The sequence below is a fragment of the Salvelinus alpinus genome, chromosome 25 (assembly GCF_045679555.1).
Source record: "Salvelinus alpinus chromosome 25, SLU_Salpinus.1, whole genome shotgun sequence".
Classification (NCBI taxonomy): Eukaryota; Metazoa; Chordata; class Actinopteri; order Salmoniformes; family Salmonidae; genus Salvelinus; species Salvelinus alpinus.
The window spans coordinates 2978535-3050623 of NC_092110.1; the positions used below are offsets into that span (position 1 = coordinate 2978535).

Sequence of the window (72089 nt, forward strand, 5' to 3'; positions counted from 1 at the left end):
ACACTTTTTTGGTTACTACATGATTCCATGTGTTATTTCATAGTTTTGATGTATTCACTATTATTCTACAATGTAGAAAATAGTACAAATAAAGAAAAAACATTGAATGAGTAGGTGTGTCCAAACTTTTGACTGGTACTGTACATCATTACAGTTGTTGGTTTGCTAGCTAGCGAATATTAGTCATATTTGCATTGAGATGAAAAATCATAAACATGCTGAAAGAAGTCACTTACGATAACCCACATGGCAGTGTCATTCTTGCTCACAGTCTGGCCATCCAAAATCACAACAGGCTGACTTCTGCCCCATGGAAGCGCGCACATCGTTTTCGTGACGTACTACGAAATAAGGGACACACGGTGGCGTGCCAGTGCACGGTGCCACGGCGGTGTGGGTATGGTGTTGTGTGAATGCATATACAGTGTATATTCATATTCAATTGGAAAGGCATTATGAGCAGGGCAATTAGCTTTCAGAATGCGATTGTTGGCACTGCTCAATAACTGGTAAACGGAGTGTTTTTTTCCAAAGTTGACATTGGCATTATCTGCTGCATAGGCTGTGATGTGTCTCATATCCAGTTCATGCTTTTCCAGACAGTTCATCAGAGCTTGATGTATGCCATTTGCAGTTTCATCACTGTCTTCGTAAAAGTTAAGTAACTTGCACTGCACTCCATCAGACACAGAAATATCTCACGCACACTGGAAACATCTATTTCCCTTGTTTGAGGCATCACTGAGAAATACACGGGCTCACCTTCCGTAGGGGGCAGATCATCATTTCCCGCAGTAGACGTCACGAAGAATGCACCGATATTGCTAGCACCTTTAGCTAGCGTGGCCGTCTTGTGCATTTCTGTGGATGCATGCTGAGTTCGGTCATTTTCCCCTCCAAGGCTATTGAGAATTCCCGATGGCATAAAGTACAGAAAGCTTTCATCGGGTCACCACTGACGGACTTAACCTACGTCTTTTTTGCTTCCCATTGTTTGTTGTAGCCGCACAGTCTTTTCTTTTTTGCAGGTTTATCCATATTTCCTTGATGTGCCAAACCGACCGAAAAACAACATAAATTACTTTGCAGGAATTGGAGCGTTTACGCGATACTGTGATTGGATGAATATACGGGACAAGGGAGGTCCCGTATGGGACAAACCAATTTAGCCCAAAATTAGGGACATCCCGGCTAATACGGGACAGTTGGCAACCATCTATGTAGCCAGATGCTAAATAATTGTATTGTAAACAATACAGAGACAGAGCCTTGACTCGAACCCAGAATCTCTAGTGGCACAGCTAGCACTGCAATGCAGTGCCTTAGATCACTGCGCTACTCAGGAGGCCACAGCTGACAGATCTTTTTAATAAATAATTATGATATAATGTGGGCTTAAAAATGTAGTTTAGAAAATGAATTTCACATCTGAAAAATTGAAAAACAGGACAAATCTGAAAATTAAGCTAAGGCTACACACTAATGCCAGATAGTAAAAGATATACCTCAATGTATCCTACAGGTATGAACTGCACAAGAATATTACATTTATGGATTTTGAATGCATTGGTTTCTCTTTACTCAAACCACCCGCCCTTTATCCACACAATATTTCAGGGCCCTAAACCCGCCCACCCTGCGGATATAACCATGGGGACTGCAGGTTGTGAGAGATGGGTCCTCTAGTACTCATCAGTTACTCTGTGGAGACGTAACCTCCTGACCCCATAATGGCTCCTTGGGGAGAGAACCATCGTTGTCTAATTTCCTGCTCCCAGGTTGCATTGGGGTCAAAATTGAGTGCCGTTAGCCTAATTCCTAGGGATAATCCCAATTGGGCAAAAGTCTGTTCTCTCCTTGTTCTTCCGTCCTCCGTGACCCAGAAACCGATAAGTGGTCGAGGAGAGTGCCAATTTGTTAGTAGGTGAACAAAGGAGTGTCCTCCTCCTACCAAAGAAGCACAAGTGTATCTCAGCTCCTTATCGTGGAAGCGTTTTGAAAACTGCCACGTGTTTGTGTGTGCGTGATGGGAAGGTTTGTGGTACGTTTTCCTCACAGAATTGAACAATGGTGAAATTCTACTCATCATAAACACACACATCAGGTGTGACTAATTTCCTTTTTAACACCCCAAGACATTTCATTGATTAACTGTGTTACTTGTATTGTATGTAACCCCTTTTTTTCTGTTTCATACAGCTGTGACGCTTGTGCAAAGGAGGTATGGTTGTTCCAGGGGGCATGGTATAATGGAGGCTTGTGAGTTTGAGGAACAAACTCTTGCCTCCTAGGCTGCACCACCTCCTCCTGTGCCTTTGGTTTTGGTTAGACTTTAATATGCAAGGTTTATTGGTCGGGTTTGATGTGTGAAAATAAAACTAAAGATTACATATCACATTCTGAGAACAGTTATGTAAACCATGCCTTCATTTATTAAATGTTTGAAACTGGAGCTTGATGTCTGTGAACGGCTGCATTTAGACAGGTAGCCCAGTTCTGATCTTTTTCCCCACTAATGTTTTTTTTTTGTTGACCAATCAGATCAGCTCTGAAAAAGATCTGATGTGATTGGTGAAAATCAGAATTGGGTTGCTGATGTAAACTCAGCCTACTTCACTCTGCCTGTTAAAACCAGATCCAAAATAACTTGTCACTTTTCCACTTTATGACACACACACAGCTCACTGGATAGGCTGAGCTAAACCAACTCAGCCATTCAGTGGAATTCCATTCAGAGACATCACCACATAACTGAAGCTTAACTCTTCTCTCTCACCACTCTATAGCCCTCTCGCTCTCCTATCTCTCTCACCGCTCTCTCTCCTCCATTATCCCTTTGCCTCTCTTCTCTCTCCTCCATTATCCCCTTGCCTCTCTGCTCTCTTTTCCTCACATGTGCTCATTGAGATTCATTTTCATCCATCTCTCTCTGAAGTCGAGCCAGACCATCAGACTTTGCTCTATTAATAGGTGATCCTATCAGGGCAGTCCTGATAATTAGTGACAGGTGTGTGATTGCATGAGAGTCAACAGGTGAAATCCACTTGCTTGATCAAGTCCGTCTCAGCAGTATTCTGCTCCACTCGGAGGGATTTTGTACAGCCGTCCCTAATGTGTGTTGCACATTTCTAATTGGTAAAAGCTCAATGCAGTCGTTTACTTTACTGACTAATCTAATGGCTAAAGTGACCCGTTCTGTGGCTTTCTGGTGTGCGACCCTGGTGGGCGTTTACAGTGATAAGCTGGCATATGTGGGCCGCCTCCTCATGTTAGGACCACTTGTTGGTCAGGAGCGGTATAGGCATGGCAGAGTAAGCCACTTGGGCAGGCTCAGGTGAGACCCCTTGAATGGGTACATGGAAGGCCACCTCTTGGACTGGCTCGCGTAGCATCTCATGACCTACCATGTACCCAATCTGGGTCTCCAATGGGAGAAGCCAATGTCTTGACCATTAAACCAAGATGGCCAATGCAGTGTTTCTTTTCTATTATACATTTCTCTCAATCTCATAATATTGACTGTTCAATTAACAAACGTTTAAAAATGTTAGTTATTCGCATATACAAAATTCTGCTCAGATTGAGCTGTAATTCTATATTTTTTTAATGTAAAAAGCATTACAAGAATATTGACATCTTGATTTTTTTCAAAGTAATGGATAGCAAAATCTGGTAAATTGATAAAGCACACTTTTTTATCAATGTCAATTTGTTTTGACATGGCATTGTAATTTTTAGCTGTATAGATAATGTATTTTTGATGTTTTCTGGGTGTTTTTAATACTTACAGACCATACAATTAAAGTATCTGTTTACATTTTTTCCAATAGCAAACGTTCATACATTTTCAAATAGATTAAAATTCCTTTTCGGCTTGTGTGTTAAATGTAACAAAAAACCAATGGACAGCTAACAATAACAGAAGCAAAAAATAGCTAGTTAGGACAAAATGGAAGGCTAACTATCGCCTATTAGTAAGCTAGCTAGCAGTTAGCAAATAGCATGCGACAATTAGATACAAATGTCATAAAAAGTAGCATTCTAAAATATATATCATGAGCATGGTTCATATGTACACATGTAAATACACTCAATATGAGCCCTCATTTGTATAAAAAATAATAATAAAAAAACATTTGAGAGCCAAAACATTTATAATGGAAAATATTAAATCTTCCAAAATGCCATCTTGTTCTAATTGACTTGCATACAAAAGTGAGCTAGCTAGCTAGCTACACAATCTCAAAAGTTTTTCACTCAATAAAAATAATTAAAGTAACTGTCCTGTGAAAATCTAACATTTAGAAGTTAATACTCTGTTAACTCATACCCAAATAATGTTGTTGACTCATCTGTATGTGTGGTCAAAGCATAAATTGGAGAAAAAACATAAAAAACCCCACCTCAAACTTGTATCAAAAACAGACCATTTTAAAAATGGTTGCTATTTCCTAATATAGTATGATGTCATGAGGAGGATGAGCTGGCCAATCAGAGGTCTAGAGGAGGATAAGGATTTTTTTTTTGAAAGGATAAAATGTCACTTATATTGTAAGTAATTATAGGTCATTTTTCATAGAACGTGAGTTGGCTTGATATAGGTTGAGTTCAATAACTACAGGCAGATGTAGTTGGGGCTCCCGAGTGGCACATTGGTCTAAGGTACTGCATCTCAGTGCCAGAGGCATCACTACAGACCCTAGTTTGATTCCAGGCTGTATCGCAACCGACCGTGATTGGGAGTCCCAAAGGGCGACGAACAATTGGCCCAGCGTCGTCCGGGTTAGGGTTTGGCCGGGGTAGGCCGTCATTGTAAAAAATTATTTGTTCTTAACTGACTTGCCTAGTTAAATAAAAAATTAAGATGTATGGTGAGATGCCAGAGGAAGCTTTGAATAGGTCAGTATCCTACAGAGTAATATGAGAAGAATGCAGTTGTGTAATTTATCTAGATATTCTAAAGTAAGTGTTTTGATAACTTTCAAATGTAATAACAGGTCCGTGCAGAATAAACAACACTTTACATAATACCATAGAAGCAGTTTTCAGCTAATATAACAATGTCCACCTTTCATTGTCATTCCCAGCAGATACAAATACTGTGTCTATCTGCATTTTGTGTGGTGGTAATGGGGCCACCTTGGCAAACATGTCAGAGTGGTCATACCTTCCTGTGTTGTGTCCCGTATACAACAGGAGTTCCCTGATCCTTGTGCAGAATACACAGGGTTTCTCCCTCCCAATATTGACCGATACCATTCAATTCAATAATCAGTTCAATAATTGAAGTAAAAGTTGTGTCTAGTAAAATTGTCATGCCGAGTGGCAGGTCTCTCTCCATTTAGAGACATCAGTATCAAGCCCGTCTGTCAGTCTGGACTTCACACATCATCTTGCAAGTCTCCACGTGCTGGCTCCAATAATGTTTCTGTGAACCATACACACATAGTCACTGTTCTATTACCAATGGCAGTAAGGATAGATGATATCTGACACACAAACAGGTACTATGTGGAAGTTTGAAATACTGGGCATTTCTGCTGTCCTGTATTATTAGTAATTACCTTTAGTCCTACATTGTGGATGTGTTAAGTGCCTATCTCTCGATCAAGTCTCCAAGTGCTGGGTCCATAGATGCATCTGTGAACACATACAGTACACAGTCACTGTTCTATTACCAGTGGCAGGTAGGATAGGTGTAGTCTCACGTTGCCATACCTCCAAAATCACATCGTTGTCACGCCTCCCTTGGGGGTCTGGAGGATTTTGTATTGCAAAAATGGTTTGAAAGGTCGGCTGCCATTGATAACCCTCACCCCACAACCCCGGGAGGTTGGTGGCACGTTATTGGGGAGAACGGGCTCTTTCTAATGACTGGAGCGGAATCGGTGGAATGGTAAAAAATGCCTCAAACGCATGGTTTCCAGGTGTTTGATGCCATTCCATTTGCGCCGTTCCGGACATTATTATGAGCCGTTCACCCCTCAGCAGCCTCCTGTGCCCCACACGCCCGTTGAAGGGGGTGGCACATGTTATGTTAGTCACTTTTCCGACCAGGTAGGACACATTATGTAGAAAGTTGTTCCATATGCTAGCTAGTTTGCAACTTTGCAGAAAATTGATGTTTCAGCATGATCATGCACGGCACCATGTCCCAAGCGTCTGTACACAATTCCTGGAAACTGAAAATGTCCCAGTTCTTCCATGGCTTGCATACTCACCTGACATGTCACAATTTGAGAATGTTTGGGATGCTTTGGATCGACGTGTACGACAGCGTGTTCCAGTTCCCGCCAATATCAAGCTACTTCACACAATCTTTGAAGAGGAGTGGGACAGCATTCCACAGGCCACAATCGAAAGTCTGATCAACTCTATACAAAGGAGAGGTGTCAAGCTGCATGAGGCTAATGGTGGTCACACCATTAGTTTTCTAATCCACACCCTTACCTTTTTTTAAGGTATCCGTAACCAACAGATGCATATCTGTATTACCAGTCATGAGAAATCCATAGATTAGGGCCTAATTAATTTATGTCAATTGACTTATTTCCTTACATGAACTGTAACTCAGTAAAATAGAATTGCATTCGGAAAGGATTCAGACCCCTTGACTTTTTCCAAATGTTGTTACGTCACAGCCTTAGTCTAAAATTGATTAAATAAAAATGTTCCTCATCAATCTCCACACAATACCCCATAATGACAAAGCGAAAACTGTTTTTTAGAAATGTTTGTACATTTATTACAAAGAAAAAACAGAAATACCTTATTTACCTAAGTATTCAGACCCTTTGCTATGAGACTCGAAATTGAGCTCAGGTGCATCCTGTTTTACACCTATATTATTTTACTATACATAACTTTAACCCATTATTCTATACATAACTTTAACCCATTGTATAAGAGATATAGATCTTGATGGGCTTACACAAGCCTCAGATCAGTTTAAGAATATCTGTCTTGACTAGGGCTGTGGCGGTCATTACATTTTGTCAGCCGGTGATTGTCATGCAAAAAACTGCCGGTCTCACGGTAATTGACCTTTAATTAACATATTTAGCATCTCCTGGCTTCCACGCATAGCCTACAAGCCACTGATGCAGACCTTTGGAACATCTACATTTTAAAAAGTCTAATAAATCCATTTAATATAGCCTACACCAGGGGTTCCCAAACTTTTTCACTCTGGGCCCCCCTTCCAGCTCATCTATAATTTAGCCCAAACAACTACCTCTTCCCCTACTGTATTTATTTATTTTGCTCCTTTGCACCTCACCCCACTACACTCATTTAGCGTAGCCCACAGCCAACATATGAATTACCCTTTGCACAACGTTCGGCGCAGGTGTATGGCGAACCATTTACCAACACATGTGCCGAACTTTGTGTAACAGGTAATTAATATGTTTACCCAAGTAGTTAGATGGTTTGTCATTAAATGTAATTTTTTATTTTTTTCCCCCCTTTATTTAACCAGGTAGGCAAGTTGAGAACAAGTTCTCATTTACAATTGCGACCTGGCCAAGATAAAGCAAAGCAGTTCGACACATACAATAACACAGAGTTACACATGGAGTAAAACAAACATACAGTCAATAATACAGTAGAAAAATAAGTCTATATACAATGAGAGCAAATGAGGTGAGATAAGGGTGGTAAAGGCAAAAAAAGGCCATGGTGGCGAAGAAAATACAATATAGCAAGTAAAACACTGGAATGGTAGATTTGCAGTGGAAGAATGTGCAAAGTAGAAATAGAAATAATGGGGTGCAAAGGAGCAAAATAAATTGATAAGAAATCGAGCGATGGCCATCGACAAACTGGCTAGTTAGCTGATTGGCGGCTATTTAGTCACTTGAGAAATAGGTGCACTGCCTCGGTTAAACAGGCTAAAACAAACTACTTCCTTAGCGCTATTAGTGATCACTCTAAATTATGGAAAACCGTTTGTTCATTCACTGAAGCTGGTGTAATTTCTCTACTTCCCTGCAAGTCATTTTAGACTGCATCATTACTGAAAAAGGTCAGATTTGTATTGTTTTTAATCCGCATTTTATCACAGCTGGTTTCCTGTTTGAAAGAAATTGTAGTCATACTGCTCTTGGCCAGTCAGCTGACTGTTCTTCCCACATACAGCCTCTAGTTGCCTCTCAGCAAGAAACTAAAAATTGTCACTCAAACAGAAGAGGGAACTAACAAAAAGTCACTAACTAAAACGAAGCAGGTGGGGTTTTGTAGGGGTTCTGAAAGACACTCATGAGGGTGGTCACTGAAAGTTGACTAGCAACAACTGGGCCCTAAAAGACATAAGCACCCACTAGATTTGCCCAATAAGAGGCAAACTAAATAAAAACCACACCAAACTTAAAGACAGGAAGCAAACCAAAAAGTGGAGCAAATGAAAACAGGGAAGATCAGTTAAGGGATTGGTTTAAAAAAAAATCAAAATAGGGTGAAACCAACTCAAATGTGTTAACCTTCCATATCTCTCAAGCCATCTGGAGCATTGGGCCAGCCGCTCTTAAATATTAACTATGCTGGCAGGTTCACCTTCTGAGATGACAAGCCAGCACAAGTGTAACACATACTGACTAACGAGGTGACACCAATCGGTGTGCCCAACGTGCTAACGTCCAAACTCTAAATATAAATGGAAAAACCAAAGCCTGTAACACCTTCCCCCTTAAGACAACAAATATATTCATTTCTTTCCAAAAAGCTAATTTACGCACAACCAACTCTGTGGGCTCTATGCAGGCAGTGGAGTTCTTCCACATAATCTTGACAAACCATTTCTTTATGGACCTCGCTTTGTGCACGGGGGCATTGTCATGGTGAAACAGGAAAGGGCCTTCACCAATCTGTTGCGGGGGCATTGTCATGGTGAAACAGGAAAGGGCCTTCACCAATCTGTTGCCACAAAGTTGGAAGCACAGAATCGTCTAGAATGTCATTGTATTCGGTTGTGTTAAGATTTCCCTTCATTGGAACTAAGGAGCCTGAACCATGAAAAACAGCCCCAGATCATTATTCCTCATGCACCAAACTTTCCAGTTGGCACTATGCATTAGGGAAGGTAGCGTTCTCTTGGCATCTGCCAAATCCAGATTCGTCTGTCGGACTGCCAGATGGTGAAGCGTGATTCATCACTCCAGGAACACGTTTCCACTGCTCCGGAGTCTAATGGTGGCAAGCTTTACACCACACCAGCCGGCGCTTGGTATTGCGTATGGTGATCTCAGGCTTGTGTGCGGCTGCTCGGCCAAGGAAACCCATTTCGTGAAGCTCCCGATGAACAGTTCTTGTGCTGACTTTATTTCCAGAGGCAGTTTGTAACTCGGTAGTGATTTATTGCAACCGAGGACATATTATTTTAACGCGCGTCAGCACTCGGCGGTCCCGTTCTGTGAGCTTGTATGGCGGCTGAGCCACTTCACAAGAACAGCATTTACAGTTGACCGGGGCAGCTTTAGCAGGGCAGAAATTTGACGAACTGACTTGTTGAAAAGGTGGCAATCAATGACAGTGCCACTTTGAAAGTCACTGAGCTCTTCAGTACAGGCCATTCATCTGCCAATGTTTGTCTATGGAGATTGCATGGCGGTGTGTTGGATTTTATACACCTGTCAGCAATGGGTGTAGCTGAAATAGCTGAGTCCACTAATTTGAAGGGGCGTCCACTTACTTATGAATGTAGGGAATCTAATTTCAGGTGTTTCTTTTACACCTGCTATGTTAGCTTAATCTATGGGTAACTGGGTTGATGTGTTATGCTCAACCCGCTCAGTTTTCCTCCACAAAAGTCCAGAAAATTGCCAAAAACAGTAGAACCGGCTCATCTGCTTTTACACTATGATTTGACTATTATATGTTCACTGTTTCTTTTGAAACAAAAAAAAAGGAATAGTTTTACCATATTAAAATAAGAGTTCAGTTAACAGTGTTGACCTTAAAATGAGGGACAAACATAAATGAATCACTGATGAAATAAATAATAATCTTCAGAGATGATTTTGTCAAAGCAACAAAATAGCTAAGGCATACGATGATGTTGAAAAGTGTGAGAATTTTTGGGGGTTAAACTCCCTAGAAGTCACAGAGGATTCACCAAGGGACATGTCAACATTTCTACTTAGAAGGCATTCTTTTTGTGGAACGACCCACATGCGTCTCTAACTGTGTTGTGTTGCTTGTTCCCATCACCCAGCATGGACTCCTCTAACTGAAGTTACAGTCAGGCAACAAAACGGCTGTGTTTGTCCAAGACATAGCGTAAGTGCATTCACGTGCACGCCCCACAGAAACAGGACACGCGTGCACACACAAACACACCGAGCACCCCACCGCCCCATTAGTTATGTAGCATAGGGTCAGAGGGATTATCCCTTACCCTATCTCTGACCCTGTGAAAACCACTAGGTCTATTTATAGTCCAGGAGTAATAATAGTCATTGTTGGATTTATTGATTACTTATGGGTGATTTATGGATGGGATGGAAGCCTCCTGACCTGACAATGACAAGTACAGTTGTTAGGAGCTGCTTCGACCCATTCCCTAATTAAGGTTTTTGGGTCATGGTGGAAATGTCAGGGTTGCGACACTGACGAGGTCAGGGTTGTTTTCCAACTGACTCTGAGGTGGAACTCTACTGGGCACGTGCAGAAGTTTGACCCTGAAGTGGCATCCTCCAAAGCCAAGAGAGACTTTAGTTAAACGTCCATCAGAACAGATAACATAACAGCTAAGATCAAATCTATGGTGGGAAATTATTTAGGGGGCTGTAAATGTTTTTAAGCCCTAGTTGAACCACTCCTCCCAAAACCAATGTGTTCAATGTGTAAACGGATGTTTTTCAACTGTAGTGCTTTGTGTTTTATATCTAAATGTGTACAACTTTGTGCTGCTTTTTGGGTAGGTCTCTCTTGCAAAATATATTTTTTAACTCAATGGGGTCGATTCAGACTTTGGAAATGTATGCCTTATTTACGTGTTTTGATTTAAGCTGCCAAAAAACCCTCCTACTTGTTGGCCAACAGATTTTCTCATGGAGTTTTCATTCGGTAGGGTTTTCAGTACAATTATCTAAACTTTTCTCGACAGAGTCACGAGAATATACTGAGAGAATGGGTTCTAAGTATTAGGGATCAATGAAGAAAGCCATCCAAATGTGCCTTTGTCTCTGTTTAGTAGATTAAAAAATACTCTGATTTATAGATTATTTACGGTTATGGAAGTATTTATGAATCTACCTAATTCATAAAAAAGAAAACAAGTTTGGAAAGCCTTTATGCACAACATTTTGGCGAATCCAAAATACAGATTCATCCTGAAAGTTGCCATATTCAGTAGTTTAATCCATGAAATATTAGAAGGGGAGAAAAGTATACAATAGTAGTTGAACATTAGTCATATAAATCTACCTCATTCTTCACTGATTATGAAACTGTGATGACAACGGTCCAGTCGTGAACAGTATGCCAAGCTCCAGGTTTAAACTGCCCCGTTTGGTCTGTGTTGCATAATGATTCAAATAGGCTACATGTCCCCCCAAAAATGTCCAACTTTTAATGAAATATTATCCCCCATTGCTAGCGACCCTCCGCAAAAACCATGTAGCAGTGCATTCGGAAAGTTTTCAGACCCCTTGACTTTTTCCAAATGTTGTTACGTTACAACCTTATTCTAAAATGGATGAAATTACTTTTTTCCCTCATCAATCTACACGCAATACCCCATAATGACAAAGAGAAAACAGGTTTTTAGAAAGTTTATAGAAATACCTTACTTAGTTAAGTATTCAGACCCTTTGCTATGAGACTTGAAATCGAGCTCTATTGATCATCTTTGAGATGTTTCTACAACTTGATTGGAGTCCACCTGTGGTCAATTCAATTGATTGGACATGATTTGGAAAGGCACACACCTGTCAGTTGACAGTGTATGTCAGAGCAAACATCAAGCCATGTAGTCAGTGGCGGAACTAGAGTTTTATACGTGGGGTTGCCAAGGCTACTTCAGGGGGTACATAGACCATGACAGAAAATGAGTGTGTAACCTTAACCTGGCATCCAAGGAGCATGAATGAATCCGAGGATTTCTGATTAGAGGTAGAAGTGATAATTCACTTAACCCGGAGTTCTTCAATGTGACAGATAGTGTAGTCCAAAAGGGTTACTTCACTAGAATTCTTTAACATACTATGAAGTCAGTGTCTCTACCTCAGAACTGCAGCTTAATTTCTTTCTCTCTCTCACACACACACACACACACACACACACACACACACACACACACACACACACACACACACACACACACACACACACACACACACAGTACTGTACTCACATACTGGAGAGACTTGGGTCACTCTGTTTTCATGAATATATCATCTGGATCTATAAGTGTGGAACATCCAAAATATTTTCAGAAAATAAAGCTCAAGCACCAAGGAGATAAGATAGCATTTGTGTGTTACATAATTTGCATAGTTTATTTACAAAAAAGTAAATTTACAAAAAAACACTGCAATTTGACATACCAGGTATCAAGCAGAAATGGACTTGAAAAATAAAAAAATATATAAAAATAATGCCCATCAATATTACAAACTAACAGTATCATATTTATGCTCATATATATTATGTTAACGTTTTGGAATTGGCCTAATCAAGACCAAATTAAATCTGTGTGACATGATACCCTTTGGATTTATCATTTTAGAATGTCAGTGTACTAGCTAGTACACAGTGCAGGTTTTAATCATGACCAGAGGGACTGCCTAAATGCCAAATTATCCTAGGTAGCTTTAAAACAGCATAATTCTGCGGTTCTGGTGAGAACTGGCTAAATGTTTCACAACTCATCCATGTTGAGGGAGAGTGCCCTCCTTGACTCAACACTGAGAATTCTGAGGTGACTTAACCTGTCATCAACCATTGTTGTCCTAAGGTGGGTTTTTATCTGTTTTAAAGCTGAGAAGCTTCTCTCGCAAGAAGCACTGCTGACTGGTGTAACAACAGAAATCTTACAAAGTCGAAATAGCTCATGGAGACCTCTTTATAAGGTTCTAGAAACACAACAAAGTCAAGGAGAGTAGACGGTCTGACCCTTCCACTTTTCTCTGTCCTACCAAGAAGCCGCTTGGTTTGATGAACCTCATGTTTGAGGTCCTCTAAATCTGACTCAAAAGTCTGAGCAAAGGCAAACAGAGGCTCCTCATTCAAGAATGTTGTACTCTTTGGGTTGAGAGACTGGACCCCTTGCATTATCTCGCAATTCTTCTTTGAAAAGCGCCTCTGCAGCTCAGCTGTGAGATTGTCAAGCACCTGATAAAAGATAGCTCTTTGGAAGCTCTCACCATCACTTTGGTCACTATTTTTCTGTCCTACAGTGCTCATCATCAATGAGTCATGAAATCTTAAGCTTGTTTTAGGCTGTCTTTTACACACTGTTTGTACACCTATTTTGCAGTGCTCTGCAATCTCTTCAACCTCTTTCCATAGTTCTCCAAAGTAACCCTCACTTCTGTAGTCCTGTAATGTGTCTGTAAGGGCACCTACTAGATCCACAGCCCTTGCTAGGTCAAGAGAGCTTGATTGGAGCATGTCAGAAAGACATTTGGCATCACCAAGCACTTTACAAAAGGTAACCAAAAGCCTTATGAAATGTAAATCTATCTGAGAAAGAAGGCCCCTTTCCTCCACTGATCCATTACCACTATTTTCAAGTGTGATATCCTGTAGCACTCTCAGAACTGCTGGAAGCCTGTCCCTCAGATTACGGCATGCCATGTATCTGCATGCCCACCTTACATCTGTAAGTCTCTGTAGTTTCCTGGGCTGCTGCTGTGGATACAGCTCTTTCTGAACTGCAAGCCACTTGAGATGAACATACGAATCAGATACAACGTTATCAAGCTTCTGCAGGAGAGCAAAACAGTTAACTGCCTCAGGCACTGATTTTACAGCATCAACAAGAACCAAATTCAAACAATGTGCATTACAGTGCACATAAAATGCAAATCTTGCACTGTTTTTAATCCGTGCAGACACACCCGAATGCTTTCCGCTCGTGACGGATGCACCGTCATAGCCTTGCCCCACAAGATTATTTCTGTAGTCCAGACCATATTTTTCAAGGCAATCAACTATCATTTTTGTGAGACCTGCTGCATCTAAGCTTTCAGCTGACTGAAAGTGTAAAAAGCTTTCGTGGATGGTCCCGTTGTAATAGTACCTCACAACTAAAGACATTTGTTATTTTTTTGTAAATCTTTGGTTTCATCTGCAATTACACTAAAAACTTCACTTTCTTTTTCAGCTAAGCCCTCAAGAACTTCATTCTGGATTTGGTGGCTTGTGTACTTAGCATCGCCACATCCATTCCTCCTTTTCTCTATGAGAGGGCCATGCTTTGCTATTTCTTCTAAGATTGTCGAAAAATGACCATTGTTGTGAGAGTCATCAGACATTTAATAGGAGCATTTTAATGTAAGTACAGTTTTCCTCCACTTTCTTTTTCCGGTCCTCATTTATGACATCTAACATTGATGAGTTGCTGTCAATTGCCTTTTTATGCTGATTCCAAGTATACATAGCATTGATACGATGCTCTGCCTTCGAATGGAGCTTAAACCCAGAATCTTTAAACAGCGCCTTTTTCCAGTTACAAAGACCTGACTGTGATGTGAAGGCATATTCAGGTGTATCGGGCAGAGAAAAATGCCTACAGGCGAATCTTGACTTACAGACTTTTCAAGCCATGAATTGTTCTTATACCAGGAGCTGTTGAAAGCCCTTTTCCTAGTACCATGCTGAGTTCTGGGAAATGTTTTCAAACACGGCTGTACAGGACCCTCTTCTCTGGATCTTGAAATGTCTGAAATACACGTTAAATAATGTGTTATATCTCTATGGAAATGTATAATTACGGGATCCACAAGATTAGGTACTAACAGCTGCAAACTAAAATGTGTAGTTTAAAGTATAGGCCTGGCCAACCATTGGGTCCTGATATCTCTCCCTTTCTTTTCATGTTTAATTGACCCTATGCAAAAATAAGACCGTCTATGGTTACATCTAAGCATCCAATTACCCACATTTTAGTCAAATCTCAATCTTAATTACAAATCCCCATCATCATAACCTTACCTTAAAATCAACTACCAGCCTAAGTTACAAGTTAGATCATGGCTAGCCCTACTCTGCAGTAAGGAACTTAGCTAGCTATCATTTCTTACACCTTTACGATAGCAAACAGGCTATCTGCAAATTGTGGTAATCTTTTGAGTAACGTTAACAGATTGATAATAACAATTGTTCGTTTTGAGTTCAAGTACGAAAATCTAACTGAGTTAATGGACTTCAAATAGCTGAATGTTAACTTGCTGAACACTGACAGCTGTAGCCTACTACTTACCCCACATTAGCTAAACATTCGTATACTGTAACTTACGACACTGCACTGTATGTGTATGTGCACTGTATTTAGCCTAACAGATGTAAACATAATGTTAGGCTAAATTGGGAACCGATCTCTCTTATCTGACTTACTGTCTGTTAATGGAGCCAAAGGTCTAATGTTAACTTACACAGCGACTCAACTTTCATAACAGTTGTTCAGGAAACCTAAACCCGATGCTAAACCTTAAAACCTACTTCAAATATGATGCTTTGCGAAAAGAGCTTGTGGAGCTGTGGAGATATTCTCTCTTCTTCTTCTGTATGTTCCTCTTATTCTTATGTATCTCGCAACCAATGTTAATATTCTCTCTTCCTCGATTTGAAAAATGCGCCGCTGAATGTCAAAATAAATGCTTCTTTCAACAAGAGGTGAAATGACATGTCAATCAGCATCAAACTGCCAGTAGCGAATTACATTTTGGGGTGGCACCCGGGGTGGCCAATCAGATGTCAGGGGTGGCCAGTGCCACCCCGGACACCCCTCTGGCTCTGCCCCTGCATGAGGTTGAAGGAATTGTCCTAGAGCTCCAAGCAAGGATTGTGTTGAGGCACAGAAGACTTGAGGCTGTAATCACTGCCAAATGTGCTTCAACAAAGTACTGAGTAAAAGGACTGAAAACGTATGTAAATGTGATATTTCCATTTTTTATTTGTAATACATTTGCAAAAATAAAAAAATATTTGTCATTATGGGGTATTGTCTGTAGATTGATGAGGGAAAAAACACAATTTAATCTATTTTAGAATAAGGCTGTAACATAACAATGTGGAAAAAGTCAAGGGGTCTGAATACTTTCCGAATGCACTGTAGACGTGACAGAATTTATAAAGGAAACAAATAAAGGTAGGCTAAATCGAACAATGTAATGATAAGAAATGTAGGGTAGGCCTACCAACTGAAGGGAACTACCCCTAAATTGGCAGTTAAATAGGTGTGGTTATTACTTATGGACACTACCGATAGTGGCTAATAATATTTAACAATTATTTAAAAATAGGAAATTGTAGGCAACAGCTAAAGTCTGAGAATATGAATAAAACATTGTAGGGCACACAAAGGACACATTTGGCACAACTGTCATTCTGCTCGGCTTTGCCTTGCTTCTTACGTCTCCAAGATTCATCTCTGAAAGTTATGAGGCCATACAATTTCAGTTCTGCATAATGGCACAGCATTTCATACTTCACTGTGGACAAAGGGCATGAATACCTGTCATGTTGTAGGGATTTAAAAAAATATATATATATTTACTTTTCTGCTCTTTTGCACACCAATATCTCTACTTGCTCATGATCATCTGATGATTTATCACTCCAGTGTTAATCTGCTAAATTGTAATTATTCGCTCCTATGGCCTATTTATTGCCTACCTCATGCCTTTTGCACACAATGTATATAGACTCATTTTGTTTTTTCCTACTGTGTTATTGACTTGTTTATTGTTTACTCCATGTGTAACTCTGTGTTGTTGTCTGTTCACACTGCTATGCTTTATCTTGGCCAGGTCGCAGTTGTAAATGAGAACTTGTTCTCAACTAGCCTACCTGGTTAAATAAAGGTGAAATAAAAAATTTAATAAAAAATGTTGATATGCTTTTCAATTTGCAGCCATATTTGTCTCCAGCGATCATAAGGTAAAATATATCTAAAGCAATTCTAATTTATATTTACAATCCCTTTATCCAAACGGATTACTTATTAACCTAGCTCTTATCAATAGCTCTTATCAATGTTTTTATTACAGTGCATGAGAATAGTAGTATTACTATCGGGGGGAAAATAAAGTACCCTAGATGTCTTGAATAAATAAATAACAGGTCTACTGGACTGTTTTTTTGTTGTTGTCAGACCTTGGTTAGGGTCTGATTTCCATATCTTCTACCCGCTAACCCATGCTTACACCGATGAAATGCTTTTGAATCTGTGAGGAAGTGAATGAGTGCACACTTTGAGGAGAAGGGAGAGAATAAGAAATCGGTAGTCATTTTTTCCCCTACATTTTAGCATGGTCATCAAGTGACTACACATTTTATTTATTTATTATTAACCCTTATTTTACCAGGTTGACTGAGAACACAGTCTCATTTACAGCAACGACCTGGGGAATAGTTACAGGGGAGAGGAGGGGGGATCAATGAGCCAATTGGAAGCTACATTCCCCTTTCTGACAATACAGATACAGTGAGTATTCAGACCCCTTGACTTTTTGCACATTTTGTTACGCTACAGCCTCATTCTAAAATGGATGAAATTGCTTTTTTCTCTCTCATCAATCTACACACAATACCCCATAATGACAAAGCAAAAACAGGTTTTTAGAAATTATTACTGAAATATCAAATTTACATAACTATTCAGACCTTTTACTCAGTACTTTGTTGAAGAACCTTTGGCAACGATTACAGCCTCGAGTCTTCTTGGGTATGACTCTACAAGCTTGGCACACCTCTATTTGTGGAGTTTCTCCCCATTCTTCTCTGCAGATCCTCTCAAGCTCTGTCAGTTATGATGGGGAATGTTGCTGCACAGCTATTTTCATGTCTCTCCAGAGATGTTAGATCGGGTTCAAGTCTGGGCTCTGGCTGGGCTACTCAAGGACATTCAGAGACTTGTCTCGAAGCCACTCCTGCGTTGTGTTGGCTGTGTGCTTAGGGTCATTGTCCTGTTGGAAGTTGAACCTTCGCCCCAGTCTGAGGTCCCGAGCGCTCTGGAGCACGTTTTCATCAAGGATCTCTGTACTTTTCTCCGTTATTGGTAGACTGCTGGAGAGAGGGTTGTCCTTCTGGAAGGTTCTTCCATCTCCACAGAGGAACTCTAGAGCTCTGCCAGAGTGAACATTGGGTTCTTGGTCACCTCCCTGACCAAGGCCCTTCTCCCCGATTGCTCAGTTTGGCCAGGAGGCCAGCTCTAGGAAAAATCTTGGTGGTTCCAAACTTCCTCAATTTAAGAATGATGGAGGCCACTGTGTTCTTGGGGACCTTCAATGATGCAGAATTTTTTTGGTACCCTTCCCCAGATCTGTGCCTCAACACAATCCTGTCTCGGATCCCTACGGACAATTCCTTCAACCTCATAGCTTGTTTTTTTTTGCTCTGACATGCATGTCAACTGACAGGTGTGTGCCTTTTCAAAGCATGTCCTATCAATTGAATTTACCACAGGTGGACTTCAATCAAGTTGTTGAAACATCTCAAGGATGATCAATGGAAACAGGATGCACCTGAGCTCAATTTCGAGTTTAATAGCAAAGGGTCGGGAATACTTATGTAAATGTGATATTTAATTTTTGGATTTTTAGTATGTTTGCAAAAATGTTAGTATGTTTGCAAAAAATCAAGGGGTCTGAGTACTTTCTGAATGCACTGTACATTCTACAGACCCTACTGAGTATTCACTACATTACTTTTACTGCAGCACCCAGAGTAGTACTTGCTGTAAGTCAATATGTATTCCATATATAGGGATTTGCATTGGGGGCATTTATTTGACCTTGGAACATGTTTAAAAACAGAAATGTAATGCAAATGTCTCTTAAATATGAGAAATATTAATCATTGTTAATGTTTAGACATTTATTTTTCATATCATGAAAATGATTGACACTTTTTTAGTATTACATGGGGGACTTTTATTTGGAACATTTCAGAAATTCCATGACCCGGAAGTACTTTTTTAGTGTTGCTGACTAGATCAAATCAAAATGTTATTTTATTTGTCACATGCGCCGAGTACTACAGGTGTAGACCTTACAGTGAAATGCTTACTTACAAGCCCTTAACCAATGCAGGTTTAAAAAAAAAAAAAGGGTTAAAGTATTTACTAAAATAAGCTGAAGTAAAAGATAAATAAATGTAAAAGTTTCCCATCTTCACATTTAGAGTTTCTGGCGCAGCATAGAAATGCCCTTATCCAGATGGTGTGACAAATGCATTTCCTAACAGACCTGCTAACTTTCTTTGTTGTTACTTTTAAGGTTGGAACCAACATGTAGTACCTCCAGCAGGAAGAGAGACAATAACCATTCGTCCACCAGCTCAGGGACAAGCTACACTATTCAGAGCCCTGTGTAATGTTCAATGTAATTGCATGCTGGACTCTTTGAAACTTCATGTGTTTGTATTGTTTTAAAAATATACAAAAACAAGGAAGATTATGGTTTAAACATGTCTTTTAATGTTTATTTGTTTTAGCTGTTAGTGATAATTCCCTATGTGTTAATACATTGTGTTTACATCATTACAGTCTTTAATGTATGTGTTATCAATGACCAAAGGTCTCTGACTTTATAGTAAATACAGCATCACGGGTGTGCAGAGTTACGAACCGACTCGTAGCCCGTAACAAAAAGGAAGACAACACAGAGATAAATAAATAACAAACATATTTATTAAACAAAGTAAACTATATTCAAGTAACAATGGTGTGTGTAGTGTAAGTGAGTGGATGTGTGCATAGATGGTGATAAGGAGGGGTGTTGAGAGGTGCCAAAAGAGTCTCCTCGATGTATGGGGGAAAGGTGTATTTATCCCCGGGACACACCCGAGCCCAGGTGTGTCTGATTTCATTAACGACTCTCCTGGCTCCGCCCATAGACATCCTATGAAGGAAAACAAGAGCAAAGAGAAAGAATTCGGCAGACAGAGTGGGAGGGTCATCACAGCAGACCTGTGTGTGTGTGTGTGTGTGTGTGTGTGTGTGTGTGTGTGTGTGTGTAGCCTAGACACACACACACATATCCTATGTCCTTTACAATGGAATTAAAATCTGGGGTTGTAATTTATCTTCATAACAACACATAGCAAAATGAAGACACTTGGAAAAACAAACTGTAGTCAGGTTTATTGAGTCGCCTGACTCAGCTCAGACAGACTCAGCTCAGACAGCTGTAGGTAAATGTGGTAAATATGTTATTACCAGAGGCAGTGGAGAAAAAGAGTGCCACGTGCAATAATAACTCCATTCAAGCCCATCATAAAAGGCTTTATGCACAGTTGTTTTCTAACTGGTGATGTGCAAGTTAAATTGCATGTTAGATATAATATAAGATCAACCTTTTTCTAAGAAAATGACCTGCCTAAATTCAGACATCCGCATTCTCAACCAATGTTCAACATTTTCTTTGGGAGAAACTCCCCAAATACAGGTGTGCCAAGCTTGTAGAGTCATACCAAATCGCTGCCAAAGGTGCTTCAACAAAGTACTGAGTAAAGGGTCTGAATACTTATGCAAATGTGATATTTCCTTTTTTTATATATATACATTTGCTAACATTTCTAAAAACCTGTGTTTTCTTTGTTATTACGGGGTATTATATGTAGATTGATTATTATATGTAGATTGATTGTATTTTATGGAGTAAATCTGTAACGTAACAATATGTGGATAAAGTCAAGGGGTCAGAATATTTTCCGATTGCACTGTAAGTGTTATGATACACGGAAAGTGTTTTAAAACAGAATAGAAGTAGTCAAAATATGTTCTTCAATCTGAATATTGGTGTTTTTAAGAGAGTGTTGTGAAAACACTTTTTTTGGTTGTCGGTACATGTAAAAGGCAGCATCAAAACACACAAAATATATATATTTTTCAGACTGTGTCTCTCATACAATCAAATGGTTAAGAAATGCACATGGTTAATAGCATAAATATTGACAAGGGATAAGGGCCTATGGAGAATTCCTTTTGTGGAATTTTACCTTAATTTTTGCATTGCTTTATTTAGGCAGATTAGAAACAGGAAGGAGACAGGGAAGGAGTGAAAATGGGACAGGTGGAAGCAGTTATTGAACCCCCAACTTCTGGGGCAATAAGATGGTACATTACATTGGAATGTTACACACAACCACACAGCCACACTGTAAAAAAGAATATCGGGTGAATTGAAATTTACTCCAAAAAAAAAAAACAGCATTTCTGCAAGTTGTTTCAATGATTTGTTAATTTTATTTTGCCATTCATGGGAGAATAAATCCACCTTAAATATCTTTGGTTGGACTCTAAACGGATATCAAAACCAACCAGGCAAAATAATATTAAATGATGAGAAGACTCATTTCCTCAATGCTTACTGTAAAACCGCCAGTTACTGTTGGTGGGTTGAGCACTCTGCTCAACAATTCCTGCCAATGATCAGATTCATAAATCAACGAAAATGCTCCAGAAGAAGTGAACTAATTCTGCACTAGAAAGGACTTGAAACACCATTATAGTGATTAGAAGCTAAACAGAGAGGAAACGACGCCAAATGCAAAGGTATCGAATTATGCACGAAACAGTACTTGAAACACCCTAAATAATGTTTTCAACCTCTCCTGGTAGTACTCCCTGTCCCTGACAAGGTGTTGCACAACATTTCATTAAGTGGTGTTACAACACACGGTGTCAGGTTTAAAAACATCTCAGGGTGACGTGTTTCAATACTCAAGGAAAGTTAAGGTTTTGACTCCTTTGCGTTGGTGGCAGCTCAGTTGCCATTAGTTTTGGTGTTACAAAGCACTTCATTTTAACTGTGCAGTAGTACAATGCTGTTGGTATCCAACAGCACTTTTCTGAATTTGCTGGAAGCAATTTGACCCCACCATCAACCCAGAGAGCCCCATGCCTTTCCTCCCCTCTCTCCTCCTCTCCTACCTGTCCCCCTCTCTCCTCCTTTCCCCCTGTTGCCTCCTCTCTTCCCTTCCCACTGAGCACAGACGTCAAGTCAACATCTATTTCACGTTGGTTAAAAGTCGTGGAAACAACGTTGATTCAACCAGTGTGTGCCCAGTGGGTCTTCTCTGTTCACTCTGTCCCAGGTCTCTTAATGCGAAAGTGAAACGGCCGGTCGAACGGAGAGAGAGAGAGAGAGGGCTCGGCTCTGGTGCCATGTGGAAACGTCCGCCTGCGCGGATCTGCCCGTGAGCACCGACGGGCAAAGAAAGGGAATTAGAGAAAACGGTAAAAGGAGATATAACGTTCAACTAATCACGGAGAGAACGTCTGGTGAGAAGCGGAGAGCAGAGGGCATCGGATAGCGAAGAAGTAAGTGGCTCGCGTTCAGGTCTTTTAATGTGTACCAGACTGGTGTGTGTGTAGGTGCGCGCGTGTAAGTTACGTGTACGTGCTTGTGTGAGAGGATAAAGTCTGGGTGATGAACCATACTCTTATAGAGAGAGGACCGGCAACTGCCCGGTGTAGACCGTATAGGCTATTGAATGAAAGTGCTGAACGATTGTAGCCTATTATTGTTCAATCTGATGATGCAGATTCCCCTCCGGACGACAGAACTGGCAGCTGGTTCACTGTGGTGAGACAAACTTAGACCAGAGTTGAGTGAAAAGTAGTCACTGCACAAACTTACTGTTCCGTAGATAATACTATTAGTGATGATGTTTTGTTTGTAAAGTTCTGCAAATAATTTTTGCACTTTTTGAGTTTTGTTTGGTTCTGTTATTGGAGTTGTATGGTGGGATGTGAGTTCCCTTGTGCATTTAGACCATTGGTATACCATTTTTACACATACCTAAAAAAGTCTCAAATTGATTAGTAGTTCTTTCTTTCATTCGGAATTTTATTCAAGCAGCACCGCGTTATCCCGTACGTATGCCTAAGGACAGGTGGAGCGTACTGTTTACCGGCATATTTTAACCCCAGCCCTCAATCTGTGCAAACATGTATTAACTCGCTTATTCTGCACATTTAGAATATAATTTAAACAATAATAACGTTTGGCTGTATGTGGTTGAGATTGAATCGCCTGGATATGTCCTAGGTCAATGGGTTCCCTCTAGGGGGGTCCGGGGGATGCCCCCGGTGAGATTTGAAGGGAAAATACATCCAAAATATTCCTGATCATTTGGTAAATGTATCCCAACCACAACTGAAATACCAATAATTTGTGTATTACTTTAAACGGTTGGTCTAACTAACAGTTCACAAAGTAATTGAGCGTGGCAATTTGTTTGTAGAACGACTGTGAGAAATTCAGTTCTGGGGTGCGTTCAGTTCGATGGAACGCTTGCTGCGTTGCGTAATGGCTTGGTACTGAATTACACGTTTTCCACAAAAAGTTCTTCAACGTTCTTGAACAAACTTTGAGATAGCCTAAGTTTTCTCTGTTTGGTGTGTGTGACGGGTGTGGCTTGCAATGAGTGACGTATTTGAAGGGCAGCGGTGTATTTTGAACGCACAATCCAACCGCTCCCTGTTTTTAAACTGGTTGTTCAGAATAGCACTGTTTCTGTTTAACTGAACGTTGTGTTGCGTTTGTTTTGTACTGAACTTGGTGACTTTTCTACTCCAAAATGTATGAAAATAAAATTATGGTGACCATTCAAATATAATTTTTCCCTCCAGAAATGAGCCTAACAACATATTGGTTCATATTATCAGGCTGGTGTGTTATTTAGCAATAAGCATGATCAGTATTATCACCTATTATCACCTACCAAGTGATTCAGCATAGTGGCTGCAAATAAATAGGCTGAGTCATGCCCATCCCAAACTTTTTCAGTCATGGCCCCCTTTCACCATGGGGGAACATCCAATTTATTTTGTAAATCAAATATAAAGGTGGTTCTGGAAGTATTCTTAGGGTGAATATTAGGTTGCATAAACATGATGAGTGCTTTCCCCCCACAATGTTGGCCTTCACATTTGTTTTCTAAACATAAGTAAGGAGGATAGGTTGCTGCTGCTGATCCGTCTGTGAGACAGGCAGGCTGCCACTGACTGGGGAGAGAAACAGGCTTGCTTGAGCCTACTGCCTGAGGTTCAGAGAAACAGCCCTTGTCTAATTCTGTAGCCTACTAAAAAAACAGTTGTTTCAATGTTTATAATAGGTCCGTGCTATCCGGGATCCTTGGGACGTCCCTACCCATTGAAGTTTAAATGTAAAATGATCAAGGTACGGTTAGGGTTAGGTAAGGCAAGGGCTATGGTTATGGTTAAGGGTTGGGTAAGTGTAAGGGTTAAGGTTAGGGTTTAGGGTAGGGACATCCCAAGTATCCCGGATTGCGTTTATAATACTACCTAAATTGTCTTCGAAAATTGTGCCCAATATAACCGTTACCAATTATTACTAGTTTTTCGCGCTCATCACTTCACAATAGAAACCTTTTACATTCGAAAAATATCCTTTTCTATATCATTTTTATTCGTGCTAATGGATTTACCATGTTAAATGTGACTGTACTTCTGTAGTTGTTACAAGTTAGCTCTCAGAATGAAGAGTTTGTTAAGAAGAGAGAGGAGAGAGAGAGAAAGAGAGGAACTATTGCTCCATTCTTCTTACAAGTCTTGGACAACTTTTTATTACCCTTCACAAACCAAGGCCTCTGAGGACCGGGCCAAACCCCACACACACACACACACACACACACACACACACACACACACACACACACACACACACACACACACACACACACACACACACACACACACACACACACACACACACACACACACACACACACACACACACACACAAACTCCCAGTAAATGGGTGAAAGCAGCAGAATAGTAGATGTGTGTGTGTGATTTACGTTGCCACAGCAGTTTAAGAGCCCTGCTGCTCGCCGGACCATGTCTCACACAACATTATTTATTGATACATTTCTAACATTACCAGCAAATGTGTTTTCATTCTGCTAAAGATCACGTGTCAGATCTACTGTACACAGCACCGAAGCATAACATAAGGAAAATGCACACACAAAAATCACTCACCAGCCGTATGGCTCTGCCCAATTTGTGCTCTCCCTTAAGGCATGTGTATGATAATGTGATATCAATGAGACTTAAAGTATGAACTATCTGAGTTTTTAACAGGAAATGAAAAAACATACTTTTAAATGAAAGAACATACTTTAAAAAATACACTATCAATGAACCAATCAACTAATAATCTCTGCTCCCTGACCTCCCACCACACCTCTAACCTCAAACAGTGGCAGCACCTAACCTACTGGATCCAAAATCCGCCACTCACAACAGCAAGCCCTGCCTTTCCTTCTCCGCCAAGTCACTCACGCTGAGCCCTAGAGAGGAGTGTCAGGCCATCGCCACGGTGATGAAGTGGAAGACGGTGTTGGCCATTTTCCTCCTGGTGGTTCTCTACCTGGTGGTGGGAGCTGCCGTGTTCAGGGCTCTGGAACAACCCCACGAGAGGTAGGGGAGACCGGGGTTGGTTGTCACACTTTTTACTCTCGTGTGTATTTCACAGCACCAGTATATCTTGCAAGACTCTTTTCAACATTATTTCAAAGACCAACATGTTTGGTTGAAATAGGGATCCTTTTTTAACCTCACATCTTATTTCAACATGGAGTTATAAGTCATTTAAACACATTCTGTCCACTTGTGACAACTAGCCCCATCGCGGGGTTGGTTGTCACACAGTATAGATTTGGTTGTCACAATGTTTGTAGCTTATTCCTTTTGTAACGGAAAGTGAAGCAATATAGAAAACAGACTCTTAGAAATAGCCAAGCCTTTCTTTGATCGAACAATATTGCTAACAAAATTCAGCATTTTATACCGTGAGAACAACATATGACGTTTTGAGTAGATTTGTGTGTGTATGCGTGTGTTTGCACATGCCTGTGTACATGTGCGGGTGTGTGACAGAAGAATGTGTGCGGGAGGCAACAAACCCAGACAGCAAAGATACCTCTGCCCAACAGATGCATGTATACATGATGCATCGGGAAGATGCAGTTTAGACATCGTTAATTGGCAAGACGTCTCACAGATGTGGCGGCCAGGCATCAACATTATATTCTGAAGGCTCTGCGAAGTCTCTCCAATGCGCAAACACTCTCCACACTACATATTCCCAACACATCTTGATTTGTCAGCCTAAGGTGTTCGTGTTTACTGGGAAGGGAGGTCTTTATAGCAACGGCAGAAAAGAGCTTGGGATTTATTGTATACTGGCAGTGGCAATGTCCCCAAACAATCTGGTTATAATGGAGTTGATTTTTATTTATTTATTTCACCTTTATTTAACTAGGCAAGTCAGTTAAGAAAAATGCTTATTTACAATGATGGCCTACCCCGGCCAAACCCTAACCCAGACGACGCTGGGCAAGTTGTGTGCCGCCCTATGGGACTCCCAGTCACAGCCGGTTGTGATACAGCCTGGAATCGAACCAGGGTCTGTAGTGACGCCTCTAGCACTGAGATGCAGTGCCTTAGACCGCTGCGCCACTCGGGAGCCTAATAAAGTGACAACCATCCCCAACCACCCCCCAGCCCCTCCAATGCTAATTAAGATGCTAGTTACCACATGGATTGACCTACTGTAGCAACTCAGAAATAGGTTTGGAATGTAGCTCTCCCTTTCCTGATTTCAACAAACATAATTCTTAATTTATACTCACGTAATTCAAACATTTCAAAAGAAAGTACCAAGAATGCACTTATTTTTACTTTCACCTATGAAAAACACTATATTTTGTCATGCTAACATTAATTGACCAGGTGGCTGAGTTCTTTTAAATAATTCATACTTTTTAATCTTAAAATTATTACACATGGCACCCTCTAGATTGGGAGTAATAAGCACTGTGACAACTAACCTGTGAGATAACCAACCGAGGTCTCTCCTAGATCCCTCCCTTATCTCTTTCTCATCCTGTCTTTCTCCTCTCTCTCTCTCTTTCTCTGTCTCTCTCTCTCTCGCTCTAGTGCTCAGCGCCTGGCCATCCTGAATCAGAAACTAGAGTTCCTCTCCACACACACCTGTGTCAACCACAGCCATCTGGAGGAATTGGTCAAGGTACCATTGTTACTATGTGTGTTTGCGCGTGTGCACATGGAAGGACTCCCGTATCGCTTCAAAGCAGAGCGTTTTCCTTCCTTTTTCGCTTTCACCATTTTCTCTGTACACCTTCTGCACTTTTGTGCAGACTTGTGTGAGCGTGTGTGTGTGCAGGATCATGTTTGTAGCCAGAGTGACTCATTGAGAATGCATCTCTGCTGTCGATGCTGGTGTTGCGCCAGAAAACATCCCTCATAATGATCTCAGCATGAGATATGAACTGCTGGTGGTTTCATGTCAATGCTAATGTGGCAAAAAAATCACTCGCTACCCAAAAAACTGTAACGATGTGTTTGAGAGACAGCAAGTGCTCATTGTGCAAATGTATTTATGTTGTAAATAAACATTGGAGATCAAATATAGTTTACATGTTGTCAACAATCTAACCCAACCCTGTCTGTTGTGTGAAGTCAAATGTGTGTGTGTGTGTGTGTGTGTGTGTGTGTGTGTGTGTGTGTGTGTGTGTGTGTGTGTGTGTGTGTGTGTGTGTGTGTGTGTGTGTGTGTGTGTGTGTGTGTGTGTATATGGCCATGCCCGAAATCTGTCTTGCCTACTATTAACAAAACAACATGCGGTGTACTAAACATACTACATATTATTTAGATTTTTACTGTTTAATAAAAATGTGTGCAGTAAATATCATTATACAATGGGTGGGTCTAATCCTGAATGCTGATTGGTTATAAGTGCATTCCAGCCGGCGTCTATTCCACAAGTTTCCACTGGCTAAATCTATGACGTTAAATTGCCTATTTCCTCTGTTCCATCTGACTGCGCAGTCTACTGTCTCATCAGCCCAGGCAGGAAAGTTATAAACTTGATCTTCACTATAAAACGCATCTAGACATTATCTTGCATTTCCTTTTTTTGTGAGAGAGCACATTTTCTATGACGGGGGAAATCGTGCCTCGTTAGCTCATTGTTATGGATGTATCCAAATACATGTCACTAGAAAACAGCTTAAACAAATGCAACTACTGTTGTTATTCTGTCTGCACTGTTTGACGTGACTGTAAGTCAGCCGTAGTTGGCTAGCTAGTAAGCAAGGGATAAGAACGTTGCCAGCCAGTATGGCAATGGAACATTTAGAACATGCAACTGGGTCATGTCCATAGATTTGTATTATTTTTATTTAACCTTTATTTAAATAGGCAAGTCGGTTAAGAACAAATTATTATTTAAAATCACGGCCTAAAGGCAAAAGGCCTCCTGCGGGGACGGGGCCTGGGATTAAAATAAATAAATAAATACAATATAAATATAGGACAAAACACACATCACAACAAGAGAGACAACACAACACTACATAAAGAGAGACCTAAAACAACAACATAGCAAGGCAGCAACACATGACAACAGCATGGTAGCAACACAACATAACAGCAACATGGTAGCAGCACAAAACATGGTACAAACATTATTGGGCACAGTCAACAGCACAAAGGTCAAGAAGGTAGAGACAACAATACATCACACAAAGCAGCCACAACTGTCAGTAAGAGTGTCCATGATTGAGTCTTTGAAAGAAGAGATTGAGATAAAACTGTCCAGTTTGAGAGATTGTTGCAGCTCGTTCCAGTTGCTAGCTGCAGCGAACTGAAAAGAGGAGCGACCCAGGGATGTGTGTGCTTTGGGGACCACAGAATGTGACTGGCAAAACGTGTGTTGTATGCGGAGGATGAGGGCTGCAGTAGATATCTCAGATAGGAGGGAGTGAGGCCTAAGAGGGTTTTATAAATAAGCATCAACCAGTGGGTCTTGCGACAGGTATACATAAATGACCAGTTTACAGAGGAGTATAGAGTGCAGTGATGTGTCCTATAAGAAGCATTGGTGGCAAATCTGATGGCTGAATGGTAAAGAATGAATAGATGGCCAAATAGATACAGAACAAAAAGACTAAACGACTGTGTCGCGTCTCTGGCAACCGAGCCAATAGAACGAACGACCAGCCGTAGCAACCCTAGATTTGTTTCGGGGTAATATCTTGTGGAAGGATGAAATAGTATGAATTAATTCATCAAATAACATTTAGAATGAAAATATGTCAATCATTATTTGAATATGTTGGTAACCCGTTGTATAAAAGTGATAAGGCCCTCCATGCCGGTATTTGGAGGATATGTTGGCACGGTTTGCCAATATAACAACACCCGTGCCAATATATCCTCCAAACACCGGCTTCTCAGGCATTATCACTTAAACATACTAGGCTCACCCATACTGAGAATGCATCATCTTATGCACAATGTCGTTGTTACCTGCCATTCATTCGTTTTGGTACAGTGTGCCCCTCAGCTTATTACCAACTGTTGTCAAACACACTTGGGTCTGATAAAATAATTCCCTTCCTCTCGCATGCAAATTCTATTAGATTAAAAACGAAATGAGTATGACATCCGGGCATACTCAATTTTCGAAATTTCATAGACTAAAAAACTTTACATTTTCACATCCAATCAACCTACTATTTAGAAGTACAGGTATTCGGACATGGCTTATGTGTATGTGTCATCCACAGCAAGTGGTGTCAGCAATCCGTTCAGGGGTGAACCCAGCAGGGACTCTGACCAATCACAGCAGTCTCTGGGACCTAAGCTCCTCCTTCTTCTTCGCGGGGACCGTCATCACTACCATCGGTAAGGGTGTATGTGTGTGTGTGTGCTGCGTTTGTTTGTGTGTGTGTGTGTGTGTGTGTGTGTGTGTGTAGTATGATGTCTACGAAATCTAATTTAACCTCCCAGTACAGTCGACATTACAATGTTAAACCACTCGAGTGTTGCTTTAGCAGTATGCTTAGGGTCATTGTTCTGCTGGAAGGTGAACCTCCGTCCCAGTCTCAAATCTCTGGAATATTGAAACAGGTTTCCCTCAAGAATTTCCGTGCATTTAGCGCCATCCTTCAATTCTGACCAGTTTCGAAGTCCCTGCCGATGGAAAATATCCCCACAGCATGATGCTGCCACCACCATGCTTCACTGTGGGGATTGTGTTCTTGGGGTGATGAGAGGTGTTGGGTTTGCGCCAGACATAGCGTTTTCCTTGATGGCCAAAGCTACATTTTAGTCTCATCTGACCAGAGTACCTTCTTCATATATTTGGAGAGTCTCCCACATGCCTTTTGGCGAACACCAAATGTGTTTGCTTATTTTTTCTGGCTACTCTTCTGTAAAGCCCAGCTCTGTGGAGTGTACGGCTTAAAGTGGTCCTATAGACAGATACGCCAATCTCCATGGTGGAGATTTGCAGCTCCTTCAGGGTTATCTTTGGTCTCTTTATTGCCTCTGATTAATGCCCTCCTTGCCTGGTCCGTGAGTTTTGGTGGGCGGCCCTCTCTTGGCAGGTTTATTGTGGTGCCATATTCTTTCCATTTTTTTACAATGGATTTAATGGTGCTCCGTGGGATGTTCAAAGTTTCTCATATTTTTTTATAACCCAACCCTGATCTGTACTTCTCCACAACTTTGTCCCTGACCTGTTTGGAGAGCTCCTTGGTCTTCATGGTGCCGCTTGCTTGGTGGTATCCCTTGCTTAGTGGTGTTGCAGGCTATGCGGCCTTTCAGAACAGGTGTATATATACTGAGATCATGTGACAGATCATTTGACACTTAGATTGTACACAGGTAGACTTTATTTAACAAATTATGTGACTTTTGAAGGTAATTGGTTGCACCAGATCTTATTTAGGGGCTTCATAGCAAAGGGGTGAATACATATGCACGCACCACTTTTCCGTTTTTAATAGAAATTATTATTAAGTTATTTTTAAAATTTCACTTCACCAATTTGGACTATTTTGTGTATGTCCATTTGTCACGATCATGAGGAGAGACAGACCAAGGCGCAGCGTGATTGGAGTTCCACATCTTTATTTTAGTGAAACTTAAACAAACAACGACCGTGAAGTACCGTAGTGCTACATGCACTCACTCAAAACAATATCTCACAAAACACATGTGGGAAAAAGGCTACCTAAATATGATCCCCAATTAGAGGCAACGATTACCAGCTGCCTCTAATTGGGAACCATACAACTCACCAACATAGAAATACAGTGACTAGGACACCCCCCTAGTCACGCTCTGACCTAAACACCATAGAGAACCAAGGGCTCTCTATGGTCAGGGCGTGACACCATTACATGAAATCCAAATAAAAATCCATTTAAATTACAGGTTGTAATGCAACAAAATAGGAAAAACGCCAAGGGGGATGAATACTTTTGCAAGGCACTATATACTGGTCATTAAAAATATTCATCCGAGTAGTCTGCTGACTGGCCAGCTCATCCTCTTCAGTAGGATGACATCATCCTCAATGAGGAAATAGCAAGCATTTCTGAAACGGTCTGTTTGAGGCGGGGGTTTTTAGATGTTTTTTTCTCCAATTTATGCTTTGGCCACAAATATAAGTATAGGATCAGTCAACAATATTATTTGGGTATGAGTTAACAGAATATGAACTTTTAAAAGTTCGTTTTTCACTAGGACAGTTACTTTAAAACTGCAGCATTTTCTCTCAGTGTCATGGCAAAATGTGTATAATTGCAGGAAATTAGCTTTAAAATGGCAAAGTGTTCTTTTTTAAGAGGCCTTTTTTCTTCCGTCCCTCCAGGTTTTGGGAACATCTCCCCCCATACGGAGGGAGGGCGTATCTTCTGTATAATTTATGCCCTGCTGGGGATCCCTCTGTTTGGCTTCCTACTGGCTGGAGTAGGAGACCAACTGGGAACAATCTTTGGGAAGGCCACCGCCAGGGTCGAGAAGATGTTTGTGGTGAGTCCATGTAGAGGAGGTGTGTGTGTGTGTGTGTATGTGTGTGCACATGTGTGTGTGCATCCTTACATGTGTGAGGCCACTCTTAATTACTTCTTTATCCCAGAAGAGTAGAGGCCTGTCTATCAGTCTAACCCAGATGAAGGTTGTGAAATGACAATTCATTACAGTTAATAACACCCTAGTGTATTGCCAGGAATAATTGGAAGAGAGGTCTGGTGCGTTGAGAATACAGTAGCTATTCACTTCCTATGGTCCAATCTGCCCCTCATACCGTTCATCATGGCCACCTCCTAATCATCCCTAGATTCCAGTTGGCTAACCTGGCAACTCTTCCCCAAGTCGTTGCTGTATATAAGAAATGTGGTCTCAGTCAACTCACCAAGGTTATTATAGTAAAAAAAAATCTTTAACTAAAACTAATCATTAAAAAAAACAGAAATAAAGTCATTAACAAATCTGTTTGAAAAACTGAAACTATACTGAAACTATTATCTTTGACTCCAAAACTATCTAAAATATAAGCATAATGAATTATGTTCAGTTGTAATTTTCAAGGGAGTTTTCAAGATTTATTTCTACTGGGATTTTCAGGCTTCGGAATCTGGCAGGTCACATTGAGATTGACTTTATAATTTAAAAGTAGACTCAGCGAGATGATGTTGCCACAAGCATACAGTCACATAGAGTGTTGCGCATGTTCACGGGTGTGCTTCACACTGCTACAAGGTGGTAGCTACGGGACCAAAACAGTGGAGTAGTTTCAAGTTTCCTGGTTGTTGCAGAAATTGACCCAATACTACTGTTTACTTCATGCATCTACATCATCTCGCTGAGTATACCTTTTAACCTGACCCATCACGTTATGCATTAGTGCCTCACAATGGCAAGAATTGACATTCACAAAAACACCAAACTTATACAGTACATTACATAGTTGTCTTCTAGCCTCCCCCGCATAGGCTTCTTTCTGTCCCTAAAACTGAAACTAAATAATAATACAAACTAAATAGAAATGTTATTATGAAACTTCAACTAAATAAAAACTAGTGGATCTGAAAACTAACTGAAACTAAACTGAATTTCAGATAAACACAAAACTATAATAACCTTGCAATTTACCTGGTGAAATTAGGGTTAAATACTGTAGATTAATAAAGATCTCTCTTTCCCTTTCTCCCGCCCTCCCGCTGTAGCAGTGGGATGTTAGTCAGACTAAGATCCGCGTCATCTCCACCGTTCTCTTCATCCTGTTCGGCTGTCTGCTCTTCGTGGCGCTGCCGGCGGCCATCTTTAAACACATTGAGGGCTGGAGCGCTCTGGAGTCCCTTTACTTTGTCGTTATCACCTTGACAACCATTGGTTTCGGGGACTTTGTCGCAGGTAAATTATCACGAAGGTAGTCATTCGAGTCCTAACTTGAAATGTGTATGCTTAAGTACATGTACGCACGCGCACACACACACTTTTTTAGTAAACCTTTATTCATACAGATTTGTTTCATGAAGGTATGAATCTCTTCTGGAGACCAGTTAAAGGCTGCAGCAGTCGGCACACATGAAGTGAGCTACAGTAAGAAGGGAGAGACAGTATAGAAGGAATAATAACCGCAGCTATCAGTGAGAAAAGTGTCCTGTCTCTGTCACACTTTCCCCATTCACTCAGGGAAGTAGGGACGGAGACAGAACATAGATAGAATTTACTGCAGGGTCAGAACTAGAACAAGGACCTGGTTAGACGGAGAGATAAAGAGAGAAAGTAAGGGGTTGTGTGTGTGTGTGTGTGTTTGTGTCTGTGTGTTTCGTGTGTGTGTCCTCTCCAGGTGGATCAGAGATTGAGTATCTGGACTACTACAAGCCTGTGGTGTGGTTCTGGATCCTGGTGGGACTGGCGTACTTCGCTGCTGTTCTCAGCATGATAGGAGACTGGCTCAGAGTCATCTCTAAGAAGACCAAAGAGGAGGTATGTAATATCTATCTATCTATCTATCTATCTATCTATCTATCTATCTATCTATCTATCTATCTATCTATCTATCTATCTATCTATCTATCTATCTATCTATCTATCTATCTATCTATCTCTCTCTCTCTCTCTCTCTCTCTCTCTCTCTCTCTCTCTCTCTCTCTCTCTCTCTCTCTCTCTCTCTCTCTCTCTCTCTCTCTCTCTCTCTCTCTCTCTCTCTCTCTCACATCAATCAAATACATTTTATAAAGCCCTATTTTTACATCAGAAGTTGTCACAAAGTGCTTTAAAGTTGCCCAGCCTAAAACCCCAAAGAGCAAGTAATGCAGATGCAGAAGAACAGTGGCTGGGAAAAAACTAACATACACACACACACACACACACACACACACACACACACACACACACACACACACACACACACACACACACACACACACACACACACACACACACACACACACACACACACACACACACACACACACACACACACACACACACACACACACACACACACACACATAAAGGATCTGAACCCGGGTCTCGGCCCCACGGGAGAAACCAACGTCTTGACCGTTAAACCAAGAGGAATTGATTCTGATTTTGAAGTCGCAGTCATGGCTACCTCATCACCGTCCCTAATTAAATCAACTACCTGTATCCTCTGATAGACATTACTGTGAGACTCTCCAGTGACACTCTCCAGCTCGACAGAGTGTACAGTAACGCATTATACAGAAAGAGAGAGAGAAAGAAAGAGGACAGAGAGCGAGAAAGATAATCCTTACTGCCCCCTCAGAGTTATCACGTTGACATCCTGCTATTGACGCAGTGTCATCACTCCACAAGTGACATCACGCTTCCGTCTATGATGGTCAGACGTGTGTGTTTGTGTGTGTGTGCGTGCATGTACATGGTTGTGTGTTCGTGCATAAGGCTGTGGCGGTCACGAAATTGAGTCAGCCGGTGATTGTCAAGCAAATAACTGTCGGTCTCACGGTAATTGACCGTTAAATAACATAAACACATTTAGCATCTCCTGGCTTCCACACATAGAATACAAGCCACTGATATAGACCTTCGGGAACATCTATATTTTAAAAAGTCTAATAAATCCATGTAATATAGCCTACACCTTCACAATAAATCCATGATTTATTTTAGACAGGTCTAAAGAAGCATGATTTGAAGAAAATGTACTCTATTTCAGAAGAACATAATTGCATACTCTGAGTTGTCCTTATGTTAGGTCCTGGTCTGGCTATGCCAAATGGCTGTGGGCTACACTAGTTTAGCAGACAAGATTTGCTTATAATTCTGTGGCATTATTTTACATTGTTTTATAGTATGAAGAATACAACTGATCAAAGCTGAATGAAATAGAAAGGACATTTCATCCAAACGATTTGAGGGAGTGCGCACATGCGGCTATTCTGTGTTGAGCGGTTAACAAATAAATAGGTATTCCTATATGCTTAATTTAGAGTTATTAATGTAACTTTAGTTGTTCTACAAACGTTGAGCTATATGTTTTGATTTTTAATACATTGTAAGGCTGCATGATGCGACTCTAATGATGATTTGAAAAAAGTTGCTTGAAAGGCATGAGCTCTGCTTAGTTTTTTTTGCGCAGGCTGTACACACTACATCAGTCACTCATTCACAATTTGACAAACACTTAATAGTCTAGAATTTCATGGCGGCATCCCCTTTGTGTGGCCGTAATGCACCCTAAAAAAATCGATGCCTTTTGCGGCCAGTGGCTGTTGTGCCCTTCTCCATTAGTGCTGCGCGCTCTGAATCATCTCTCACTCACAAATCAAATCAAACTTTATTTGTCACATGCGCCGAATACAACAAGTGTAGACCTTACCGTGAAATGCTTACTTACAAGTCCTTAACCAACAGCGCAGTTCAAGAAGAGTTAAGAAAATATTTACCAAATAAACTAAAGTTTAAAATTATTAAAAGTAACACAATAACATAACAATGATGAGGCTATATACAGGGGATACCGGTACCGAGTCAGTGTGCGGGGTTACAGATTAGTTGAGGTATTTTGTACATTGTACATGTAATAAACAGCGAGTAGCAGCAGTGTACAAAACAAATGGTGGGGGGAGGGGTCAATGTAAATAGTGCGGTGGCCATTTGATTAGTTGTTCAGCAGTCTTATGGCTTGGGGTAGAAGCTGTTAAGGAGCCTTTTGGTCCTAGACTTGGCGCTCCGGTACCGCTTGTCATGCGGTAGCATAGAAAACAGTCTATGATTTGGGTGACTGGAGTCTCTGACAATTTTATGGCCTTTCCTCTGACACCGCCTATTATATAGGTCCTGGATGGCAGGAAGCTTGGCCCCGTACGCATTACCCTCTGTAGCGCCTTACAGCCAGATGCCGAGCAGTTGCCATACCAGCAGATTCCGAGCAGTTGCAACCGGTCAGGATGCTCTCGATGGTGCAGCTGTAGAACTTTTTGAGGATCTGAGGACCATGCCAAATCTTTTCAGCTTTTGTCTTGCTCTCTTCACGACTGTCTTGGTGTGTTTGGACCATGATAGTTCGTTGGTGATGTGAACACCAAGGAACTTGAAACTCTCGACCCGCTCCACTACAGCCCCGTCGATGTTAATGGGGGCCTGTTCGGCCCTCCTTTTCCTGTAGTCCACGATCAGCTCCTTTGTCTTGCTCACATTGAGGGAGAGGTTGTTGTCCTGGCACCACACTGCCAGTTCTCTGACCTCCTCCCTATAGGCTGTCTCATCGTTGTCGGTGATCAGGCCTGCCACTGTTGTGTCAACAGCAAACTTAATGAGGAGTCGTGTTTGGCCTCGCAGTCGTGGGTGAACAGGGTGTACAGGAGGGGACTAAGTACACACCACTGAGGGGCCCAAGTGTTGAGGATCAGCGTGGCAGATGTGTTGTTGCCCACCCTTACCACCTGGGGGTTCATTGACTACCACCTGTAGTCAATGAACAGCATTCTCACATAGGTGTTCCTTTTGTCCAGGTGGGAAAGGGCAGTGTGGAGTGTGATTGAGATTGCGTCATCTGTGGATCTGTTGGGGCGGTATGTGAATTTGAGTGGGTCTAGGGTATCAGGGAGGATGCTGTTGATGTGAGCCATGACCAGCCTTTCAAAGCACTTCATGGCTACTGACGTGAGCGCTACGGGGTGGTAATCATTTAGGCAGGTTACCTTCGCTTCCTTGGGCACAGGGACTATGGTGGTCTGCTTGAAACACGTATGTTTTACAGACTCGGTCAGGGAGAGGTTGAAAATGTCAGTGAAGACACTTGCCAGTTGGTCCGCGCATGCTTTGAGTAAACGTCCTGGTAATCCGTCTGGCCCAGCGGCTTTATGAATGGTGACTTGTTTTAAGGTCTTGCTCACATCGGCTACCGAGAGCTTTATCACACGGTCATCCAGATCAGCTCTCGTGCATGCTTCTGTGTTGCTTGCCTCGAAGCGAGCATAAAAGGCATTTAGTTCGTCTGGTAGACTTGCGTCACTGGGCAGCTCGTGTCTGGGTTTCCCTTTGTAGTCTGTAATAGTTTTCAAGCCCTGCCACATTCGACGTGCGTCAGAGCCGGTGTAGTAGGATTCAATCCTAATATTTTATTGATGCTTTGCTTGTTTGATGGTTCGTCTGAGGGTGTAGCGGGATTTGTTATAAGCGTTCGGATTAGTGTCCCTCTCCTTGAAAGCGGCAGCTCTAGCCTTTAGCTCGATGCGGATGTTGCCTGTAATCCATGACTTCTGGTCGGATATGAACGTACGGTCACTGAGGGGACGACTTCATCAATGCACTTATTGAAGAAGCCGATGACTGAGGTGGTATACTCCTCAATGCCATTGGATGAATCCTGGAACATATTCCAGTCTGTGCTAGCAAAACAGTCCTGTAACGTAGCATCCGCGTCATCTGACCACTTTCGTATTGAGCGAGTCACTGGTTCTTCCTGCTTTCGTTTTTGCTTGTAAACCGGAATCAGGAGGATAGAATTATGGTCATATTTGCCAAATGGAGGGCGGGGGAGAGCTTTGTATGCATCTCTGTGTGTGGAGTAAAGGTGGTCTAGAGTTTTTTTCCCTCTGGTTGCACATATGACATGCTGGTAAAAATTTGGTAAAACTGATTTAAGTTTGCCTGCATTAAAGTCTCCGGCCACTAGGAGCGCCGATTCTGGATGAGCTTTTTCTTGTTTGCTTATGGCCTTATAGAGTTGGTTGAGTGCTGTCTTAGTGCCAGCATCGGTGTGTGATGATAAATAGAAGGCTACGAATAATATAGATGAGAACTCTCTTGGTAGATATTGTGGTGTACAGCTTATCATAAGGTACTCTACCTCAGGCGATTAATACCTAGAGACTTCTTTAAGCTTTGGTTCATTTTCATGCCAGCCAGGTAGGTTATACTCCTGTTGTAAATATAAGCAATGTGCTTAATATTAGGAAAGTTGAGAAATAATTATAGTAGGCCTAGCCTATAGAAAGCTGATGGGATCTACCTCTTTTTAGTAGAGGCCATCATTCTGTTTTCTCGTGCAATTACATAGCCTATAGAAATGTTGCGCAACATTAGCTCATGGGCTCTCATGAAGTGTTTGATTAGATTTTTGATCACATTTGCATTGATGTCAGATTGATTAGAGGGACAATAGAGTGCTGAGTACCAGGCAGTTAGCAAGTTTGGTAGGCTTCTAATGACCAGCAGTAGCATCAGAGCTTGGAGAAGCCTAATTACCGTGACTAAATGGTCACGTGGAATTTGACTGCCTTCATGACTTGTGACCGCCGGTGTGACGGTAATACCGTCACCCCAACAGCCCTATTCGTGTGTGTGTGTGTGTGTGTGTGTGTGTGTGTGTGTGTGTGTGTGTGTGTGTGTGTGTGTGTGTGTGTGTGTGTGTGTGTGTGTGTGTGTGTGTGTGTGTGTGTGTGTGTGTGTGTGTGTGTGTGTGTGTGTGTGTGTGTGTGTGTGACCAGTAATGACACACAACAGTAATGGAACAGATGATATTCCTCTGTCTATCACAATGGAACTCTATTTAATGTGTTTGTTCCAGAGTTTGGTAGTTACCACCCAAACCCACACATTTTGTCAGAGCTCCTACCTTCTGCAGACGTCTCTCCCCTGGCTTACCTCTTTCCTTTGATAAGAATGTTTTCCAATTAAATACAACGTTCCTAATCAAATCAACTACCTATATCCTCTGATGAACATGACTGTGAGACTTTCCAGTGACACTCTCCAACCCAACAGTGTACAGTAACACAGTATACAGAGAGTGAGAGTGACAGAGAGAGAGAGAGAGAGAAAGAGAGAGAGAGTGTGTGTCTAAATACGTGTATGTGTGTGTAGAATAGAATAACTTGCATTTGTCAGAGCTCGAACCTTCTGCACTTACACAGCTCTCTTTTTCAAGTCTTGTTCGCAGAGAGCATCTTTATATCAATACTTTATCATCCCAATAACTCTCTATGTTTGACAACCTCTAAACCACTAAAGATATCACACATGTTGACAATGCCATGGTGTGTGTGTGGCCAGGCTGCTGTAATTGAACACACATGTAATTGAGGTGACTTCCAGGATACGTCGAGAACAGCAGTCTTTCACAGCATCTCTCCCTCCCCCTCGTCTCTCTCTCTCCCTCTCTTCCTCATCTGTCTGCCTCCTCTCCTCCTCTCTCCATCCTCTTTCTTTCTGTCTCTAGGTAGGGGAGATCAGGGCTCACGCAGCAGAGTGGACGGCTAATGTCTCGGCAGAGTTCAAGGAGACCAGACGTCGCCTCAGTGTCGAGGTCTACGACAAGTTCCAGCGAGCCGCATCAATCAAACGCAAACTGTCGACCGATCTGGGCTTAAACTCCACCCCCGAGCTTACCCCACCTAAGAGGATACTGCCCGTCAACTTCACAGATGAACGGGAGAGGGAGCCGATGTTCCCATATATGACCAAAAATGGAAGTATTTTTCAGAACGGGCTAGGGGGAGAGCCTAGGAGAGGTGACGTGGCTATTATAGAATACCTCAAGTAGAGGTCACAAACGTTCACCTCTGACCCCTGACCCAGATTCAGCACAAGCCACACCCACCTGGTTACAACAACAAATGGCAGCCATCTTTCAGCACAGGGTGTATGACATCATTAATCAACAGCTGCCCTGATGACCGACTATATAACTATATGACTCTATGATTATGAAGCGGTTTGATTATTAACTACAACAGAATCACAACATGAGTTATGAACTAGGAACATATCTTTATGGATCTGAATGGAAGAGTTACATTCGGGGAGTACATGTAAGGTCAGGGCAAATCTGAGTTGACATCCTATTCCTAGTGCACTACTTTTGGCCATAACCTCATAGGGTTCTGGTCAAAAGAATAGGGTGTCATTTCGGACATAGCCTTGGTTTATGTATCCAATTTATTATGTTGCCAATGTATGAGGAATATTAATGAGGATGTCTATATGCCTTTAATCAGAGAATGTGTGGGTGTGCATATGTGTGAATGGGTTCTATGGGTTTCTAAGAGGGAACCTTTCCCCTGACTGTTAATCAGAACCGGACCTTTTTTTCTACTGAAGGAATCACAGCAGTGTCTTAGTCCTTTTCTACCAACCGGTAGAAAAGTCTGTACACGCATGTGAATTAACAGTGTTTTCTCTTCTCTATTATCACTCTCTCTCTTGTCGTTTTAAACAGCGAGACAGTTTGTCATTTAGACGACGTGACTGTAGTCCTCTGGGCTGCTCTAGGGATGCTGGGAGTGTGGAGCAGCAAATGGAGGCTCCACTATGACTGTTTCAGGGCAGACATTTTGAGGCCAGCCACCACAGACTGAAATGACAGTTTTGCAGCTACCTATACATTTTTAGATTTGTTGGTATTTTGGTCAATTAATATTAGGATTTTCAAAAAGTAAACATACAAATGTCAAAATCTTTATGAAAATGTATACTTTCTTTAGTTTATCATACTACAGTCAAAAATGTCATGGATTTTAACCACTTTAAAATGGACATACATCCATAATGTCAAAGCTCACTACATTGAATTACACATAATTTAAAAGCCCATTTCATAAAGAATGTAACAAACTTTACCATATGTAGTAACTTACTTTGAAGAGATGGTGATTGGGTCTTAATAGGTGTTTTGCGTTTGGTAGTCTAAATTCAGTGTACTTGTCTTTAACGGCCCCTTCCAGAAAGTCTCTTTCCACACCCCAACTCATTTTCCTCAGCTTCAGAAGCATCTACATTCACCAAATTGTGTATGGTTTATCCATGGATATATTCTCAGATATCTATACAGGGGCGTAGGCATGGGTGGGCCTGGGAGGGCACATCCAAATTTCTGTAAAATGTTACGTACTTTAGCATTTTACACATAGAAAGATGTAAAAAAGTATTTATCCACAATCTGCTCAGATTAAGTCTGGTCCTGAAGTGGCTTAACAAAATTACTTAATCCAGTGTCCCGAAAAATGGATTTGCGGCATAGGAAAATATGTGCATATTTAATGATATCGCCTCATTTGCACATTTTAATATAATGTGTAAGAAAAGGTGCAATACAAAAAAGTATTATAGTTGACATTGGTGCCAGTTTTTTGCGGTGTCAAAATGGAGTCCTACTACATATGGGGGTTGGGGAGGACATATCGTCACAAATGTTGAACACATTTCTTCTAAAGTATTTGGTATTAATTTAGAGTAGGTTGGTTTTAGGGTAAAGGTTAGGGTATGGGTGACGGGTTAGTTAGCCACAGATGTATGGCTTCTGTCCTGTCTAGGATGGCCAGATAGTAACGGCCATGTAGAGAGGGCGAGGCTAACTGCATTTGGCTGGCAGAAATGTCTTCTTAGCCAGTGTCTCTGCTACCAGGAAAAACAGGACTCACCCTCGTCACCTTGCTTTTAGTTCAACACGTTTCCTAAATCGACAGTTCTGATCAACTTCATGTTGCCAGATTGAGAGTTATGCCAAATCTGAAGGAGATGAGGGTGTGGCGATTGACTGTCAGGCAGATTTTGCCCAATTATTGGCAAAAGAGCTGATCAGGTTGGTCAAAAGACCAATTACTGGAAAAAGATCAGAATTGGGCTGTCTGTGTAATTGCAGCCATAGATACTGTACCTGCTGTGGTCAGAATATGCCAAATCAGATCTGTAAATCATGTTCTCCTTAAAGGAGATGGATGAAGTAGATCCACATGGCTTATCAGTCTGTTCAGTTCTGATGGAAAAGCATCAGCTCTCAGCCATGACTGTCAGCATATCCAATTATGGTTTATTTTTTATCACTTGCATATCTATTTTTCATAGCAATATGAGATCTCATCTTATAGCAGCCCTTTCTATGTTCAGTGTGACGTACAGTATTTTTGACTGAAACCATAGAGGGGTATTTGAGGAGGAGGCGGTTGACCCAGCCGATGTATTCTAGCTACTAGCTAGAGATAGCCATCGTGCAGTGACGTCACCCGCCCTGAGATCTAGTCAACTGTCACTTGAACTCTTGTGCATATTGTTTGGATGTGTTGTGAATTTTCTGCACATTGCGGACGGATGCACAGGCCAAATTCCTTTGAATGTTACTTGAGACACAGCACTTTAACAGGCTATAGAACCATCGACACTCTGCATTCTACACACGCACGCACACTCACACGCACGCTCACACACCTGAGGGTTCTCTCTCTCACACCCCGTGTACACCTGCCATTCAAAATGCACTTTTATTTAACTGCCTGTGTTTAAAGTTACAACATTTATCGTGTTCGCGGCTAACTATTTCACCATGAAAGGCTTTCGTATCGTCGTAATGCGGAGATAAACTGCAACGCTTCTCTTTCTAGCGATGTTGCTGCACGTCTAGCACACAGTCCACAGGGCTGTGTTGTATTCATTGACACCAGTGTCAAACCATGGCTCAATTCCATTATCCACATTAGCGTCCCAACGAGAAGGCTAGCTCAATACACTGCTTCATTCTAAGTAGCAGGCTAGATGCTAAAGTGGATATTGGAACAGAGCCCATATGTGAAATCCCTGACATTTCAGAGTACTATTATCTCTGACTGACCATCACTAGTTATTAGGTGGAGAGATATAGAGGAGTGGATAGGAGGATAGAGGACAGTAAAGTACTGTACTAACATGGTCTTAAAAGCCTGGGGAGCAGCACCACACAACGTGTGTGTCATTCAGGTCATGACGATGTGTTACATGATTGTGTCCACAGCAGTGCCATAGTAGTGGCTTGGTGTCTGTCTTTGATTTTTGTCTGTCTGTGCTACTGTCAGATCTGGGTCGAATATGCATTTGTTTAGTTTTAAATACTTCAGGTGCGCTTGATTTAGCTTGGCTAGCATGCAGAGTTTGCACTTGGGACTATACCATTGGTTCCATTGCGCTGGACAAGCTAAATCAAACGCACCTCAACTATTTCTAATTTATTAAATGTGTGTAAATGGCCCAGGTCTGGCTATTATTACAGTATCTTTAGATGTTGTGTCATCGCTGCGACGGGTTCGGGAGAGGCGAAGGTGGAGTCATGCGTCCTCCGGAACATGACCCGCCTAACATCGCTCCTTAACACCCGCCAGCTTAACCCGGAAGCCAGCCGCACCAATGTGTCGGAGGAAACACCGTTCGACTGTCGACCGGGTCAGCCTGCAGGCACCCCGGCCCGCCACAACGAGTCGCTAGAGCGCAATGAGCCAAGTAAAGCCCCACCGGCCGAACCCTTCCGTAACCCGGACGACGCTGGGCCAATTGTGCGCCGTCCTATGGGACTCTCGGCCACGGCCGGTTGTGGCACTGCCCGGAATGAACACGGGTCTGTAGTAAGGCCTCTAGTACTGCGATGCAGTGGCTTAGACCGCTGCGTAACTTGGGATGCCCAGTATCTTTAGCTTTGACTTTAATATGGGTTATTGATGACTGTTAGCATGTTTGATATTTTTAGCTGTGCTAAAAAAAACAGAACTGTTATTAATTCCATGCCTGGACTGTATTCTGCAAATACAACATCAGATATGTTAAGGCTTTTATGATTGTTCATCTTTTTGTTTTCTCTGTTTGTTTGGGACATTTCTATACTGTTTGAGCTCTGGCTGTCTGCCAGAGATAAAGTGAATTCTGTTAAATGTCTGTAGAACAAGTCTATACACAATCTAACTGATTTGTTTTTAAATATATATATCTAATGACTTGAAAACATACAGTATTCTCGATTCTTTTTCTGTTTACTGTCTTATTCAAAAACACCCATCTGCCTAATGACTTATTCTATTGATATAACTTGTGGTGGTCCAACTGTACAGTGGTTGTGTTCAATAGAAAACATACAAACACAAAACTGATGCTTCATATAGATGAGTGTTTCATGGTTGCTTCAGTATCATTTCACAACGACCTTTGTATGAAGCCTGCAGACTTCTCATTTTGCTTACAGTATCTACACAGATAGCGTGGGATATGCACTCGACTTTAGACCATTTTTGAGGAATGAAAAGTCGTGACAGGGGTTTTGTTTTCGGGGTGAACTATCAATTTAATCGGATGATGAGAGAGTAGAGAGACACCCCAGACTCTGTCTCTGGTTGGAACAGACGGTCTGTCCTTGTTGACCAATCAGAACAGACCATTCGGAGCATGAAGTGATGTTATGTAAGCAGGACTGGGTGGCCAAAGTCAACAGACAGACAGACGGTATGCAGATGCATATTACTGTCCCAGGCCTCAGATACAGCAATCCATGGATATTATTAATCCACCGGCTACTACACACAGGCGCGCACGGACGCACACACAGCATAAAGCATAGATATGCATAGCAGTGTGCAAGCATGGAGGATGTCACCATACCTAGCTAGCTCCCACAGTGGATAACTGCATAATGTACAATCACTCAGCTGCTAAATAGTTTTGCAGAAAAGTTATGACCTATACAGGTGACAGTAACTAAATGGACTACTGTGGGACCTGAAGTCATTAATCAACAACAGCATCTGCAATTACTAGAGAAGTAGCCTACTGTACTGTAGGCCTAACTCTTATACTCAGTATACCAAAAATACAGTACGGTACTACTTTATTCTGTGGGATGGAATTACAGTACCAATCAAAATACAGCAGTTCTTTCCCTGCCCACAAAATGTTTCCACAATGCACCATAAATTACAGTATGTTGCAGTAAAACATTTTACAGTATTTTACTGTTGATAATACCCCAAATTACTGTATAAATTACAGTTTTCCGTTACAGCCTAACTTTTTACTCAACTACTGTATTGTAGGCCTAGCTCTTTATTCAACCTACTGTATTGTAGACCTAACTCTTTATTCATCCTACTGTATTGTAGGGATAACTCTTTACTAAACCTACTGTACTGTAGGCCTAACTCTTTACTTAGCTGACCCTGTAAGCTTAAACCATGTAGGACTGCCATATCCACAATTTACAGTAGAACTGGGAGAAATATTATAAATGCCAGGATGTATGGGGACATCAGATAATTGAAGGTAGATAGTGCTCTACGTTCTAACGCTCTCTGACTGGAGTTCCACTGTGCATGTACTCGCACAATCCCTCATGATTAACCGACTGACAGACTCTCTCTGTGTTTCCTCATGGTCCTGGTAAATGAACTCTGTTGATGTTTATGTCATCAACATGCATGTAGTGTGTGTAGCTAATGCAGCAGTATGACCAACAGTCTTCTCCATAGTCATGTTAGCTCCATTCAGGTTGGATTGTGCTTCATATAAAAGGCTGATCAAAAGAGTCCCGGTTAAAAAGGCCAAAGTCCGACCCCTAAAATCATCCCCAGTGGAATAGGTCAAACTCTTTTTATAGTGCATTTACAGTAACATGATTGTCACAAGTAACAACCCACACTCAGACGACCCTCAGACACAGGATGTGTGTCAGGGGAGTTGACTAAACCACATACAGATGGGACCAGACCAGACTAGGAATACACTTTAAATTGGGCAAAATAAGGCTCTCTAACTCCTTGACTCAGCATAGTGCAGAGGTCCTCTGACCTGCTCTCCCACTACAGAAACATCCCCTGGTGTCCCTGGTTCCCGCCCTCTCCTCTCTCCCTCCATCCCTCGTTCACCAGTCAGTCTCAACTTCCTGCTGTGGCTTGGCTCAGGCGTTGGCCCTGGCGACGGTTGCTTAGACAGCGTTGCCGGAGAGAGAATAGAGCAGTTCATGCATACACCGACGACACACACACATCAGTCATAACGAATGAACACACACACGCACCCGTCTCAACGGCAGTCGAAAACACACAACAACTCCCAACACACACACCCCGTCTCAGTGCCAGTCAAAACATTGCTCGGCCGAGTTCGCACATCGTATCCTGTCCCAGCGCTTCTCCCAGGCCCAGTTGTTAATGGCTCAGCTTTTACTGCTGACTTCCACAGACAGAATCAGCAACACGAACAGCACAGCAAGGCCCTCCGGGACTGCATCCGCTCGCTCTGGGAGAGAGAGAGAGGGCGTGGGGTGTGTGTATGTGGTTTGGAGTGTGTCGGCTCTTCGTGTGCGTGTTTCAAGTTGTCACGTGCGCAAGTACAGTGAAATGCTTTCTTGCAAGCTCTTTGATGCAGTAATCAATATCAGTACTAGTACTATAAAACAAGTCAAGTAGAACAAAAACTCACAAGAAATAGAAATGAGAACGCGAGAAAGTAAGCTACTGTATATAGAGGGTCAGTTCCAAGGTCAGTGCCAATACCATATTTACAATGTGCAGGGATACTGGAGTGGTAGGTGCAGATATGTGTTGGGGTAAGGTGACTGACTAGGCATCAGGATATATATGATAAACAGAGGAGCAGTGAAGTATATGGTGATTGGATGTGTGAGTGTGTGTAGAGTCAGTATGAATGTTTGTGCATATTACAGTGGGGCAAAAGAGTATTGTCAGCCACCAATTGTGCAAGTTCTCCCACTTAAAAAGATGAGAGAGGCCTGTAATTTTCATCATAGGTACACTTCAACTATGACAGACAAAATGAGGGGAAAAAATCCAGAAAATCACATTGTAGGATTTTTTATGAATTTATTTGCAAATTATGGTGAAACGTGGGACGCCACCGCGGATAGATGCCCACCCAGACCCTTCCCTATAGGTTTAGGTTTTGCGGCCGGCTATATACAGGGGGTACCAGTACCGATTCAGTGTGCGGGGGTACAGGATAGTTGAGGTAATTTGCACATGTAGGTAGGGGTGAAGTGACGATGCATAGACAATAAACAGCGAGTAGCAGCAGTGTAGAAAACAAATGGGGGGGAGGGGTCAATGTAAATAGTCCGCTGGCCATTTGATTAATTGTTTAGCAATCTTATGTCTTGAGGGTAGAAGCTGTTAAGTAGTATTTTGGTCCTAGACTTGGCCAAGCTACCGCTTGCCATGCGGTAGCAAAGAAAACAATCTATGACTTGAGTGACTGGAGTCTCTGACAATTTTATGGGCTTTCCACAGACACCGCCTATTATATACAGTGGGGAGAACAAGTATTTGATACACTGCTGATTTTGCAGGTTTTCCTACTTACAAAGCATGTAGAGGTCTGTAATTTTTATCATAGGTACACTTCAACTGTGAGAGACGGAATCTAAAACAAAAATCCAGAAAATCACATTGTATGATTTTTAAATAATTAATTTGCATTTTATTGCATGACATAAGTATTTGATCACCTACCAACCAGTAAGAATTCCGGCTCTCACAGACCTGTTAGTTTTTCTTTAAGAAGCCCTCCTGTTTTCCACTCATTACCTGTATTAACTGCACCTGTTTGAACTCGTTACCTGTATAAAAGACACCTGTCCACACACTCAATCAAACAGATTCCAACCTCTCCACAATGGCCAAGACCAGAGAGCTGTGTAAGGACATCAGGGATAAAATTGTAGACCTGCACAAGGCTGGGATGGGCTACAGGACAATAGGCAAGCAGCTTGGTGAGAAGGAAACAACTGTTGGCGCAATTATTAGAAAATGGAAGAAGTTCAAGATGACGGTCAATCACCCTCGGTCTGGGGCTCCATGCAAGATTTCACCTCGTGGGGCATCAATGATCATGAGGAAGGTGAGGGATCAGCCCAGAACTACACGGCAGGACCTGGTCAATGACCTGAAGAGAGCTGGGACCACAGTCTCAAAGAAAACCATTAGTAACACACTACGCCGTCATGGATTAAAATCCTGCAGCGCACGCAAGGTCCCCCTGCTTAAGCCAGTGCATGTCCAGGCCTGTCTGAAGTTTGCCAATGACCATCTGGATGATCCAGAGGAGGAATGGGAGAAGGTCATGTGGTCTGATGAGACAAAAATAGAGCTTTTTGGTCTAACTCCACTCGCCGTGTTTGGAGGAAGAAGAAGTATGAGTACAACCCCAAGAACACCATCCCAACCGTGAAGCATGGAGGTGGAAACATCATTCTTTGGGGATGCTTTTCTGCAAAGGGGACAGGACGACTGCACCGTATTGAGGGGAGGATGGATGGGGCCATGTATCGCGAGATCTTGGCCAACAACCTCCTTCCCTCAGTAAGAGCATTGAAGATGGGTCGTGGCTGGGTCTTCCAGCATGACAACGACACGAAGCACACAGCCATGGCAACTAAGGAGTGGCTCCGTAAGAAGTATCTCAAGGTCCTGGAGTGGCCTAGCCAGTCTCCAGACCTGAACCCAATAGAAAATCTTTGGAGGGAGCTGAAAGTCCGTATTGCCCAGCGACAGCCCCGAAACCTGAAGGATCTGGAGAAGATCTGTAGGGAGGAGTGGGCCAAAATCCCTGCTGCAGTGTGTGCAAACCTAGTCAAGAACTACAGGAAACGTATGATCTCTGTAATTGCAAACAAAGGTTTCTGTACCAAATATTAAGTTCTGCTTTTCTGATGTATCAAATACTTATGTCATGCAATAAAATGCAAATTAATTACTTAAAAATCATACAATGTGATTTTCTGGATTTTTTTTAGATTCCGTCTCTCATAGTTGAAGTGTACTTATGATAAAAATTACAGACCTCTACATGCTTTGTAAGTAGGAAAACCTGCAAAATCGGCAGTGTATCAAATACTTGTTCTCCCCACTGTAGGTCCTGGATGGCAGGAAGCTTGGCCCCAGTGATGTACTGGGCCGTACTCACTACCCTCTGTAGCGCCTTGCGGTCAGATTCCGAGCAGTTGCCACACCAGGCGGTGATGCAACCGGTCAGGATGCTCTCGATGGTGCAGCTGTAGAACTTTTTGAGGATCTGGGGACCCATGCCAAATCTTTTCAGTCTCCTGTTGGGGAAAAGGATTTTTCGTGCCCTCTTCATGACAGTCTTGGTGTGTTTGGACCATGATAGTTCGTTGGTGATGTGGACACCAAAGAACTTGAAGCTCTCGACCCGCTCCACTACAGCCCCGTCGATGTTAATGGGGGCCTGTTCAGCCTGCCTTTTCCTGTAGTCCACGATCAGCTCCTTTGTCTTGCTCACATTGAGGGAGAGGTTGTTGTCCTGGCACCATACTGTCAGTTCTCTGACCTCCTCCTTGTAGGCTGTCTCATCGTTGTCGGTGATCAGGCCTACCACTGTTGTGTCGTCAGCAAACTTAATGATGGTGTTGGAGTCATCTTTGGCCACACAGTTGTGGGTGAACAGGGAGTACAGGAGAGGACTAAGTACACACCCCTGAGGGTCACCAGTGTTGAGGATCAGTGTGGCAGACGTGTAATTGCCTACCCTTACCACCTGGGGGCGGCCCGTCTGGAAATCCAGGATCCAGTTGCAGAGGGAGGTGTTTAGTCCCAGGGTCCTTAGCTTAGTGATGAGCTTCGTGGGCACTATGGTGTTGAAAGCTGAGCTGTAGTCAATGAACATCATTCTCACATAGGTGTTCCTTTTGTCCAGGTGGGAAAGGGCAGTGTGGAGTGTGATTGAGATTGCGTCATCTGTGGATCTTTTGGGGCGGTATGTGAATTTGAGTGGGTCTAGTGTTTCTGGGATAATGGTGTTGATGTGAGCCATGACCAGCCTTTCAAAGCACTTCATGGCTACCGACGTGAGTGCTACAGGGCAGTAATCATTTAGGCAGGTTACCTTCGCTTCCTTGGGCACAGGGACTATGGTGGTCTGCTTGAAACGTGTAGGTATTACAGACTCGGTCAGGGAGAGGTTAAAAATGTCAGTGAAGACACTTGCCAGTTGGTCCACGCATGCCTTGGCCCAGTGGCATTGTGAATGTTGACCTGTTTAAAGGTCTTGCTCACATCGGCTACCGAGAGCGTTATCACACATTCATCCAGACCAGCTGGTGCTCTCGTGCATGCTTCAGTGTTGCTTGCCTCGAAGCGAGCATAAAAGGCATTTAGCTCATCTGGTAGGCTCGCGTCACTGGGCAACTAGTGTCTGGGTTTCCCTTTGTAGTCTGTAATAGTTTTCAAGTCCTGCCACATCTGACGTGCGTCAGAGCCGGTGTAGTAGGATTCAATCTTAATCCTGTATTGATGCTTTGCTTGTTTTATGGTTCGTCCGAGGGCATAGCGGGATTTCTTATAAGCGTCTGGATTAGTGTCCCTCTCCTTGAAGGCGGCAACTCTAGCCTTTAGCTCCTGTGCCTGTTCTATCTCGATTGTTGTGCTGTTTTCCGTGGAATGAATTTGGTTAATGTGACGCCGCCACATTATGTCTGGGCTCACTTGAAACTAGTAAGTTCTGGGTCCCGTTTGTGTGTGTACGGTCCCTCTTGTCCATTTCCCTCCCCTTCTGTAGTCTCGCACCATAACTTCCTGTCCTGTTTGGAGATGGCGCTCCCGGCCCCCGGAGAGCATCTTGGCTTATTTGTTCATCACTTCCTTACGTCTGTTTGGCTTCATGATGTCCAGCTGTGTGCGGAGAGGCCTCCCGAACATCAGTGCGGCTGGGCTTTCATTTGTTGTGTCATGTGGGGTGTTTCGGTAGGAGACCAGGAACTTAACCAGTTTTGTTTGCAAAGTCCCTTCGTCTCGTTTTGCTGCACGGAGTCCTTGCTTTAGGGTTTTTACAAAGCGTTCTGCCAGCCCATTGGTGGCAGGTTGGTATGGAGCTGAGGTTGAGTGTTTGATTCCGTTTACTGACATGAATCTTGTTAACTCGTCACTTACAAAATCGTGCGTGTTGTCACTTACCAGCTGCAGCGGCAATCGGAAGCGTGCAAATGTCCTTCTGAGACACTCTATCGTCTTGAGCTGAGGTGGACGAGTCAGTGCTAAACACCTCTGGCCATTTGGAATGGGCATCAACTATAACCAGAAACTTGTGCTTTTCAAAGGGACCAGCGTAGTCCACATGAATTCTCTGCCATGGCTCTGTGGGCCATTCCCATGGGTGGACTGGGACAGGAGCAGGCATGTGAAGGGTTTCCAAACATCCACCACAGTTCTTCACCATGTTTTCTATCTGGTGATCCAGACCTGGCCACCAGAAGTGGCTCCTTGTGAGCAGCTTCATTTTGACAATTCCATCATGACCTTCATGTAGTTGCTGCAAAACCTGACGTTGGCATTTCTGGAGTATCATGACTCTCATTCCCCACATCAAACATCCTTGGTACGTTGTAATTTTGTTTCTCTGGAAATACAGTCAGCTCCTTTCTGCCTGTAGCTGGCCATCCTGACATGGTGTAGGTGTATACTTTTGACAAGGTCACATCTTTCCTTGTCTCCCGTTTGTTAACTGTGCGTGTGACAGTTTGTGAGTAGTTCTCCTGTGCATCATTCAATGTTCGTGACGCAAATGCCACTGGCCTCTCTGACCTATCTTTCAGTGTGTGTGAAAGGACGGCCCCTAAGCCATAAGTGGACGCATCACAAGCCAACTTCACTGGCAGTTCGGGGTCGTAATGCATCAGGACCTGTTCAGATGTGATGAGCCGTTTTGCCTCCAGAAACGCATTGTCACACTGTTCTGTCCACTGCCATGTCCTATTCTTTTCCAGCAGCTGATTGAGAGGCTGGAGTACTGCTGAAAAGTTCGGGAGGAATCTTCTGTAGTCATTGATCAGTCCAGTGAAAGATCTCACTTCTGCGATATTTTGTGGTTGTGGTACCTGTACCACTACATCGATTTTGTCCTGTGTTTTGTGCAATCCATTGTGGTCGATTTCATGTCCACAGAAGACAGTCTTGTCTTTGAAGAACTCACACTTCTGTAAGTTTGCCTGTGGTCCATACTCTTTCAGTCTTCTCAGGACCTCTTCCAGGTTAGCCAGGTGCTCTTTGTCAGTGTGTCCTGTTATGATCATGTCATCCAGGATACACTGGGTTCCTGGGATTCCTTTCAACAAAAATAGTTTGTTGCCAAATGGCTGGGGCCGATGCAACGCCAAAAGCCAGGTGGTTATACCTGTATAAATCTTTGTGTGTGTTTATTGTCAGGTACTGTTTGGAGCTCTCTTCAACCGGTAGCTGCATGTAAGCCTGTTTAGGGTAAATTTTACTGAAGTGTTTCCCACCAGCTAGTGCAGCAAAGATGTCATCCAGATGTGGCAGGAGGTATTGGTCCACATGCAACATTGACTTCACAGTTACCTCGAAGTCCCCACACATTCTAACAGACCCATATTTCTTTACAATAGGAACAATGGGTGGGGCCCATTCGCTTCTGTCCACTTTCGTCAGGATCCCTGTATCCTGTAAACGATCAATTTCCGCTTCCACCTTTGGTCTCAGGGAGTATGGAACAGATCTGGCTTTGCAGAATTTTGGGGTTGCGTCATCTCTCAGTACAAGTTTGGCTGTGAAGTCTTTTACTGTTCCCATCTGATCACTGAACACTGTGTTGTATTTCTTCCGCAAGTGTTCCAGTGTTTGGTCTGTGCCTTTCTCTTTGGACTGGAACGTGTGCAGCATTTTCAAGTCACACCAGTTCAGCTTTATTTTTGAAAGCCATTCCCTGACAAATAATGGGGGGCCAGTTCCAGGCACCACATACAGATGTAACTGCTGTGTTTGCTCCCCATAACTCACTCTGACCTGCAACGCCCCCATTGGGCTCAATCTCTCTCCTGAGTAGGTCTTCAGCAACACATTTGTGTTCTTCAGCTTGATAGCCTTGAAGTGGTCATTGTACAGTCGTGGAAATGATAGACACTGCAGATCCTGTGTCCAGCTCCATTTTGAGGGGTTTGTCTTCGATTTCTGGTGTCACCCATATTTTGCTACTGCTGGGATAAGTCACTGTGTTTAACTTTGGGTGGCAGGTAGCCAATCATAACATTTAAAACTATATAAATATATATACAAAAATAAGACTCATAAATATAAAAAATAAGTAACAAAGACAAATAGAAACAAATTGTAGTATTTAAATACAAATTTAAAAAAGAGAATCAAATTATTACAATATTACCCTATTGCTAACAAAAACACACAAATAAAACTGAATTGCACAAATAGAATAACACACTTATAAAGAGGAGAACCTGATTATTACACTATTGCACTTCAAACAAGAAACACACCAACTAAATTGCACGACTAATTGCATTACTAATTGCATTAGTACTGTACAAAGTTAGAGGTGCGCTATTTGATAGATTTGATAGAAATCAATTTAAGAATAAGGCTGTAACTTAACAAAATAAGTAAAAATCTTCCATATTTAATACCCAATCATACGCTACACACACACCACAGATAATATCAAAATAAAGACGCTCCTTCACATTCACAAAAATATCCCATTTCTACAATTTGGCAACTCTAAATATATTTCCACTTTGTATTATATTTAACTACATTCAATTATTTTCATTGTATTATTCCTCCTGCAGTTGAGGAGGGGGTTCCACCAGTCTAGGCTACAAAATAATCTAATTTCAACAAGTTTCCCTTCGAATGGAAGACGAAGCTTAAAACCTGAAAACTATGGGAGGTGAATGTTTTTATTTAAAAAGGTTTATTAATATGCCTCTCTCCTCTCCTGAGGCTCGTTATAACGGTAACGCCGCACTGTATTTTTTGAGGAGTGGTGCAGTCCCACACATTTCGTAATTTTCTTGCTTTATTGAAGAGATAATAAAATGTTGGAACGATGGGGGGGGGGGGGGTAGTGGGAGTCAAAGTAACAGACGTTTAAGGTGCAGTCTCTGTCGGGACCATGATTAAACCATATAAGCTTTATTCCTTTCCTAGAATCAGCTCTATCCCTAAGGGAACAACTTCTTGCGAAGATCCTTTAGGTCAAACTAATGGAAACTCTGCCTGAGAGAAACTACATACGAACAGGGACTGTGAAACGGTGAAGCTATAGTAGAGGAGATTCAGCAACTTTTGGAGGACAACCCAATTAAATAAAAGGCTTATTTGTTAAAAATAGAACCAATGGATTTCGGGTTTTAGCCTTCAGAGTTTTTAGAGAAGTAAAACAGAAAAAGGCTTTTATACGTCTGAAAATGGCTTCAGGGACCGATCACAATGTGTATGCAAATAAAAACATGACGTGATTGGTTAAATCAGTCGTAGAAAGACCAACCAATAGATTGCGAGTGCATAGCACACTGTATGCATTATAAGCCTAAGTGTAGTGTACACATAATTCACGTTTTCCTGAGAGCTTTTTGTTCCTTATGGAATATTATGAACACATTTCAGTCTTTGAATGTATAATTATTAGTGCAAGAGAAACACACAAACTGGGGTCTCCTGTCGGAATGGTATAATGAGTGTTTGTTCTGAGAGGGACCAGAGAGTCTTGCTGTAGGAGAGAGAGCGAAAGAGAGAGACACAAAAAAGAGAGAAGCGATGTATGTGTCAGAAGGAAGAAGCACTGGGATCAGAATAATGAAACTCAGCACACGGCTGTACACACGGCTGTACACACGGCTGTACACACATTCCTCCTCCAATCAACATTCAACAATCCCGACTTTCTCTCAATACAGATCTTTCTGCAGCTGGCTTCAAACGGCAGTATTCCTCTCTGAGACCCTCTGGAGCAGATATATTGATTTCCTTAGCTGTGGGTGTGTGTGTGTGTGAGAGGGCCGAGGAGTGTGTGGGTGTGTGTGTGTCGACACACTAGTTGCTGCCTGACTGAATACAGCTGGTAAGAATTCAATCAAAATGTACACCAATGTGATCAGAACGTTTAGTAATGGGCTGGTTTCTCAGACACAGATTTAAGCTTATTCCTGGATTTAAAATAACTTTCAATGGAATGGATTCTACATCAAGCAGGCTTTTTTAGTCCAGTAGAGTTCATTTGGGTCTGGGAAACCGTCCCTATAAAAGATTAAAACTCATTCAAATCAAATATACAGAAGTCTCTCGTGCCATATAGAAAATATAGACCAGGTTCTGAGAAAAACAAACACCTCTCCTCGCCACTGGGGGCAGGACTAACACGCAGGCCTTTGCCACCAGGGTTGTTAGCCGACAGGGCTCTGGAGGGAAAGTGGCTTCAGCACCTGCAGGGAGAGGAAAGGGTTAATGGTCATGTTATGTACAGAGACACGCACAAACTCTCCCTCTCTTTATAGATTTAAGGGGTATACCCCTCCAGCTTCTAAGGCACCTGGTACACGATGAGCTAGTTACAACAACGTCAGAGATGCTTTAGGATGTTTCACCCCAAGTTAATATGCCCCCAATATGGAGATCTGTGATCTTCTATTAAAACTGAAGTTATGGAGAGGGTGATCTTTCAGCGTTACTCCTGGAATGTCTTGGGAGAAAATCTACTTGACCAGAAAGCAGACAGAATCCGGAAGTCGCAATGATGTGAGTGTGTGTCAGTGAATGTGTGTGTAGTCAGGTCTCCAGCCGTGGCAGGAATTTTCTAAGCTGAGAGGAGGAGAGAAATGGTCCCCATTGCAGATATGGTGACCCAGGTCAGGATGACTGAATACAACCACTGAATACAACCATCTCTTTCTCCATCATCTCTCACACTTTATTTTAGTGACACACTTCAGAATAAACTTTCATACCCTCCCACTCTCTCTTGGGTGACATGACATGGTCAGAAAAAAAAACTCTCCCTCTCTCCCTCTCTGTCTCCTTCCCATTCTTATTTTCCCTCCCTTCTCTCCAGCTCCATCGTGGCACATTGTTTATCTTGGCTTTTACCGCCCTCTGCTGGCTAATGATACTCAAGTGTAATTTATCTGCAGTGTGTGGCTCACCTTCTGGACTCTGCTGCCCCCTACGTGTGGACGTGTTTAACTATTCTTGTGCACAAGAATAGTAAACAAACAAAAATGTACCCACTGGGGACATTTTGTTGGTCCCCACAAGGTGAAATGCTATTTCAAAGGGGGTTTAGGGTTAAGGTTAGAATTGGTGTTAGGGTTAGAATTAGGTTTAGGGTTAGGAGGTAGGGTTAGTTTTAGGGTTAGGAGCTAGGGTTAGGTTTAGTGTTAGGGTTAAGGTTAGGTTTTTGGGTTAAGGTTAGGATTAAGGTTAGGGTAAGAGTACGGGTTAGGGTTAGGTTTAGGGTTAGGGGTTAGGGAAAATCGTATTTGAATGGGACTGAATTGTGAGTCCCCACAAGGTTATTAGCTGTTCAAGATTGTGTGTGTGTGTGTGTGTGTGTGTGTGTGTGTGTGTGTGTGTGTGTGTGTGTGTGTGTGTGTGTGTGTGTGTGTGTGTGTGTGTGTGTGTGTGTGTGTGTGTGTGTGTGTGTGTGTGTGTGTGTGTGTCATGTGCAGTGTGGGGCTGTGTTTCTGGCTGCTGGGTGCATGTGGCTAAATCTAAAGGTGTTCTGCCTTGTGATTTGTGTGTGTGTAAAACTAACCTTGTGTTGGGGGGTGGCAGAGGGGGGGTGGCAGTGTGTCGTGCGGTGGCCAGACGAGGGCTAAAGCACTGAACTGTAGTTCTCCTCATGATGAAGGGACTGGCCTCCCCTAGAGGGATATCAGCAAACCCAGAGAGAGAGAGAGACAGAAAAAGAACATGAGGCTAATAGCAAGTAGTTAAGCTATTAGACCTAAAAAGGAGAAAGATGTTGTAACCCCTTATCCATACACTATTTCCTCCAGTCACACCTCTTTGGACCAGCTCAGGAAGTCCCTCTGGCCTAAACTCCTCCACTTCCTGTTCACTTCCTGGTTTTGGCGTAGTTGCCATGGCTTTGATCCTTTTAGCAGCATTCAGCAGGGCCTCCTGGGCTTTAAATGGAGTGCTGCTGTTGTCGCTAGCTGCTATTGCATCGCAACCCCTCTTCCCCAACGGCCTCTGACCTGCAGGAGCTGTGTTCTCAGTCTGCCATGGGAGCCGACAAATGACTGAACGTTTCTTCAAATGCAGTCGCAAAAAGCATCAAGCGCTATGATGAAACTGGCTCTCATGAGGACCGCCACAGGAAAGGAAGACCCAGAGTTACCTCTGCTGCAGAGGATAAGTTCATTAGAGTTACCTGCCTCAGAAATTGCAGCCCAAATAAATGTTTCACGAGTTCAAGTAACAGACACATCTCAACATCAACTGATGTTCAGAGGAGACTGGGTGAATCAGGCCTTCATGGTCGAATTGCTGCAAAGAAACCACTACTAAAGGACACCAATAAGAAGAAGAGACTTGCTTGGGCCAAGAAACACAAGCAATGGACATTAGACCGGTGGAAATCTGTCCTTTTGTATGATGAGTCCAAATGTGCGACTTTTGGTTCCAACCACTGTGTCTTTGTGAGACGCAGAATAGGTGAACGGATGATCTCTGCATGTGTGGTTACCACCATGAAGCATGGAGGAGGAGGTGTGATGGTGTGTGGGTGCTTTGCTGGTGACACTGTCAGTTATTTATTTAGAATTCAAGACACACTTAAGCAGCATGGCTACCACAGCATTCTGTAGCAATACGCCATCCCATCTGGTTTGCGCTTAGTGGGACCATCATTTGTTTTTCAACAGGACAATGACCCAACACACCCCCAGGCTGTGTGAGGGCTATTTGACCAAGAAGGAGAGTGATGGAGTGCTGCATCAGATGACCTGGCCTCCACAGTCACCTGACCTCAACCCAATTGAGATGGTTGAGGGTGAGTTGGACCGAAGAGTGAAAGAAAAGCAGCCAAGAGCTCAGTATATGTGGGAACTCCTTCAAGACTGTTGGAAAAGCATTCCAGGTGAAGCTGGCTGAGAGAATGTCAAGAGTGTGCAAAGCTGTCAAGGCAAAGAGTGGCTACTTTGAAGAATCTCAAACATAAAATGTATTTTGATTTGTTTAACACTTTTTTGGTTACTACATTAATTCCATATGTGTTATTTCATAGTTTTGATGTCTTCACTATTATTCTACAATGTATAATAAATAAATAAATAAATAAATAAAAACCCTTGAATGAGTTGGTGTGTCTTTTGACTGGTATTGTACAGTATATATATTTTTTTAGCTAAACAGGTGGCTCACCCCCACCTGCCCTGTATGACGGGTCGCCACAGCTCACAGTTAACACAACCTCACCACAGTTAACACAACCTCACCACAGTTAACACAACCTCACCACAGTTAACACAACCTCACCACAGTTAACACAACCTCACCACAGTTAACACAACCTCACCACAGTTAACACAACCTCACCACAGTTAACACAACCTCACCACAGTTAACACAACCTCACCACAGTTAACACAACCTCACCACAGTTAACACAACCTCACCACAGTTAACACAACCTTACAACTGACCAGTATTTATCTCCTGACACTGCACATGGTCCTAGTACCTGACTTATACAGATGTAAGGTCTAATAAGCCATTGAGTACACACACAACCCACTATTTCAATTATACAGAAGAAACTCACTATGACTGCAATATGTGGTTGTCTAACGTAGTTATGAATGCACTAAATTTAAGTCACTCTTGATAACATGCATTTCACTACACCTGCAATAACATCTGCTAAATATGTATATGTGACCAATAAAATGGGATTTGATTTTTAATAGTGTGAGCTAAATGAATAAAAAAAATGCTTTTATACCGTAATAGCAGGAAAATGTGTAGGCCTGCCTAATTTACAGATACATTAAGAGAAAGAGATGGTTGGGTGGATGGATGGAGAGAGGGAAAGAGAGAGAGAGAGAGAGAGAGAGAGAGAGAGAGAGAGAGAGAGAGAGAGAGAGAGAGAGAGAGAGAGAGAGAGAGAGAGAGAGAGAGAGAGAGAGAGAGAGAGAGAGAGAGAGAGAGTGAGGGGTATGGATAGATTGATGTTACCTTCTGGAACACTGGGTCATCTTTTTATCCTCGCCACCATAAGAGGCTCTAGTAGTCTATGAGAGCAGAGCACATACAGTAATAACTACTACAGCTCCCACTCTCTGGTTCCACACTCCAACTGACTCCCACACTGCACCACTCACTCTCCACTCATCATCCAGGACTCAGGAGCCTGAACATGGTGCTGTTATTAATTTGTTATAGTGATTATATGGCTGCCCCTTGTGTACGATTATGAGACCAGTGTGGCTTGCGAGGCTAGTGGCAGCTTCAGGAAAGATGATCTATATACACTATTGACAAGATATTGGACCGTCTGCTCTAACAATGGGAATACATGTACGCAAAGGCGGAAGGCAGGCGAGAGGAGACGGGAACATTCTAGCCAATGAGAGGGCAGATACGCATGTGTGAACAACAGGCACAACTACAATATAAAAAATGTTTTCTCAAAGTTGCCGGGATGTCACGTGTGGCCACATATAACAGTACATTCGTAACTACCTGAACATTACGAAACTTCTATTCGATCAAATAAGCCTTACTTAGCAAATTAGCAATTACATTTTATGTTGACCAAATTCGACACTCTCTCATTGACCTCCATACAAAAAAAAACCCCACTTGGTCTGCTTCTCTGGCCTTAGTGGAGCTGTGACCAATGTTGCATTAATAACCAAGTGGGAAGGCGGTAATTACCAGTTGTGAAGTCGTAAATACTGAACACGAGTTGGATACATTCACATGCTTTGAACCCGTTGAGAAACGCAGATTGGCTAATGGTCAACAAGCTGCGTCGACCATGAAGTAAGTATAGCTACACCTTGTAAACAAATTGTAGTGCTCAAAAATCATATTACAAGATTGCTTTTTATAAAAATGTTTTGTTTGTCCATTTAACTGCCAAAAATGTTGTTATCAAGGTAATTTAATTTGGAGTTTCCCACTAGTAATTACCAATTCCAGGGGCATTCAAGTTGATTTTTCCCAGTCATACAGTATGTTGTAAATACCACCTTCCCACTTGGTTATGAAAGCAGCACAAATGCCCAGGATTCTGGTCTGGAAGTACAGACAAAAGGGGAATCCCAGACACTTACACTGAGCGTACTAAACATTAATAACATCTGCTCTTTCCATGACATGAAATGACTAGGTGAATCCAGGTGAAACCTATGATCCCTTATTGATGTCACTTAAATCCACTTCAATCAGTGTAGATGAAGGGGAGGAGACAGTTAAAGAATGATTTTTAAGCCCTGAGACAATTGAGACATGGATTGTGTATGTAGTGCCATTTAGAGGGTGAATGGGCAAGACTAAAGATTTAAGTTCCTTTGAGTGGGGTATGGTAGTAGGTGCCAGGCTCACTGGTTTGAGGGTGTCACTGGTTTGAGGGTGTCAAGAACTGCAATGCTGCTGGGTTTTCCACACTCAACAGCTTCCCGTGTGTATCAAGAATGGTCTGCCACCCAAAGGACTTCCAGGTAACTTAAAAAAAAATGTTAACCTTTATTTAACTAGGCAAGTCAGTTAAGAACAAATTATTATTTACAATGACAGCCAACTGGGGAACAGTGGGTTAAAGAGGGTGTAGCTGAAGCTGCATCACTGTCTCATCTATTTGATCATGTATATGTTTTGCTGTTTGGTCTTTGTTATAGGGCCAAAAAGATTGGAGAAGTGGTTTATCCATCTCCGTTTTGGATAGATAACTCTTCGTGTTGTTTGTTTAGTGTTTTCCAAGAAGTGGCTAGAGTCTATGGATTCTTCCATTACATTCAGCTGATTTCTGAAGTGCTGTCCCTTTTTTCCCGTAGTGTATTTCTGTATTGTTTCAGTGATTCACCATAGTGAAGGCGTAGGCTCAGGTTTTCTGGGTCTCTATGTTTTTGGTTTGATAGGTTTCTCAATTTCTTAGGTTTTTGCATTCTTCATCAAACCATTTGTCATTGTTGTTAATTTGCTTAGGTTGTCTGCTTGAAATGTTTAGATTTGATAGGGAAGCAGAGATGTCAAATATACTGTTTTTCTACTGCCAAGTTTACACCTTTACTATGTGGTAAACCGTGGGGTGTTGGGTTGAGCGTGCAGAGATGAACAGAGACAGGGAGGTTTTAGTCCGTAAACACAACTTTACTAGGACATAAAATAAACATTACAAAGAAAATCACATAGGTTTGGCTCGGTCCTTCTTCTCAGCTTTTGCTCTGTGTCGGTCTCTCCCCGTCCTCCTTCGCGGTGTGCCACAGTGCTCCTTTTATTTGGCCTCCACGGCTGGTTGGCATTTTCCCCTAATTACTTCCACTTGGAGCTATCTGTGTCGGGGTGCCCAGCTCATGTACTCCCAGCAGAGAGTGCCAACATCGCATCACGTACCTCCCCTCTATTACCATCCCCCGGAGCTTCCTGCTGACATACATGCTTGGGTGCTCCTCGCCTTCCTGCTCTTGGGACAAAATGGCCCCTACCTCCGTGTCAGACGCATCTGTCTGGACCAGGAGGTTTTTTGAGAAGTCCGGGGTTACGAGTACCGGGTGCGAACATAGCGCATCCTTCAGGGCCTGGAACGCTGCCTCTGTGTCCTCCGTCCATCGCACCGTCTGGGGTAGTCGTGCATTCGTTAATTCTGTGAGGGTAGAAGCTATTGCTGCAAAGTTAGGTACAAATCAACTGTAATAGCCTGCTAACCCCAGGAAGGACTTCACCTGCCTCTTGGTTCGGGGGACCGGCAATCCCCTAATGGCAGCAATTTTTTTTTCTTGGGGCTTCACATTTCCCCTCCCGATCTGATAGCCCAGGTACTCCACCTCGGCGTAGCCCAGCTTGCACTTGTGGTCGTTCGCGGTCAGACCTGCATCCCTTAGTGCACCCACCACTGCCTGTAACGTACAAAGATGTGACTCCCAACTGTCACTGTGCACAATTATGTCATCAAAATAAGCAGCCGCGTACTCACTGTGCGGCCTCAAGATGCAGTCAATGAGTTGCTGAAAGTCGCCCCGTGGAGCCCGAAAGGAAGAACCCGGTAGTGGTATAGCCCCCCCCCGGGGTGGAGAAGGCAGTCTTCTTCCGGGAGGCCTCTGCCAGCGGCACCTGCCAGTACCCCTTCGTCAGGTCCAAGGTGCTGACGTATCTCGCCATCCCCAAGCGGTCGATCAGTTCATCCACCCGGGGCATGGGGTAGGCATCAAACTTACTGACCTCGTTCAGGTCCCGGAAGTCATTGCAGAAGCGGACGGTTCCGTCCGGTTTCGGAACCAGCACTACAGGGCTAGACCACTCACTGTGGGACTCCTCCATTACCCCCATCTCTAACATTGTCGTCACTTCCCGCTGGACCTCCACCCTCCGGGTTTCTGGTATCCGGTATGGCCTTTTACGCACTTTTTCTTCTCCTGGACGTATGTGGATATAATGTTCCATGAGATCTGTGCGCCCCGGCACCTCAGAGAACACGGCCGTATTCTGCTGGACCAACTCTGAGCTCTTGTCATTGGGTCGGGATGAGGTCTTCCCCCATTGCAACCTCGACAGAGGGCGGGCTCTGCTGTGGCCGGGTTCACGTTATGCACAGCGCCTCTTGTGCGTGCCATTTCTTCAGCAAGTTCACATGGTAAAGCTGGAGGGGTTTTCTCCGCCCCGTTTGGCGGACCTTATAATTGACGTCGCCTACCTGCTCAACGATGTCGTAGGGCCCATGCCACGTAGCCAGGAATTTACTCTCCATTGTATAGATCAGCACCAAGACCTTCTCACCTGGTTGGGCCACCCGGTTGTAGACACGCTCCTGGGCACGTTACGCCTTGGCCATGTGCTCTCTCACCATTGGCCAAATTGCCATCATCCTCTCCCTCATCTCCTCCACATGTTCTACTACGCTGCGAAGGGGGGTTGGCTGCTCTTGCCAGACCTCCTTGGCTAGGTCCAGCAGTCCGCGGGGCCGACGGCCAGGAGCTCAAAGGGGGAGAACCCAGTGGATGCTTGGGGTACCTTGCGCACTGAAAACATCAGGTGGGGCAGCAGCTGGTCCCAGTTCCTCCCGTCTCTCTCGATGACCTTCTTCAGCATCTGTTTTAGGGTCTTATTGAAGCGTTCAACTAGCCCGTCCGTTTGTGGATGGTACACACTGGTCCTCACCTGTTTAATTCGTAATAGATTGCAGACATCATTCATCACACAAAACATGAACACGGTGCCCTGGTCCGTCAGGATTTCCCGCGGAATACCCACCCGGCTAAATAAATGGAAGAGCTCCCGTGCGATACCTTTTGCTGCTGCCGTGTGTAGCGGGATTGACTCCGGGCCAGTGGAACCGGTTCCCGACCCGCTCCCTGGTTTTCTCCATCCACAGGTGTGCCCCAAGCAGTTGGGTGTGGGCAAGCTGCAACAGTCCTAACATACTGGCTGGGAAGAGTAACAAGTCTTTTGTCTCCCCATTGTTCTTTACTACCTGATACAATAAAATATGCTTGATGGCAAAGTGGGGGTAGCGCCACTCACTTACCCCAGGTAACAGTACGCCATCCACCGCAATCACCTGGCTCCTAGCGTTCTGGAGAGTGGGGTTTTCTAACTGGGCCGTCCCGAACTGACCCATAAGGATTCCTGTGTCGGGAGGTCCATCTAGGGCCTCCACAAAGGGCAACCTGATGTTGGTTATGTTGTCGTATTTGTGCCTAGGGGGGCATATGGGGGAGGGAATGCTGGCACCAGGTAAGTATTTGTCCCCCTGTTTGCTGAGGGTGTCAGGTTATTGTCCAGTTCTGGTATTTAGGTCATCACAGACTAGTACATGTCCCTGGGCCTGGAGATGATTGATTTCCCCCTCCAGGATAGAGAAGCTGTTTTCTTTAAAGAATGGTGATTCTAGCGTGAGGATATAGGTAGCACACAGGAGGACATTTTTCTCTGTTAACTGCCTTGTTCAGGGGTAGAACGACAGATTTTTACCTTGTCAGCTCAGGGATTCAATCCAGCAACCTTTCGGTTACTGGCCCAACGCTCTAACCACTAGGCTACCTGCCGCCCCAACTTGACACAACTGGGCGAAGCATTGGAGTCAATATGGGCCAGGATCCCTGTGGAACACTTTCGACACCTTGTAGAGTCCATGCCCCAGCTCAATAGAAGGAAGGTGTTCCTAATGCTTTCTACACTCAGTGTATGGTGATGAGAGGAAGTCCAGTGGTGGGAAGTGGGAAAAGATGGAACTAGATGAGACTTGGCTGACACTCTGCTCATTTTCTCATCTGTTTGTTTGTTCTGCCCGCTGTGCTTCATTTGCTCCCATTGGAAACAACACTGATGATAAATCTTGGGTTAGTTACCAATATCTTTGCTAGAAGAATGCTTTCCACTGCACCTACAGGCCCACTCTGGTATTGTCTGACCCAGAAAAACAATTCCCATAGAGAAGTCAAATTTGAAAATTCCTAATAATACACTTTAGTCATCCTCTATGTGCACAAAACATCCATTGAATTATCAAAATAATTGTTGCAGCTGAAATTATTAACCTTTTATATTCATCCACTGTCTGTCATGCTTCTAAATGACGTAACGGCATTGTCGCTGCTTGGGCAGGGCTCAAATGCACAATGATTGCAGGCGTAGTCCTCCGAGTAAAACTGGATCAAGAAAGATGGCAGCAAGCACGAAACGGCATATGCGAACGTGAGTAGATTAAGTTTTCTTTTTTAAACAATGCTCGGCCATCTTGGAAGCTGTCTCCAGTTCTTTTGTTGCTCAATGGCTGTGACATAGGAGTTCTCTCTCCCACACACATATTTGCACACTCTCTCTTACTTTATAGGCAACAGTGCATAGACATTACAACCAATAGATAGATAGTGATAGCGATGACTTATCCATATATTCCTATAGAAAACTCCTGATGGCACCAATGGTGCTAAGGATCATGGTGAAAGTGGCTGAAACTAGCAAAGGATCATAGTCGATGTAGTTGTTTTCATCCTGCCTGAGAGTTAACCTGGTTTTTAATGTCTATGAACCTGATGCTAGGCTACTGTTAAACCTTTGCAGCAGAAGGTTCATTTGAAAGCTCAGCATTACCATAAAATGGAAAAAACAAAACGGACAGCAAATATTATCTACGATAATCAGAATTGCAACTAATTAACCAAAAAACTAAATAAGATCAGACTCTTTCGAGTGATGATTAGTACAGTTAAATACAGAACATGCCGGCATGGTGACTCTCTTTGTAAAAGCGAACTCAAATTGTCACAAAGTTAAGTGCACGAGTACGCTATGTAGTCTAGATATCATATGACCATGATCCTTCCACCTGAAAATAAAAGTTAATGGGCTACCATCAAAACAACTGATCACAATTCAGTTTGCCCCATGAAAAAACATATATCAATTATATATCAATTCTATAATTATTTTATCTCGATTCTGTATTTTTATATGATTGTAGACTATCTTTATCATTTATGCAACCGCATCATTTTGTCATCATAAAAAATACCCTCAGACATACAATGTAGTTTGGAATTCAAACATAGTGCTAGAGCAATCCTCCATCTCCATCCTCTGTTCTCAGCTCTGTCATTCTCTGTTAGCCCCATAGAAACCGGTCAGCCCCTCAATCTCGATTTGACAGAATCGTTCACTCGGCGCTGTCATCAGATTCTGGATAGCACACCACACCCACTTAGCTGCGCGTGCAAAGAGCGTGCATGAGGGTGCGAGCCTCCTCGTAGTGCCGGCTCGTGATTGGTCTGTGTCAGCACGTGATCCTGTATGATGAAAAGTGTAGTAGTAAGAATGGATCACTATTTAAAGAAATATCTTGATTTGTATCAAATGTTTTCAATAATTCACACCGGTGAACGAATATGATCATAATAAACACATTATAGAGCCCAAAAAGGGCCGTTCTGGGCTTTCCTGATACCTGCTTACAAACTAAAATTTAATCAGGAAGCACCAGTGACTCGGTCCAAGAACACTAAGGTAACCTGCCTAAATGACTACCAACCCGTGCACTCACGTCTGTAGCCATGAAGTGCTTTGAAAGGCTGATCATGGCTCACATCAACACCATTATCCCAGAAACCCTAGACCCACTCCAATTCACATACCGCCCCAACAGATCCACAGATGATGCAATCTCTATTGCACTCCACACTGCCCTTTCACAACTGGACAAAAGGAACACCTAGAGTATGTGAGAATGCTATTCATTGACTACAGCTCAGCGTTCCACACCATAGTGCCCTTAAAGCTCATCACTAAGCTAAAGACCCTGGGACTAAACATCTCCCTCTGCAACTGGATCCTGGACTTCCTGACGGGCCAGGACGTCCTGGACTTCCTGACCCCCAGGTGGTAAGGGTAGGTAACAACACATTTGGCACGCTGATCCTCACCCCGGGAGCCCCTCAGGAGTGCGTGTTCAGTTCCCTCCTGTACTCCCTGTTCACACATGACTGCACATTCAGGCACGACTCCAACACCATCATTAAGTTTGCCGATGACACAACAGTGGTAGGCCTGATCACCGAAAATGATGAGACAGCCTATAGGGAGGAGGTCAAAGACCTGACTGTGTGGTGCAAGGACAACAACCTCTCCCTCAACATGATCAAGATAAAGGAGATGATTGTGGACTACAGGAAAAGGAGGACCGAGCACGCCCCCATTTTCATCGGCAGGGTTGCATTGGAGCAGGTTGAGAGCTTCAAGTTCCTTGGCGTCCACATCACCAACAAAGTAACATGGTCCAAGCACACCAAGACAGTCGTGAAGAGGGCACGACAAAAGCTATTCCCCTCAGGTGACTGAAAAGATTTGGCATGGGTCCTCAGATCCTCAAAAGGTTCTACAGCTGCACCATCGAGAGCGTCCTGACGGGTTGCAGGTTGCATCACTGCTTGGTATGGTACTACAGAGGGTAGTGCGTACGGCCCAGCACATCACTGGGGCCAAGCTTCCTGCCATCCAGGACCTCTATACCATGCGGTGTCAGAGGAAGGCCCTAAAAATGGTCAAAGACTCCAGCCACCCTAGTCATAGACTATTCTCTCTGCTACCGCACTGCAAGCTGTACCGGAACGCCAAGTCTAGGTCCAAGAGGCTTCTAAACAGCTTCTACCCCCAAGCCATAAGACTCCTGAACATCTAATAAAATGGCTACCCAGACTATTTGCATTGTGCTGCTGCTACTCTTTCTTATAATCTATGCATAGTCACTTTAATAACTCTACCTACATGTACATATTACCTCAATTACCTTGACTATCCGGTGTCCCCGCACATTGACTCTGTACCGGTACTCCCTGTATTTAGCCTCGCTACTGCTGCTTTTTAATGATTTGTTACTTGTATTTCTTATTTTTTGGGGGTATTTTTCTTAAAAGTGCATTGTTGGTTAAGGGCTTGTAAGTAAGCATTTTAAGGTCCACACCTGTTGTATTCGGCGCATTGATTTCACCAGGGCTTTTGGCACAGCTAGGTTGCTACGCAGTAGCTGGCCAGCAAAGCTTATGATTTCACGCTCCAGACGGACACTGGGGGACCTGCAACAGTGCCACCTGCTAGTGGTATAGATAAAGCAGGGACGGATGATTTTACAACGTTGTGGTCTTGAATGCAACACGTTATTCGCTTGCCGCGTGACCAAAAGTGGCAGCGGACTATGCAACAAACTCAAATATTTTGCATTAGAAAACAATTCTAAACTACGAAATAAAATCCCACCGATCATGAATTTTAATGTGACATTAAAGAGCTGTCAATGTGAACTGTATATTTTACAGTTGTTTAGAAAACTGCTGAGGGGCGGTTTCAGAGTTAGCTGGGCTTAATGGAAGTACAGGGTTGAAGTTAAAGTGATAGTGTAGAAATTAATGGCATCAATATATTAGATAAGAAATTGAATAACAATTTAGTCAGAGAAATTAATTAACAGGAAGTTTACCCCTGCTGCAATTTTTCAATGCACATCTTCATTTGATGTGAAATGGCAGCGTGTATGGACTAATCCACATAAATATTTGATAACTGATCAAGTATGATAAGTCTCTTACAAGATCCTTCACAGATGTTATCTTCGTAATTGTCTTATTTCTAAATATGTAATTCATATTTAGCATTTATTTTTTGATTGTTTGCATATTGAAATATTTTGGACAGATATTAACATATATATTAGTGATGAGACGAGTAGACCTATAAGCATTACCAAATGTGATATTCTTTTTTATTTTACATACACGCACAGTGACTGCCAATATATTGTGAATTTGTTCATTTTATTGGGAAACATTTTCATGGGTAAGTTCATGGGTAAAAAAAAAATATATATATTTTTCTAATTGATTTACAATATTATATAACATCCCTAACATATAAAAATATCAAATTATCAAAGACGTGCCTACAGTATTTGTCAAAATATACGTCTATAGCGTAATATATATGTTCGTTTTTTGTCTCTTGTTTTATGTATTATGTTTTTATTTAGGCTTTTTTTTGTTATATGTGATATATTTAAGCAATAAAGCCTGAGGGGTTGTGGTATATGGCCAATAACCCATGGCTATTGCTATTATAAACTGGTTGTCAATGTAATTAGAGCAGTAAAAATACATGTTTTGTCATACCCGTGGGATACGGTCTGCTATACCACGGCGGTCAGCCAATCAGCATCCCGGTTTATAAATTGGTTTGTACAATATTCGTGTAATGCAAAAAAAGAAAAAGTAGAGGGTTGCCACTAGTTACCACAAACACAAAGTCAAAATATCGTGAAAATGTTATTAGTTTAAAAAAATGTAAGGTTAGAGTTAGACATAATGTTAGCAGTGTGGTTAAGGTCAGGTTCAAATCTGATGTTAAGAAGAGAAATTGTATAAATAGGCTGGGTTTAGCCATAATTATGACTTTGTGACTGTGGTAACTAACAACGACCGAAGTAGAGACGGGCGACGACGAGTTGACCTAAACATGGCGCCCTTGCTGGATCATAAAATCGGCGATGCTATGTTGTCTTCTTTACCTTTGCGATCAAAATCGATTCTCCTAACATGTTCACTAATTTTGGTTATTTACTTGATGTCGCAGCCAGCTTTGGCCAAACCGAGTAGCCTCAAAGAGATCACTGACGGAAACTGGGAAGACATCTTGGCAGGGGAATGGATGATTGAATTGTAAGTACAGCTAGCAAGCATGCAAAGCTAACTGCTTAGTTAGCCATACAGCTACGTTGTTCTGCAATAGTCCGTTTTTTGTAGTCTTGAATCGGCACGTGTTGATTTTCAGACCACACCTAATCACCTAGTTCTGATCTTGATAAGCTAGCGTAGCCTTGGCTTTAGAACGTTCGCTACATTATTGCATAGGCTTGCAGCTAGGAATCTAAAGGAAATGCTTTCAAGTACACACCATAATCAGGTCCAATGAGGTGGAAAGTTAGCGTTTGGCTGCTGGATACTGAGTATTGTTGTTAGGTGTCTACACAGAATTAACAGTGTTTCCTCTAGGAATTCTTTAAGCAACGGTGGCAAACTTAGTGGGGGTGGGAGGCACCATATAAATAAAAAAAGACACCCTCTTGGCCACTGAGACAATTGCTGTTTTCAAGCTAATTTCCTGTAATTTTGTCATGGGGCAGAGAGAAATGTGCCATTTTAAAGACATTTTCTTGCATGTCTACACATTTTGCTATGGCGTATGCTGTGTTCTGCTATCTGAGTGACTCAAACATTATAACAAAATCTATGGGGCCCCATGCTATGACATTTTTGGAATTCCCAACAGAGATCATTGCAGCACGGTCTGCGTTTTTCATTGAGACCACACATATACTATTCACACTTGATTTTTACACTCCCAACGATGAGATGAGATGTAGACTACTTTAACTTGAGGCAGCAAATTCTGAGAATGTGAATAATGTGACAAAGATGTGCTTTTATTACAATAGGGAGGCTAATGCGTAGAACGCAGAAAGACTAACATTTCCAAATAATCTGCGGGACAACAAAAATGTGTTCATCCCAGAGTTGTCTGTCTTGACTGCCCGCTCCCAACAGCAGCATGAAAAATGCAGACCACTCTGCAATGATCTGTCGAGATCCGCATGTCACAGGCCTCTACATTATGGTGTAGTTGAAATCTGAGATTGCTACATCCATTTTTTTTACTTAGGTTAATGGTAGCTATGGACTCTCGAAGAATATAACTTTAGTTCAACTGTCTAACCCCATTAAAACCCCAAATAAAGCTTGTTTTACTTCATTAATTGTAAACAGACACTGTATAGCTTGCTTTTAGCTGTTCTGCTTACCGAAAAAGGTGACTTTGTTGTTATTTGAACTGCAGATAGGTTATGTATAGCTCTCGAAAAGCCTTCTCCGTAGGGTTTTCAGCTGTTAGTTTCTCCCACGATTGGCTGCATGTGGTCTACAAATCCAACACTGTATTTTAACGTTTAGGAACATCAATAATAATCGCTTGCAAATTATTATTTTTTTAAACATACACTACCGTTCAAAGGTTGGGGGTCACTTAGAAATGTCCTTGTTTTTGAAAGAAAATCACTTTTTTTTGTCCATTAAAATAACATCAAATTGATCAGAAGTACAATGTAGACATTGTTCATGTTGTAAATGACTATTGTAGCTGGAAATGGCTGATTTTGAGTGGAATATCTACAGAGGCCCATTATCAGCAACCATCACTCCTGTGTTCCAATGGCACGTTGTGTTAGCTAATCCAAGTTTGTCATTTAAAAGGCTAATAGATCATTAGAAAACCCTTTTGCAATTATGTTAGCACAGCTGAAAACTGTTGTGCTGATTTAAAGAAGCAATACAACTGGCCTTTAGACTAGTTGAGTATCTGGAGCATCAGCATTTGTGGGTTTGATTAGTCTCAAAATGGACAGAAACAAAGAACTTTCTTCTGAAACTCGTCAGTCTATTCTTGTTCTGAGAAATGAAGGCTATTCCATGTGAGAAATTGCCAAGAAACTGAAGATCTCGTACAACGCTGTGTACTACTCCCTTCACAGAACAGCGCAAACTGTCTCTAACCAGAATAGAAAGAGTGGGAGGCCCCGGTGCACATTAACAATGTCTACACTGTTTCTGATCAATTTGATGTTATTTTAATGGACAAAAAGTGCTTTTCCTTTCAAAAACAAGGACATTTCAAAGTGAACCCACTACCGTTCAAAAGTTTATGCTTTCATATCAGCCCAAAATAATCTTTCAAATTCAAAGATATACTTACTGTAGCAGTTTTGCACAGATCCATATGCTGTGTGGGCCTCCAGTTGAACTACACTTCTTCACCAGTTACTTACACACAGGTGTTTGGAGCCCGCTAGATAGCTAATTAGCACAGGTGGCCTTGTTGTCTTTTGTCAACAAGCACTGTAACATGGAGATGTGGCCGTGTGGGAACTCCACCCCTATAAAGGTGTGTATGAAGTAATTATTTCTCGCTAATATGAAAGATATGTTTTGTATGTTTCCAAAACCGTACCGCAAGCGATGCATTTTAACGTTCATAATGAGCATTGGGGCTCTTAACAAAAGTCCCCTGCCAGAAGATACTATCGTCCATGGGAGCTAAAGGTGGTTAGCGGTCAATGAATAGGGTAGGTTGTGTTGACCTAGCTAAGGTATACTTCAGTGTCCATATGAAGAACTCTGATTTTTACAATCCTAGATATGGCTAATGTTGATCATTCATAACATGTTGACAACTGCTACCATTGAATCTTGTGTAGTCGTGTCAGCTTATTTTGTTTGAAAACTGTCTAGCTAATGTTATTGTCATGCCAATGT

At 42.5% G+C, this 72089-nt stretch overlaps 2 protein-coding genes and 1 long non-coding RNA gene across 3 annotated transcripts in view; 2 read left to right on the plus strand and 1 right to left on the minus strand.

Moving 5' to 3' along the window:
• Positions 1-3586: 3586 nt before the first annotated feature.
• LOC139553174 (uncharacterized) lies at positions 3587-15817 on the minus strand. Its single transcript, XR_011670611.1, has 4 exons — positions 15664-15817; positions 14754-14884; positions 5565-5640; positions 3587-5428 (listed from the first exon to the last, which is right to left on the minus strand). It is a non-coding gene; the product is annotated as an uncharacterized lncRNA (long non-coding RNA).
• Positions 15818-25399: 9582 nt separating this feature from the next.
• Positions 25400-41347, plus strand: LOC139553175 (potassium channel subfamily K member 2-like). The gene is made up of 7 exons (XM_071365202.1): positions 25400-25618; positions 27140-27230; positions 29794-29911; positions 31887-32047; positions 33244-33430; positions 33870-34009; positions 39735-41347. The coding sequence occupies exons 1-7, from the start codon at positions 25521-25523 to the stop codon at positions 40056-40058; spliced, it is 1119 nt and encodes a 372-aa protein (XP_071221303.1). The 5' UTR covers positions 25400-25520; the 3' UTR covers positions 40059-41347.
• Positions 41348-69179: 27832 nt separating this feature from the next.
• The window catches only part of LOC139553176 (thioredoxin-related transmembrane protein 1-like), a 13476-nt gene continuing 10566 nt past the window's right edge, over positions 69180-72089 (plus strand). The window contains exon 1 of the mRNA XM_071365204.1: positions 69180-69443. Coding sequence (XP_071221305.1) covers positions 69241-69443 — 203 coding nt within the window. The 5' untranslated portion in view covers positions 69180-69240. The remainder of the gene's footprint in view (positions 69444-72089) is intronic.

What these genes read in the sequence shown, in the direction of transcription:
- LOC139553175 (XM_071365202.1), top strand. Translation starts at nt 25,521, where the DNA reads ATGAAGTGGAAGACGGTGTTGGCCATTTTCCTCCTGGTGGTTCTCTAC. An exon ending in ATCTGGAGGAATTGGTCAAG is followed by an intron (nt 27,231 to 29,793) that starts GTACCATTGTTA and finishes TGTCATCCACAG; the next exon opens with CAAGTGGTGTCAGCAATCCG. An exon ending in CTAAGAAGACCAAAGAGGAG is followed by an intron (nt 34,010 to 39,734) that starts GTATGTAATATC and finishes TTCTGTCTCTAG; the next exon opens with GTAGGGGAGATCAGGGCTCA.